This window comes from Gossypium raimondii, chromosome 10 (genome assembly GCF_025698545.1).
Source record: "Gossypium raimondii isolate GPD5lz chromosome 10, ASM2569854v1, whole genome shotgun sequence".
Classification (NCBI taxonomy): Eukaryota; Viridiplantae; Streptophyta; class Magnoliopsida; order Malvales; family Malvaceae; genus Gossypium; species Gossypium raimondii.
The window spans coordinates 53,303,241-53,369,225 of NC_068574.1; the positions used below are offsets into that span (position 1 = coordinate 53,303,241).

The following is a 65,985-nucleotide window of genomic DNA, read 5'->3' on the forward strand; positions in this document are numbered from 1 at the left end:
TGAGTTTTGAGTATTTAACGTCAGGTTGAAGATCTTGCTAAGTTTTTAATACCTATTATTTTTATTTGGTAATGAAAAATCTCAATTCAATCATGAAACTGTTGACTGAAAACTATAGACCCAGACCACCACCTTGATGATCAATCTACCTGGAACTAAAATGTAAATAAAGGGGAAATTCAAATGAAAAATTATGTTTATTAACAAATATTATGCTATATCTCCGGTGTTGATTGGTCCAATATTGCCATATCACTTTTTGTAATAGTTTGGGGTAAAGTGGTGGATGGGATTAAACTATTGGTGTCAAATTAAGAACAAAAAAAATCATAGGTACGATGAATGAGGTATTCTATGTAATTTAGTTATATAAATAATATGTAATTTGGTCAAATGGTTAATTGGTCAAAATAAAATTGTTTTGGCATCATTATTCTTGTAACAACCTAAAAGTTTAAATGCGCCAAAGCATCTAATGTCTTCCACTTTGGAGAGTGAAGGGTTACGCTTATTGTAAGCATTTTATCAAAAGAAATGCATGAAAAATTTTAAAATTTGATTTGAGTATAATTATTTGTAATTGCTTATGGAACTATTTGAATTCTTACCCTCTTCATAAGAATGTAATTGTAATGTTCAATCACATCCATGTTATTATTCTATTCTTGCCCACTCTTTAAGAATTCGAGTAGTGTAATCCAATTACAGTCATGAGATTTACTAATTGCAATGATTATCAAAACATGTAAATACGTGAAATTATAAATAATTACATTCAAATCCAATTATTAAGTTGCTTTCGATTATATTCTAAAAATATTTGAATTAACCATTTATCATGAAAGATTTAGATAAAATATTATACTTATATTTTTTGGGAAATTAAATAAATAAATAAATATATATTGCATAAATTTGAATCAACCTGACTCAAGGGAAAATTCTAGTGAGCTCTTTAAAGCGAGCTTCTTATAAGCTCCAAGTAAGATATTAAGAAACATGCATTACTAGGTTATAAGTAACTTTGTAAGAGAATTATAAATTTTGTAAGAATTTCCATAGTTTTGTAAAAGAATCAATAATTCATATTGTAAAGAATTTTATACTTTTTTTTGTAGAAATCATTACAACATTATAAAAATTCAATAATTTTAAGTAGCTGATGTCCTTCAAAATGACTGAATTTTTAGTAATTACTGAATCATTTACAAGATTGCCAAAAGGCTTAAACAATGATTGAATTCATTATCTTTTATTATTTCCTGTTCTCCAAAGGAATTACATAAGTAATTAAGTAATCTTATAAGAGCTTTAGTAAATTTTATAAGAAAATTCAGTGTTAGATAAATGTTAAAATGTTGTAAGAATTTTAACAAATTTTAAGTAACTTGTAACAGATTCATTAATCTGTAAGGAATTCAGTTTAAGAGATTCAATAATCCTGTGAGAAATTAGATATTTCTGTAACAAATTGAGTAACTGTGTAAGAATTTCAACAATTTACTTTGTAAGAAATTTAGTAATCATCAAAGAAATTCTGTTAAGTTATAAGAAAATTCACTAATTTACAAAGTGATAATAAATTAGGCAAATGGTAAGTTATTGTAAGATATTTTATAATCTTTTGAGGCATTTACACTGCATTTGATTCGTTGTAATATAATAGAGTCAGTAATGGAATAAAGTGGTAATCAGTAATTTAATTGTTTGGATGAATAGAATAAAATAGAAATGTAAAAGATTCTTGTATTTGATTGAATGAAATGATGTTGTAATAGCATAAGGAAAAAATTGAAATGACGAGAGTACCTTTAGCGTAAATCTTTTAGGTAAATGATTATTATTATTGCTATTAAATTTTACTCGGACTATTATTAAATATAATTTAATAATATTTTAATGTAATTATTTGTATATTAATTTATATTAAAATATTTTATTTTATATTTTTAAGTCCAAGTTTTAAAGGATTAATCTGAAAATTAAATTTTTTTTTTGTTATTCAATGTTACATGGAATAATCACTCTTTGGTGATACCAAAGAATAGCTATTACGGGAAGACAAGTAATAGAGAAGTAATGGTCATTTTATTAAATAAATATTACGTTCAACCAAATAAAAGAATGATTTACCATTCAATTCAGTGAATAAGAATAACGGGGAATGCTATTCCATTCCCTCTAACCAAACATGATGTTAGTAAAATTTAAAAAGTAAAAGTAAATTGTAAGGTGTGGACAATTATTCAAGAGATTTAGTAATTCTAAGTGCATGGAAAAAGTATTCCAACCTTTTCATACTTGATAAAAAATCCACTTACCTGCCTTGTGGTTAATATTCTCCAAATCAGACCAATTGATTTTAAAATGAACCGATTCAATGAATTAACTTTAGGACTAATATATAATAAAATATTATTTTCCTCTATCTTTCTGTTTTTCTATTTTAATTATTTTTAGGGCATTCTAAATCATGATAACTAATTAATCTTACATGAAATAATTTAATAAATTCATCTCAAGATTAATATATAATTAAATTAAATATAAATTTAGAATATTTAAATTTAGTTGATGTCAAATATAATTTTTTAATGAAAAAGTAAAATATATTTAATTTTATGGCAAGTAATTATAATTTGGGTAAATTACATCAACAGTCATTCAACTTTGATGCAATTGACCAAACAGTCACTCTGATTTCAATTCAGTCACTCAACTTTTGAAAAGTAACAAATCAATCCTTTTAAACATTTTCTGTTATAGACGTAACGGAAAAGTGACATGTCATCCTAATGTGTAAAGGACCTCAATTTAAAACCCTAGTTGGGCTGGGGAGTAAAAGAAAAAGAAGAAGAGGAGGAGGAGGAGGAGGAGAAGAGAAAAATTCTAAAGTGGTTCAGCAGCAGCATAAGGTTGTGGATCGGGACGAAGGCGGTGGGACAAGCTTCACAAAGAATAGTTCCGGTGACAAGAACAGTCGAAAGCTTTTCTTCATTGTATTCAGCCAAATGCACCATCTCATCTTATCTCATGCCATCTCCATTTCTTTTTCTTCTTCTTTTACTGTTAACTAGCCATGTCGATAGCTCGAATCGTAGAGTATTCGTACTAGATGCTTTGGACGTAGAATCTACCATGGTTTAGGGATAAAATGGTGCAGTTGTTGCTGTCGCAGTTCCGTTCAAATTGATGGTCGTTGCATTTGGGAGTTTGGGTTGGTAATCGAAAAGGGTAGCTCATTGTGGCATTTCCACAAATAGTTGGATTCTAATATTTGTTTATGGTTTTAGAGACACAAGATTGGAAGTAGTTGTTTGGTGACACAACAATGGCGGTCACGAGGGCAAAGATTGAAAGTTGTGGTTTGGGTTTTGGCATGCCGGAATTTAAATGGGGAGATATTGGAAGGTAGAGAAAACAAAAGAGATTGATGATAAAGTGAAGCAGATCACCATATTTGGAAACAAAGATTGTTGGAATATAGAAGAAGTATAAACATATTAAGCCATTTACACAAAAAGTAAAATATTGGGTCACTTATTAAAATTCGGAAAAGGAAGGACGAAAAAGAAACAACCACTCAACTTTGCCTCGTTCAACGTAACAAGTTAACTGACCAGATTAGCTAGTTAATTGCCTACGTCAGCAGTTCTGTTAAGCCTATGACAAAAAATATTAATAAGTGACTGGTTTATCACTTTTCGATAACATTAGTTGCTGATTTGTTATTTTTCAAAAGTTAAATAACTGAATTAAAATCAGAGTGAATTTTTATAAGCGGTATGAAGAGTAAGTGTTGATGTAATTTACTCTCAAAAATTCACTATCATATAATTAAAACTAAAATAAATAAATAAATAAAATAGAAAATAAATAAATAAATAAATAATAACAAGGGTCTCTCTATTTAAAAAAAAAAAAAACTTTGAAGACTGCCTACGACACTCTTTGATTCCAACAGAATATGTCCTTGTTTTTGGGTTCAAATCCTTAGTATTTCTTTAACTTTCCGATACTGCAGGTTTATAATGAAAACTACGAGTAATTCAATCAATTCAAACCCAGAAGCTTCTCAAAGTTTAATCAACAAAATCTACGGCGTTTTCTCAAACAATGACGCCCGATTTTCGTTCCCGATTTCGTCTTCCAGGACTACCGAAATGGAGTTGGTTCGAGGCGTTGTTCGAATGTTGCAAGGCTTCTCGGGTTCCTTGTTTTCTTGGGACGAAAAGGGGCGGCGATTTTGCGTCAGAAATGGGATTTACGTCCCCCATTTGTCTCAGTCAAGCTTGGCCGTAATCCTCAACCAATTCATGTACGCCGCTACGTCTCTTGAACTTGTGCAAATTGCGGTTTCTAAAGTGGAATCGCAGCTTAGATCTCCTCCTCCCACTTTGAGAGCTTTTGCTTCCTCAGTTTCTTCTTGGCTCAAGGTCATAATTTGCACTTCTTTTTCTTTTATTCTTGTTTTATTGATGAAAATTGATTTCAATTCGGTTTTCTAAGCAAATGTAACATTCGATTGTTGACCCAATACTTTTTTTTTTAAATGTATAATTTGTCTGTATATATCCAAATGTTTTTGTTGGAGTTTCTGTTTAGATAGAATACATACATTATAGTTGATTAAGATGGACTAGTGAGTATAATATGTAATACCCATTATTAACATATATATATTTTTGATATAGAAGTAATAGCCATAACATTAGGATTTTTTATGTAACATTCAATTATTAATCCAAACTTTTAAAAAAAATTATGATGTATATATCCAAATGTTTTTGTTTGAGGTTCTGTTCGGTAATGATAGAATCTTAGTAAGAAAACACACACACACACACATAATTGATTAAGATGGACTTGTGAGTATAATATGTAATACCCCGTGATTAACATAATTTCCATATATAGAGAAATAACCATAACCGTTGATTTATCTTCTTCTAAAAAGTTACTGCTACATTATTTGATTTTGTATCTAGAAGCGTATTTAGTTAAGATGTTTTTACCATCATATGGAAAGGTTAAATTGTCTTGTGTTGGCATGAATTCTTTGAAAGCTTAGTCAAATTATTATGTCTAGAGCAGAGGTTGCGTGATATTGCTTTGAACGAAGAAACGAAGATCAGTAGTTCAAATGCGGGATCTACGCTGACCTTGCTGGGATTAACAAGTTCTTTATCAAGGTTGGTATGTTTTGTCTTACAAACTTTCACCTTAACAAACTCTAGGCATTTAGTTTTGTTTTTCATTATTCTCATTTTTTTGAGTTGTTGCCATTATGGTATTTGTATTGAAGAGCACCTGTGGTTTAGAATAATTTTGAGTGTTAGAGATAGACATGTTTACAGATAAATTTAAACTCCATCTCCAAGATTATTTTCATTCTTTTTGTCCAGTCATTGCATTATTTGTCTTATTATATTGAAAATTTCTGATTCTTTTTCGATGATATTAGCCTTTGTTCAGGTGCTGAATATCTTTTGCAAATAGTTCATGGAGCCATTCCCCAAGCATACTTTGAGCCCACTTCAAATATTTCAGCTGCTGACATTGCTACTTATATCCTTGACTATCTCTATATAAAGCTTGATGAAGCCTGCCTCGTACAAGGTGGTGAGGTTGTATCTATTTTCTCATTGTTGATTACTGTCCTTGATTCTCCTCATTTGTATGAACATCTGACAAATACAAACTTAGAGCTCATGCTAATTTCAGGGGGATGAATATAAGATGTTGATTCATATATTTGTCGGAAGCTTACTACCATACATTGAGGGTCTTGATTCTTGGCTTTTTGAAGGGACACTGGATGATCCTTTCGAGGAGGTAATTTTGATTCAAATTTATTCTAAAGCCTGAAACAATTTCTTCAATTTAATATCTCTCAGAAATTCTTTTTGGCACATGAACTCATTCTTTTTGTGAATGATTATGATAGTTTGCAATTAGAGTTCCATTTTACATTAAATGTTAGCTGGACTTTAGTATGCTTCATGTCTCTGATGTATGTACTGTTGACATAATAATACGAAGTTGCAATATCTTTACACAAGGGAGATTAGGTGGTTTTCCATGATGCGTTTCTATTTTCAGGTTCAAATGCATTTTTGCAAGTTCCTCACTGAATTCCCAGTTATTGTCTTTTGTCTCTTGTGGCAGATGTTCTTGTATGCTAATAAAGCAATCTCAGTTGATGAGCCTGAGTTCTGGGAAAAGAGTTGTTTACCAAGGATAATGCAAAATTACAATCTAAAAGTTGACCCCTCTGCCCCAAATTATAGCCATGATTATGTACATGGGATGAGTGACAAAAAGGAAACTACTGAAAAGGAGTTTGTTTCTACATCTGGTTCTGTGAAAGGAAAAGAACAAAACAGTAGAGACCTTATAGTGTGTCCTTTATTTATTAAGGACATAGCAAAGTCCATTGTTTCTGCTGGGAAATCATTGCAGCTGATCCGTCATGTTCCTATGGCATCAACAGTGCCTTCTTGCAAAAATAGTGATAAAGTAGATGATGGTTCTGGGAATTATAATGATTGTGATATAAATAAGATGAACCATTGGCAGGGCATGGCAGGGGTAACTTTAGCTGAAATCTTTTGTGTGTCTTTAGCAGGCCTTTTAGGCCATGGTGATCGTATCTCTCGATATTTCTTCGAAGGTGACCAATACAAAGCAGAGACTATTTCTTCCTTGTCTGCATGTATGAAAGAACAGATTATGGAATCTGGTACTGATGGAGCCTTGCCACCTTCAACATACTCAGAGAAAATCTGGTATAAGTTCTTAGTTAACTCATTGTTAAAGAAAGAGGTTTTAGATATAGAGCCTGCAGATGAGGATTCTTGTTGTTTCCCTGATATAAAAGCAGAAAATGTGATTGTCGGAATTGAAAATAAATATTTGTCCCAAAGATCTTTTTGTCCTGAAAATCCAGTCATTACTGTTTGTCAAACATTGCTCGACAAGAACAGGAATTCATGGGAGGCACTGAACTTATCACAAAAGTTTTGCTTACCCCCTTTAAATGATGAATGCTTAAGAAAAGCTGTTTTTGGAGAAAAAAGTGAGAATGTTTCTGGACCTCATGGAACCAACTATATGTTTGGTTTCCAGTTTAGTGAATCTGAACATCTTCGTGCCCAGCATGACACTAAGTTATTGGAAGTTTTGTTACCCTTTCCTACTCTTCTTCCTTCTCTACAGGTATTGCTAGACTGATGTTTTTTAAACTCAATATGTAATGCAAACCCCATACAAGCATTTTTCAAATGTAACTGAATCTGGAAACAGGATAATATCAGCATGTCAAAGCTCTTGCCTTTCCAGAAGAATAGCACCCTTTCGTCAAGTGTACTTAGCTGGATTCAAACTGTTCAACCAAGAATTAGCCCACTTCCTACAGTTATTATGCAGGAATGTCTCACTGTGTACATCAAGAAGCAGGTAAATTGTTGAAATATGCCTTTTTTATTCTCATTTTTTTTAGTGTGAACATTTTCATAAATCTAAAATGTTTGGATATGTCATAGATGGATTATATTGGCTGCCTTATTCTGTCAAAGTTAATGAATGATTGGAGATTAATGGATGAGCTCGCAGTGCTGCGTGCCATATACTTGTTAGGTTCAGGTACTATATGGTTTGTTGACTTCTTATGTATATTGGTCGCCTTATACTTGTTTGTGCTGCATGTGGTATACTATTTCTCTGACATTTCCTTCATACCTTCCTTTCAGGTGATTTGATGCAACACTTTTTAACAGTGATATTTAATAAGTTAGATAGAGGAGAAACCTGGGATGATGATTTTGAGTTGAACACAATATTACAGGTGAATACTTGGCGTAACAATTTAGTTTTTTAGAATCCTTCATATCTTTTTGGATGCCTAATTTGTTGCTTTTGTGCACATTGCAAAGTTGCCAATTGCCACCCTCGGTCATGCAATGTACAATTATCTGCTTTGCAGTTCAATTTCTATATTACTTCTATTGGGATAATGTTATACATCCTTATAAACCACAGGAATCTATTAGAAACTCAGCTGATGGTTCGCTATTGAGTGCACCGGAGGCTTTGGTGGTGTCCATTTCCAAGACTCATGGTTTTGATAGTGATGAGCTAAGTAATACAGCTACTGTTGGTTCAACTCCTCGTAAAATTCGTTCACAAAGCTATGGAATTGATGGCCTTGATTCTCTGAAATTCACTTACAAGGTCCATTCCCGAGACCAATAGTTTCTTCCCCAATTTTAATCCATTCTCCTTAACAAGTGTGTAATGTCCTTTATATACATGCACTGGATGTGGCAGGGCTCTTGGCCTCTTGAACTGATAGCTAATTCAGAGGCAATTAAGAAGTATAATCAGGTACTAATCTCATTTTGGTTGTAAGGCGTTTTTATCTAGAAATATGCTTGTTCCTCAAATATTTTATGTAATGTAGGTCATGGCATTCTTGCTGAAGGTCAAGCGGGCAAAGTTTGCACTTGATAAAGCTCGGAGATGGATGTGGAAGGTTATTTTAAATTTTTTTGAGAGTGTTCTTCTATCAAATATTCATTGTTTTCTCCATGTTAGTGCATTTTCACAAAGAACACATAGACATGTGCTTGTGAGAACCAATCATGCAGTTGTCACTATTTCTTTGATTCATGAGTCAGTGTTTGATAAATCTATTTCCAGGATAAAGGCACTGTAAGAAACAGCCGCAAGCACCATTGGTTAGTGGTGCAAAAACTCCTTCACTTTGTTGATGCTTTTCACCAATATGTGATGGACAGAGTAAGTTCTCTTTTTGAAATTGGTAGAGTAAGATATCGTTTATTTTATAACTTTTGTCTACTGTTTTTTTTTTTTTTTTTTACCTTAAAGTTTTTTCCTTTTTCTGGTTCTCTCTAATTTTTTGCGCTGATTGATTGTCCAAGAAATGTTATGGTAGATTTCCTGTAATTACACAAATGAAAAATGAAAAGAAAGGACAAGTAGCAACCATCTGGTCGAATATAAAAAGAAACATACAGTTAAACCATGTTATTCACAAATGGTTCAAGGCATAACTTGAATGCCCATAAATAAGAGATCAAGATAGCTAAGTCTGAGCCATAGCTTCCAAAGGATTCAGGTATTAGTAAATTAGCTGATGTAGAAGTTTAGAAACAAGCTATAAGCTTAAAAGGGTAGATAATTTCATTTCAAAGGCTAAATGGAGTTAGCTTTAACCTTTGTTCTTTGTATAATGGAATCACTATACCACAAGTATCATGCTTTCGTCACTCTTCAGATATAAATATCCTCAATATCACTTCTCAAAATTTCCTCAAATGAAATATGACCATCCATTCTTGGATGGAGTTTCGAATTAAGTATAAATTTATAAAATTATGAGCTGCAGACTTGATAAATCATTGAATGTATGGCTCCCAGAAATAACTGGAATATGTCTAACATTTCACAACATCAAGAAAACCTTGTAAGAAAAAATAAAACCTATATCTTACTGTTGCATCATATCTGTTTGTAGAATCCTCTTCACTTATCCATATGCCGCAATTGTTTGGTGCTTTTACAGCAGGATGTGGTTTCTATAATTTGTATGTGGCTCCTCTCTGTGATGGATGAAATGAGTTAACTCAATGTTTAGCAGACCTCTCTCACACTGGAGATCCAACTCTTTTATTTTAACACAACGAAATTGCTAGTTTTGTTGCATTTCTATTGTGTTCCATTCTTAGGAATTATACTGTTACAACATGGATAGATAATTGAGAACCTAAATGCGTGTATCTATCTTTTGGGTTTCAAATTAAGTTTCATATATCGATGACAATATTTGATACCACCTCGGTCGGTTGATCATGAAGGCTTTTCATGTCGTAGCAGCTGATTTCCATATATAGATTTGTTTGAATTAAATAACAACTGTTCAAGGGTCACATTTTTTTTCTAGACAAATATTGTTAGCAGGTCAATTTCCAATGTATCATGATGCAGAAGTTGTAACAACTGTTAATAGTAAGTTTTGCCTCAGGAGAGAGAAACTTAGTGTGGTGGAACCATAGGGTAAAACAAGTAAGAAAAATACTGGCAGCAGCTGGGTCTCTGACTAGCTTTTGGTAATCAGGTGTATCATAGTGCATGGCGTGAACTTTGTGAAGGAATGGCAGCAGCTGGGTCTCTAGATGAGGTTATAGAAGTACATGAGGCCTACTTATTATCAATTCATCGGCAATGCTTTGTGGCTCCAGATAAGCTGGTAGGATCATATATTTTTATATTTGTAATCTTTTAAAAATCATGAATACTCTTTGTAGGTTGAAAAGGTTTGAGGTGTTACATTTGATTATTGCTTAATGATCTCATTGATTTTCAGTGGGCTTTGATTGCAAGCCGAATCAACAGCATTCTTGCACTAGCTCTGGACTTTTACTCCCTACAACAGACTTTAAGCAGTGCTGGAGCAGTTTCTGCAATTAAGGCCAGATGTGAAATGGAAGTAGGCCGGGTTGAGAAGCAGTTTGACGATTGCATTGCTTTCCTTCTTAGAGTACCCTCTAACCCTTCCCAGTTGCTTTAGCCTTTTATTTGGATTCAGGGTTTCTATAGTTTGCATCTCATTCATGTTTGCCGAGAATGCTAAATATGCATTCATAGAGACCAACATGCATCCTTACTTGTGAATACTATGTTTTTTTTATCAGAAAGCATGAAGAAATTTTAGCTTAGGGAGCTGCAAAATATAATATCCTAAATTGGATTCTCTAATCCAAAGGCTTTGTCTTCAAAATGCAGGTCCTGTCTTTCAAGCTCAATGTGGGGCACTTTCCTCATTTGGCTGATCTGGTTACTAGAATTAATTACAACAATTTCTACATGTCTGATGGTGGAAATTTGATGACTGCCCCTAGCTCTGAAACTGCCGCTGCAAGACCTGGGAAGGCCTTTGCAAGTTGAACACAATACAGTTGATTCTGTTACTTACGGTGCCTGATCTCCAAACCAGGTACGATCAAGGCAATTTGAATGATAAGTCTCTAAAGCTGCTCATACATATGATCTTTGAGTTTGTTATATACAAGGTGAGTTTAAAGAAATCGGGGGCTAAAGTCTTTGCACCTAAATTTGGAGTTGATCAACCGTCTGCCTTTGCAGTCTGATTGTTCAGTTTGTAATTGAAATCCTGGTATAAAAAGTACCATGTTTCCGTTATATTTCAGGTTGATGATGTTTTGTTGATTTTAGGCAGTTGGCAACATGTTGATATTAGGTCCTGATTTTACTTAATTTTACATGTTCATGATAATTGTTAACGTCATCATGAATGTGATGTCTTGTTAGGAATATATATATATATATATATATATATATATATATATATATATATATTTGTATTAAAAGAAAGAAAGCAAAGAGGAATAGTAAGTGAATATTTTTGTGTGCAATGTTCATGTGATATGAGTATAAGGATTTTTCGTATAGGAAAATATGTACATTCCAATTTGAGAAACCTATTATCAAATATCATCTCAAGATAATCCATTGCATGCCGTTGACTTATGTTGGTCTTTATCCGTGCTTCACACTTGTGTTGTCCAAATATAATGCCATAACAGCTTTACAATGAATGGTTAAACCAGAATGATTTAAATCTAGCACTCTAAATTAACCCAAAATATCATTCTATAAAAATTAAGTTCAGATTTGATTCAACTCAAATTAATTGGATTTCATTCAAATTCTAACTTTAGATTCAATCATGAATGTATTTCAAACAAACAAATCCATTAAAATGAAAAGTTAATTTGTTTTTAATCCAAGAATTTAACTCTAGATAGATGTGTCAATCCAAGTTAATTTGCATATGGTTTGACTTCGGTAAAAAAAAAGTGAAATTTTATAAAAGCTTAATTCATGGATTTTATCCCTAAAGTGTACTCATTTTTTCATTTTGTACGCTTTTGCTACATTCTTTAGTTCATTCTTGGCAGACGTTAAAAAAGCCTTATAGCCAATTATAAAATGCCACGTGGCATCTTCAAGTAATTCTTTTACTTCCATTAAATGCATACACGTTAAAAATATATAAAATGAAAATATATATATAAAAGTTCAGAAAATATATATAATCTAGAAAAAAACATAAATTATAAAAATTATAAAAATAACATTTACAAAAAAATGATAATTGAATATCATTACAAAAATTGTAAAATTGTAAAAAAATTTAAAAGGTTTTAAAATAAATGTTTTATAAAATTCTAAAACATATAATTATAAAATTCTAAAAGGTATTTAAATTTCAAGTTTTTTTTTGCAATTATTTGAAATTTAAATATCTTTTTAATTTTATATATTATTTTAACTTTTTAGATAATTATATATATTAGAAAAATAAAATAAAAAAAGACAGGAAAGGTGTTTTAATAGCACCACATGAACAGTCGAACACAGATGAGGTGAATGTCAAAAACTAATGATTCAATCTTCTTAGTATGAAATTAGTGACATTTGTGAAGCTTATAATATAACTGGGCAAAGCAAAGGGTGAAGTTTACCTCCTGTATGGCTTAAAATGATAATCCTGAAATTCAGAACCAAAAGTTATTGATTCTTCATCAAGTTTCTTCTTTATCCTTCTCCAAGTCCTCAACATATTAGACTGTATTAAACCCTTATACAATGTCTCAAATGTTACTTTTTGAGGAAGTAAACCCTTCTCAATCATTTCCACGAACAGTTGGCATGCATCTATCCATTTTTCCTTCTCACAAAACCCATTAACCAACAATGTATAAGAATCTAAATCAGGCCCTGGTGTACTTCCTTTAACATCATTCCATATTTCCTTAACGACGTCGATTCGATCCAGCTTCATGAACATCCCTAGTAAGATATTATATGTATGCAAACTCAAATCACATAATTTGTCTTCCTTCATCTTCCTATACAAATTCAAAGCACCATTGACATCCTTTCTCCCTCTATACTCCTTAAAGAAACAATTATAAGTTGCAGCCGTAGGGCTAATCCCATTACTCACCATCTCACCAAGCACCTTCTCCGCCTCTTCGAGTCTCCCACAGGAGCAAAGACACTTGATAACTGAAGTATAAGTAACCACACTAGGGCAAATACCTTTCTCCTTCATATACTTTAACTTATCAAGCGTTAACTCAGGCTTATGTGCTCTGCTGTATACATGTAACACGATTGAAAAGCTGGTCACGTCAGGTTCGATCCCTCGTTGGCGCATTTCATCGAACAGTTTCTCGGCATTCCTTATTGTTCTATCAAACCTTTCATCTGGATGCAAACTGGCTCTTCTACAAATCCCGTTTAACATCACGTTGTAAGTGACAACATTGGGTTCCATTCCTCTTTCTATCATCTCCTTTAAAAACCTCTCTGCCTTATCGATTCTGCCTATCTTGCACCACCCGCTTATTAAAATCGTGTACATTTTCGAATCAACACGAAACCCAGATTTCCTTTTGTTAAAATCGTCAACCGCCACCTTCACGTAGCCGTATTTACAGAGTGTATCGAGAAGGAAACAGAAGCAAAACGATTCGTTTTGACTGTCGGTGTCGGTGCCAGCAGTAACGAAACACCCAATATCATCGTAAGCGCGAATGGCTTGACGGGTAAAGCCAGCGGCGATTAAGCGACGGATTAAAATCATGAAAGTGGAGGGATCGGGAGAAACGTCGGATTGGTCCATTTCGAGGATGAGCTGCCAAACGACGTCGAATTGGCGGACCTTGCCGAGAATGTCGATGATGAGGTTGTAGGAGGATGTGGAGAGGAGAGGAGAGGGAGAAGGAGGGAGGGATTTGGAAAAGTGGAAAAAGGAGAGGGCAATTTTGGAAGAGTGTTGGAGGCGGAGGAGAGTCTGGTGGAGAAGGAAGGGGGTAAGGGAGACGCCATGGATTTGGAGGGAAGATTCCATGAAGTGGAAAGGGTTGTGGTGGGCGAGGAGGATTTGGGAAAGGGTGTCGGCTTCATTTGAGGGTTCTAGTTTGGGAAGGTTGAGGGAAGGAGATGAGAGGAAACGGAGGGAAGTGGAAGGAAAGAAACGGTAGCTAACGGAGGAGGTGAGACTGCATTTTGTTGATAATCTAAAAGCCATTTTTGATCCTCAGCCTCAAGAAAACACCATCTCTGGTTTTTGCTGCTTGCCTTGCGAGAGAAAAAAAGGGTCAATTTCTTTACAAGGTCCCTGGTATTTTCAATTCTTAGATCAATATATATTTTAATTTCATTAAATAATTTAATGCGACGTGATTCATATATATTACCTTAGCATTTTTTTTGTTATCGAATCGGATTTGTCGAGTAAAACATTTGTTGAATCGAATTAAAAATTAATTGAATTAATTAAATCAGATAAAAAATTGATTGAACTAATTAAATAATTAAATTTTATTAATTTTATAATAATTTTAATTTTATGCATTTTAAATAATTTATTTAATTTAAACTAGATGTATCAGTCAAACCGAAAACAGATCGCTTAATCAATTCAACTATGAATTTCATCATTTAAAAAAAAGTACAATATCTATCCAAGAGTAAAAAACCTCAAATAAATTATATAAAATTATTTTTAATGAAATCAATGGAAAAAGTTAAGCTGAGGGGTAAAAATATACTGTTTAGAAAGAAAAAATATAGTAAAGGTGCCAAATCCGTGAAAAATGGATAACACAAGGATCTTTTATAAATTTGGCCAAAACGGGCTGGTTAGCTTTCCTATGTGGCAGCATGTGAAGCACGCCACGTGGGTAAGGATGAAGCGGTAGCAGATATAGTATAGCCCACAGCGCTTTGAAACTAATCAATCAAACACTGGAACTCAATCATCAATGGCGACTGCAACTTCTTCTTCTACTTGCCAATTCTTGACTCATTTTGGGTCTCCAAGACCTCATCCAATTATCTTCTCTCCCATCTCCAAACAGACCCATTTTCAACCTTACAGAATCATAGCTAATGGTTCACTCCGAAATAACTACTACTCTCCAACTCCAACAATCTCCTCCAATTCTCCACTGCTAGTAAAAGCTCAAGCTTCCATCAACGGAGAAAGAGAACCCATGGTTCCTCCTTACAATGTTCTTATAACTGGCTCAAGCAAAGGTTAGTGAGGATAATCTGTAGAATGAACTTAAATAAGCAAATGTAGAAGCATTTAACTATTCTCTCTGTGAGAAAAACTATGAAAGTAATTTATTGGTTTCAGGAATAGGGTATGCCTTGGCGAAAAAATTTCTGATAGCAGGTGACAATGTCATAATTTGTTCAAGATCTGGTAAGACTTCTATTGCTTTATCTCATTTCTTATCAGCAAAGCCCTTAAGCTGTATTGTAGTATAACTATTATATAACTGGCTAAAGTTGTATACTTTTTGTTTCATGTGATTAATATATATGTAATGAAAAAGTATTTGTTACCTTGAAGATATTAAAGGGTAGCAAACAGCTATGTTGCTTTGATTCTTATTAGAAAAAGTTGAATATGTTTGTGTTGGATAGCCAGAGAGAATTGAAATTTTTTTCGTGTATTATTTTGCCTTTAACATATTGGGGAGAGCTTTATCTTCTGGTTGGAGGAACTACTAATACAATTGGTCGTTTCTCCCTTTTGTATTTTGCCTTGTCCTGTTGGTTTTCCCAGCCTTCAGTTCTATTGCTGGAAATCATTGGTTAGGAATAAGAGTTGAACACAAAGTTAAATTAGAGTATAACTTTGAACGTTTGTTTAATGATATCAAATTTGATGCAGTGGAATGTTTGCTATTCTTGAATAATATTTTTATCATCTTTCCACCAGTTAATTAGCTTTGTAATACTGCTTGAAATTATGTGTTGAGTTTGCATCACTTGTACTTGATTATCACGCTATGTGATGAATCATCAGAAAGTAGAGCTATGGTCAGAAAGCTAATTGGAAATTGGAATTGAGTGACTAGTTTTGCACTGATATTTTGACAGCTGAACGGGTGGAATCAGCTGTTAACAACCTCAGAGAAGAATATGGGGAACAACGTGTGTGGGTACATCTGCTATGACATTTTCATGACTTCCAATTCTTCATGCATGCATTCGACTTCATTTTCCATGCATAAATTTTCTCCAATTTAAGCTTGTTGCTGCTTTGAACAAATCTCTTTCACAGGGTACTCAGTGTGACGTTAGAGAGGCAGAGAGTGTGAAGAATTTAGTTTTATTTGCACAAAAGAACCTGGGGTACATCGACATATGGGTATTTATGTCTTATCTTGGTCCCTCTACTTTATAGTTTGGTGGAAAATTTCTATCCAGAGAATAACTCTGATATCTCTGGAAATTCACAGTCTAGCTTGTTACATGATGATTTATGAGATCTGTTAGAAGTTCTTGATGAATAGGATTCAACAAGCAGCTGCTTAGGAGAATTGTGTTGAAGATGAGTTCTTATCTGGTCTTTCACTTTTTAACAAAATTTTTTGAATTTAATTTTAAGAATAGATCATATTATCAGCGAACAACAATAAAGTTTGTAATCAAGGAATGAATATTAAAAAAAAAATCATGACTATGAGTTGATGGGTTCTTTTAGTTCTGCCACTGGAAACAGCCTTGAAAATTAACGTCTACTGTGTCACAACATGCAAATATTTGTTTGGTTGGTTTAAGCCAGAGAACCTTCCATCGTTGTTTGATGCAATAAAACATGATGCTTTTAAGATCAAAAGTCCACTGCTAGGACATTTTCCATTCGAACTTGTCCTAAAACATTAATGTTTGCTGCTGCACATGTTTTTCATTTACCTCAAAGCTGGGTTTTATATCATGGCACTTATTTGTGTGACATGTCTTTATCAATCCCCAAAGAGGTTTCCCTTTTTCATTTGTTTCCTTAATTGATTTTGATGTCTTATGCTCTTTTCTGTACAAAGCTTTGCATATTACTCTGGCAATGCTTCTCTTCCTTTGTTATAATCTTACTCTATGTTGAGAATGATGCAGATTAATAATGCAGGATCCAATGCCTATAGTTATAAACCATTGGCAGAAGCATCAGATGAAGATCTTATGTGAGCTTGCATATACAATCTTTTTTTTCCCTTTTTGTTCTGTATCCGTTTTTGGTATGTTGTTCCAATGATTTATAATTTGGGTTGTCCTTATGCAGTGAAGTTGTTTCTACAAACACCCTTGGGTTGATGATTTGCTGCCGAGAGGTAAAAACAAATTTTCATTTTTCTTGCTTGGACTGTTTTAGTTCTGTTCTGATGGATATAGTTGTCTCTCAGGCCATCAAGATGATGTTGCAGCAGCCTCGAGGTGGTCATATTTTTAACATTGATGGAGCTGGTTCAGATGGAAGACCAACCCCTAGGTATTCCTCTTTTACTTAATTGCTGTACTGTAGCCCAGAAATATTGGGAGCTGTTTTGTTTAATTTCTAGTGAATTCTTCTTGGATAAAGTGCAAACAATTTTCTGGAAGTTGTTTTACGGCTTTATCTATCAAATACAGTTGGGTGCTTTCCGAATGGGAAATTTCTACTATCACAGTTGATGTCCTGATTACGTGTTCTTGTTGAGAATAAATACTGCTGGTAACAATTTTATGGTTATCAACATCAGAGGAAGCGGTGTGAATGAGTATTCTGCTCATGCTTGATCCTTTATCTCCTGAATTTCTTTTGGGTGAATTCCTACCTGAACTTTTTTTCCCTTTCCCGAGCTTGTGTTTGTTGTTGCCTAGAATTTATGCGGCTTGCATTATTGCTGCCGAAATGAGTCAAAATTTGTGCTGTTTCTTCCAGTAGTTCATGAATACATTGATAGTTACTGTGTGAAGTTCTTCATCAGCCTATTCAACTTTTTCATTAAGAGTTTAATTTGATGAAACCAGGTGAAAAATGTGAGTGCTTTCATTCTTTGTTTTCTTTATGTTCTGATGGAAAAACCAATCTTGGATCTTCATTGATGCTTTAAATGGATAATTCAGTTCTATGTTTCTTTTGGTTATGGTTAGTAAGGTGACCTTAAATGTGGTAAAGGTAAGAGGGAGGATGCTCAAAGGATGGAAAGTTTTCCTTTAAAAGATAAGCAAATGAATATATCTATATCTTGCATGTGCAGTGCCATAACATTGTCTCAGCTTCATACCTTCTGGTATTCCAACCCAATTTTCGTGGTAATTTTAAATTACCTGATCACTGCACTCTACTTTCCAATTGCCATATGTATTGCCTTTTGTTCACCATCATCTTGCTTTATCACAACCTCATAGCAGGTTTATATTGAATTTTTATGCTTCATTTAAGTGATACTCACTGTTTTTCGAGCATGACATCTGTCATTGTACAAGTCTTTCCTAGCATGTCGTTTCTAGGATAGGAAAATTACATTAAAGTGTTCTGTTATGTTTCTGGTTAGGCTAATAGAGTCATCTCCCTGTTATTGCAGCTTAAGAACATAGGAGGCTGTATTAAATATCTTAACTTCCATTCTTCCATGCATATGAATTACATTGTGTATCTCAAATCATTATGTCATATTTTTGTTCGGGTTTTTACTTCTTTGATTATCTGTCTTCTTTTTACACAGGTTTGCTGCATATGGAGCAACCAAACGTAGCGTTGTGCATTTGACAAAATCGCTGCAGGTAATGTTCAACTTGTCTTGCATAGTGTTTTGCATTCTATAACTTCTTGGGAGGAAACAAATTCAATTGTTTTCTTTTTTGTTCATGTTTGCAATTGGGTATATTGTCTATTTTCCTTTTTGAAACAACTCAAGATTCCTTTTCTTTATGGCATATTTTCTGAGCGGTATAAAAAGCTTACTGTAAAAAATCAGGGTGTGATGGGTTAAATAAGTACCTTAAGTCACAAATCCAATTTTGTCTGGTTATTTGCTTCTTTTGGACATGAAACCATAACCATTCAAGTTTTAAGGAGGACTTTGTTTTCCTTTTTATAAGTTTTTATGCTGAGGCTCAAAGTTCACCATCCTCATTGTCAGAATTTATAATATTTGAGGGTGTGTAAATGCACCTATTATGCATGCATGTAGTAGAATTCTAGATAAGGAAATAAAGTAGGATCCAAGTTGTATTTTATGCATGTAGGATAAGGACAAATCATATACCATTTGTCCTTGTTATGTAGCAGAAAATTGAGCCTCAAGCTGACATAATGTCTTTGGTTAAAAAGATTTCCTTGCATCTTTCTCCCCCAAAATGATTGTATAAGTGAGTACAATTTGGAATCTTGGGAGTTGCTCTCTTCTAACCATTTGAAATAGGAATAGTTTAGTTTTTGACAAAATGAGCACAATAGGCATCAGAGTGACACATTTGAGGATATAAATGCATTGGGACCTTGTCAACAGTTTATTATTCTCTCTTATTTTTCCTTATAATATTTTGTATGTGGTCGGTCAAAAAAACTAATGTAAACAATCTTCTCAATGATTATAATGTTTATTTGTCTTCTCTGGTAAGGACATTTCCTATGGAAGTTCTTTTGTAATGCTGGGTTTTCTTACCTATTCACAGGCTGAACTGCAGATGCAAGATGTTAAAAATGTCGTAGTACATAATTTATCGGTATGTTTTTACGTTAAACAAATCATTTAATTTCCATCTCTTAATGTTAAGCCTGGCATACTGAATGATACTTGTATATTTCTCTTCTCTACTTATCTTGTTTTTAATCTTAAATCTGCCTGATGCATTTGTGCTTTAGGCTAAATTTGTTGCTTTCGTATTAGTTCCACAGGATTTCCTCCAGATAAATTATGCACACACAAAAATGCTTAAAACCAAAAATCAAGGAAGCTAAACAGTATTGGAGTTTTTTACACCAACTGTATTTTCTAAATTTACATCTCAAAATGTGCCTCAAAAATTTAGACACACTATCCGATTACTCTCTTTCAGTCAGAAGGACCTTAGTTTCGGAGAATTAAATTGCAAATATCACCCAAGGTTTCAGGTCTAAGGTATGAAGCTGATCAACAAGATCAGAGGATGATTAACCTTTCCATTCAATACGAACCACTGGAACTGACTTGGAGCAAAATATTATATCAGTCACAACATTCATCAAATCATGACATCTAGAAGTTTTAGATAGTCCCAAGACATAGTTTAAGGCAAAGGAAAAAAAACCATTGTTTTATTTCTTAGCCTATGCAACAAAGCTAGCAAGTACGACAGTAATACACAGGCCCTTTAGTATCATTCTTCTGTGAAGGTCTAATAGTAGCTAACCTATGTTAATGTTGTGGGTTTATCTCTTCCAAAATTACAATCTAACCACCTGCATACATGTTTCTCGCTAAAACTTCTACTGAAACGACTGTTGTTCATGGTCCTTGAATAGGGCCTTCAGTCCTCAGAAGGTCACGGTTATATATGTACTCATTGTATAGCAGAAGTATTCTACATGAGCCAAAATGCCTTGGTGGTTAGTTTAAATGCTACCACTGGTGAGATAAAAAAATGGGTTCTACTGATTAAGACATTAATTATAAATTAGGCTTACTTCGTTCGACCTTTCAAGAGAAACTACGATTCAGAGAATAAGTAGCTCCATTTGGATTTGTATGCTTGTGGGAAGCAATGCCAGCCTGGTGAATACATAGTGCTCCTCCAATCTTGTTAACAATCTTCCTTTCAAGACCAATTTTAGCTTTGTTCAATCTTCATTTTTAATCCCAGTTTTGATCAAGCAGTGGCCAGATAAGGATTTGATTTTTGGAATGCTTTAGCAAAGACTGTTTTCATGCAATTCATGAAGGTGACAATACATGCATTTCTTATTAGGGAAGGCACCTATGCATCATAAAATTGTTAACAGTTATTGTGAAGTTAGCATATCCCTGAAGTAGGAGAGAAAAATGCGCAGCTCTATTACTGCTGTTAGGTAAATGGTGTGCCTCGATTGAAAAGATGCTCAGGTGAAAAAGAATGTACATGATAGTTTTAAGTTTTATCTCATAATTTGATTTACTGTGCTAACCTAAAGTATACCTTTACTCTCCTTTCATTCTCCATTGTTAAATCCACGCATTTTAGCTACTTGCCCCTTCAGTTTTGTTTGCTTTGCAAGTTTTAGAAAAGAATTTATGGACCTCATGTCGGGTTCCAGAGGTGAGATGTCATCTGAGTGCTTGTTGTAATTGATTATTTGAAATGCCTCCCCTTTCTGTGAAATATGTCATTCCAACTCTTCATTTTTCATGAAGGATCTATATCTCAAGCACTCGTGAACACATATCCAGTAGTAGGTATGAGGATATGGCCCTCCTAGGACCCTTCAAATACATGAAAATCTTTTAAAAAAATTAAACATACCCATATTGGATATATACAGGTGTCTAACACCCATCTGGGTCCGTAAATGCTATCTTTATCTGTTATATTTTTAAACTTTTTTCATACTGTCATTTATTTTTCTTTTCCTTTTCAGCCTGGAATGGTTACAACTGATCTTCTCATGTCTGGTGCAACCACAAAGCAGGTTGACCACACATCATATCCTTCTCCTGTTAGTTCAGTTTTTAAAAGAAAAATTCTAATTTTTTGTCGTTTTCAGGCCAAGTTTTTCATCAATGTTTTAGCAGAACCTGCTGAAGTGGTAAGACTTAGGGTAGTAATCTACAAGCTTAATCTATGGTTCTTTATTTATAGCTTTTTAGTTTTGACATGTCGAGATTACACTTGATCAAATTAAAGAAAATATATGGGCTCGAAGTCTCTGTCTAAATATGGTGAAGACCTGAGCTGAAATAAGATTGCAGTACCTTAATATAATAAATTTATTGAAATCTGGTCACTTGCGGAATAATTTTGCATGGACACTGTTACTTGGTAAACTTGATCAAATTAGTAATTGTTATCTAAGGGTCAACAATTTTGTTCGTTATTTTTCCTCGTTGTTCACTGTTTTGTGGGTGGGGTTCATAGGTTGCAGACTACCTCGTGCCGAATATCAGGTCGATCCCAGCAAGTGGATCATGGAAGCCAACTTATATACGGTTCCTCACTGGATTGAAAGCTTACTCTCAAATATTTTCAGTTAAGAAATGATGCAGTTTCTCTCTCTCTCTCTTTTTTTTTTTAATCATTCCTGAACTTACTGGCATCAAATATTTAACCTGTAGTGTAGTAAAATAGATGTCCACTTATTTTATGTGTTTTTGGGCTGCCCTCGTGATGCAGAGACTAGCATTCGGTGCAAGACGAAACCGATACGTGCTTGAAGATTGAAGAACATCATCCAATATGAAAAGTTCCTAAATCTTTAAGATCCCACCCCCATTTTTCTATGCCAAAATTGGTGTGTAACATCCGCAGAATTCATGTACATATTGTTTTTTGTTTAGCAAGAATTCCATCCCTAGTGCTTTTTAATGCTTCACTCTTTTATTTTCTTTAATTTTCTATGCCAAAATTGGTTGTTTTAATATTAAAATGGGCTTTAGGGTTAATCTGACCCAACTTGGACTTGGAAAGAAAAATTTCAAGAATGGACAACAAAAAGTGTAATCAAACTGTATCATTTCATTTTCATTAAAGAATTTACATGAAATAATGTTATAAGATATGTAACAACATAAACACCAACCTAAGGTGTACTAATTCTATCCTTCGGATAGCAAACAATCATGTGATGACCATATCCATGTGCAAATATGAGCCGGACATATGTCACGATTGCTTCAAGAAATATGAAGAGTCTAAGCAACGTCCGCAACGGAGAATAATGCTCTGCAAAGCCTAAAGAACATGATAGAAAGAGGGGTGAAGAACAAAATCATCCTTTTCATCTCCTAGGAACCTCCAAGATTGAATTCATTTCTATTTCTACAGCTCCAGATTCACACAGAGTCCGAAACTTCTCCGCTTCCCTTGCGATCTGAACATCGCATGGTGCATACAACTGATAAAGAGCTTTGACAACAAAACGAGGAATTAGTGCGGCTACGATGATTGCCAGCAAACACAACCAAAACAATCCGGTCTTCGCGATTTCAAAGATGGCCCTGTCAAAGCACATCAGTTGGTAAGGGTCAAAACATATCATACAATGGACATTGCAAAATATCAATGAATCATTTACTTTGGAGTACCAATATATTGCAAATCATTAGCAGCATAGAATCAACTAAGTAAATCTTTTACCATGAATAATTATTTCCATTTTGCTAAGGACAAAAGATCATAATTGAGAATTTGAGATGTTCTAATCTCGAGATTGCTGCTAAGTACATAGATCTCTAAACTCGAGGATGATCATGCTGACGTACGTACATGTATATGCACGTTCATGAGAGCACACACACGTGCACATGCATACATGCATATCTATTTGATATATAGAAGGGAAACTCAAAGAAATCTGAACATAAAATGACTCGAATTCAAAGTCGATCCTATATTTACCACCTCTATATGTACTTATACGTACTTGTAGAACATAGGCCTTTCTGTTAGCAGGAAAGGGAAAAACCTAATGTTTTAAGGTATTTCATGGGGTAACTGTTGAAAATATTTCTCAATTCGCTCGATTAAAGTAAATAAAACTAACAGAAACATATATACTATATGATGATAAAAGAGGCTCACCAGTAACCGACTAAAAATGGTAAAGCATCAATAACCATAACGCAAATGAAAGTTGCAATTATAGATCCCCAAATAGCTGCATGAGTTAACCAATTCCACCGGTTAACATCCATGGCCAAGTGTAAATTAACCAATATGACAACCGCAAGAGTCCAAAGATCTCCTATGCTCGATGTATCAATGGTGCTGCCCCAGTACGCAAGAAGAGGAATAAAGAAGGCGACTGCACTCTGCCAGAAAGTATCGATCATTGTAATCCAGAAAAGCTTTTTGTTGTAGCATTCTTGATTTTGACCAGCCCTATACAGCTGAGGGTACTTTAAAAGAGTCCTTCGGCTCAGGTCCTTGTCAAGAATACCAACCACAATCGTAGGCAATGCTGTATAGATTACAGAATACAACACACTGCTCCACTCAGTGATTGCAGTGGTCAATGTGAAACTAGTAAAGAGCACATACCTGCAAATAAACATAGAGAAGTTTAAAAAGTAATCTACAAAAGAATTCCATTTTGTTTGACCAAAATGTGATTCAACTTCTATTTCTGAACCCAACATAAGTAATGATTTTGAACCAACGGCGATCAAAATTCAGTTATCTTAATCCAAGTGAGCACCGGAAGAATTATACTTTTTCTTTGTTCAGTGGGGAGGTAAGGTAGTCTAAATCCCTAGTACAAGAGGGGTGTACAAGTAAAAGATCAATACTTGCATGCAGCTATTGATTGAAATGCCCTAGTAAACTGGTAGGAATAGATTTAGATATAGTTGGCATGCCAACAAAACCTTACTGGTACCCTGTATTATAGTGTACGGGGTATGGGAGAGTACGGGATTGATGTCTATATATTTGTATTATTGCACTATGTGCATCTGGTGTGATGGAGGCTATTTGATACATTTTTTTATACTATTGGTGTGATGGAGGACTATGCAGTGAATCTAAGGTGAAAATAATGTTGGCTTAGACCACCAACATGCTCAAACACCTAATGTAGGTTGAATATATGCATTTACTAAAAATTGTAACTCACCAAAATAAAACAAGGACAAATACTGCATTCCTGTAAAAATTGTAAAGTATCATGTAGCCCATCCTCTGGTAATTCCAATGGCCATGGACCAACAAAAGAGGAACTAAGAATCTGAACTGCCCCATTGCGAAGTCAGATGCCATTACAGCTTGCCTACCCTCTTGGCCACTGATGCCAACTCCGACATCCGCCATTTGGATCATTGAAACATCATTGGCACCTGTCAAGCATTCGGCAGTGTGAAATAATTTAGCCCAAATCACCAATAAGAAAGCAGCTAATTTTTTGCTATATTCTAGATCATAAGATGATGGTGATGATGATGATGATTAGAAAATAAATTGATTGATGATTACCATCCCCAATGGCAAGTGTCATGTCTGCAGTCCTCTTCTTTACAAGGGAAACAATTCCGGCTTTCTGTAGTGGGGCAACCCGACAACACAATACCACAGAACAATTACAGGATAACTGGAAGAGCTGCAAGCAAAGATGAAAAACTAAGTCAAACCAGCATGCAGAACATCATAAGTGTAAAAAAAAAAAACCAAAAAGAAACATGAATTTATGACTCCTTACCCTTTCTTCCAGTTCACTGTCAAGAATATATACAAGACTAGTGCCATCCATAATCAAGGCTATAGGAGTTGAACCAGCTCCTGACGTTCCTCCGGTGTTATTTGTAGTGCCTGATATAGCCGATGTAGTTGTGGGTTTCTTAGACATAATGATGGCATCTTCTAAACTCTTTCTACATGACTCCATAGATTTGCTGTTAATTATGATTTGTGTCATTTTACTAGTCAAGAGCTTTGAGGAATACCCAATTGATATGGCAGTTTCCTGCTTGTCCCCAGTCAACACCCATACTTTTATCCCTGCTGTTCTAAGAGATTCAATGGCTTCTGGCACTCCTTGTTGCAGTTTATCTTCAATACCAGAGGCACCTAGTATATGGAGATTGTTCTCAATATTGTTCGCAACCTTCCGAAGTAAACTGGCTCTACCCATTAGAGCAGTACTTGCTGCTTCAAATGTGGAGTGCCATTGCTTGAATTCTGAAGTACTCAGTTCTCTCATCCCAACAACAAGTGTTCTCAAACCTAAAGAGGAGTAAGAGTGAAGATGGGCTTCAGTAGTACGTATTACCTTCATATCCATGGATCTATCTATGACACTAAAGATTGATGTGTCAGCGCCTTTTACAAACACTTTTACAGATCTGTCGGGGAACCCCAATATAACAGACATCCTCTTCCGATCACTATCAAACTCGTGCAAACCAAAAACATTGAACCTGCATGGCCCAAAATATTTTTATTCATCAACAGAAGAAAAATATAATTAAAATCCAGGAGTACAACACTGGCAAAACTAGCAGCACATCTCCCTTTTTTTTCTCCCAAACCATGAAAATTTCAATGTCAATTCTTAACCTTACGTTATCTCAATGTCTCAAATTTTCAACAATAAAAGGAAAAGGAAAGTGACAGCAAAAATAAGACAGGTTTTCACAGACTTCTCACCTACCTTAGTACTAGGTAAATATGCAAAGAATAAGTAGCATAAATAATGATAATAACCTCAACTACTATAAAAACTATATTTGAACCATGAAAGATACAGGTCATTCCACTTTTACAGGTTAAGAGTTTAGTTCAAAATCATGATATTCGTGCAAAATTAGTTGAGGAAAATTCCAAAGACTCATATTTATGTATGTACGTGCGTATGTATGTATGCTGAAAATAAATTCAAGAATATAGAAGTCAGCAATTTGGATTACCTTTGCCTTTCTCCTTGAATATCAATCACAATATGGCCAGAGGTTCGTTCTATCAGCATAAATCCATATGATGCAGCAGCATAAACCAATGCTTGTTCATCTGGAGACTCTCCTTGGTAATCTATCAACTTTACGGTAGGATCAGGCGTATCTACAATTAGAGGCACAATTGTATTGCAAGCTGCCAATGCAAGGAAGAAATCATATACATGACTGCCTTCTTGTGTCTCTTTTCTGTTCCTTGCGAATTGTAGAAGCTCCGGATCAGTCCTAACCTTCATCTTAGGCCTCAAAACCTTTCCATCCACTGATTAGAAAGAAGGAAACAAAGTCAGAAAATGCTAAAGAGACCTCAAAAACATTCCTTTCTATGAAAAAAAGTATTAGAAACATATTTGTTGTTTACCTTTGACAAAGTAACCATCATTCTGATCTAGTGAAATGGCATTTCCACCACTGTAATCTACCCCCCAAATGCTTGCACACTGAAATTCCATCTTGTTCTCAGTAAGTGTACCCGTTTTGTCAGAGAAAACATATTTTATTTGTCCTAGGTCCTCATTTATATTCAAAGCCCTGCACTGAAATCTCGAATTTGAAGACTCATCGTACATCTGGGTATCTCGAATCATGAAGTAAGCTTGACCAACCCGGACTAGCTCCATGGAAATATACAATGAGATGGGAATCATGATCTGGAACACAATTACTGACATTAGGAATGTGAAACATATTTCCAATCCCCATCCATAATAATTATAATTCTCTTCTTCTCCATCAGAGAATTCCTTTCTTCTATAGAAAGGCAAGTAATCCAACTCCTTCCTGTGGCGTCTCAACCAAACAGCAGCACAAATAGAGACAACTGTACACAAAGCAATAAGAAACAGTGAGAGGAAGATGATCTCCAAGTTCATATGAGTCTCAAGCCGGCTCCTCTTAGATGGGGCTCCTGAGCTGTTAAGCATAGCTTTAGTCTCACGACCAGCATAGACAGCAACCCCAACAGCCCAAGCAGTATTTTTTAGCTCACAGCCACGAAGAATAATATTGGAGGGACCAAGTGACAGTTGTTTCCCATCCACTTCCATGTTCGCCTGAAATCCATATATGTTCCTGTTGGGTTTCTCACACTTGATCAACCCAATAACCTTATCATTTTCAGGAATCTTCATAAGGGTCTCTTGTTTTGCATAGCGTGTCTTCAAATTGGATTCTCCATCCAAATTAATAGTCTGCACATATGCAACCCCAGTTGGATCGCTAGTTGAGAGCAGAACCATATCACAAGGAATGGTTTCATTTGCATAAATCTTGATTATCTCACCAACCTGAATGTTCTTCCATTTCTTTTCTTGAAATTGATCATCTACCAAAACTGATGCTAGCCTGTTATTCTCAATCCGGTCCGACCTATGGCGCCTATAGTCCTCATATGCATCTTTAACTGCTGTAACCAAAAGGACAAATGCCAATGGTAGAATGGAAGCTCCACGACCAAATACTGCGAGCTGAGGCAGCTGATTAAGCACAGCAATGAGAAGGAAGTATATATAGGCAACTCTATGGAACTGCTCAAACAAGTTCCTAGGCAAAAATGTTAGGATCGAGTACTTCCCGGTCCGAATCGAATTCCCAGAAAACTCAAACCTCTCATTTGTCTGGACAGGATCATTTATATGTACCAACCTAGCATCTTCATCGTTGATCTCTTTTTGTGACATGCTAATGCTATACGTTTCTGAATCAGCACCATGAGATCCATATCTCACAGGCTTAGTTCCCAAATCACCAAAATTCACTTCCCTAATCGAATTCCCACCCGAAGCTTTGGACTGAACAGAAAAATTGCTCCTTCTTGATGAGGAACTGAAGGCAGATTCAATACTATAAAAATCCTCAAATGAGGTTCTTGAATCCATCCCAAAAACAAATGCAGGATCCCCTCCAACTTTCTTCTTCTAGATCAGAGGACTATAATACAAAAACCACTATCTATGGATCAAATACATCTCTAACAGCTCAAAGTCAACAAACCAACAAAAATCATGAAAAAAAAAGGCACAGATTATGGTTTCAACCAAATTTGCTGGTCTAATGCTCAACAAGAGATCTCAAAACTGGGGTTTTTAAATCCATCCCAGAAACAAATGCAGGATCCCAGATCAGAGGAATATAATACCCAGCTTACGGTTTGCTAGAAAACCAAACTTCAGCAACAGATAATAAGAAACAGAAAACAACCCAGAATTCCAATCAGCCGAGTAAAGCCAAAGCTACTCTCCCAGTTCAAAAACAAATTCAACTTGTACAAAGTACAAAGCAGAAAGGAAGGAGAAAGCAGTAAGAACCTTTCAGTTTATGATCCTTTGGTAATATAACTTGAAAGCGAGTACGTTCAAGAACAAGACAATGGAATATGAGTCATAATGATGGTAGATGTACCACTCATTATGCAGCTTGGGGTTTCGAGGTTTTCGATTCTGTTGTTGTTTTCTTTTAGCTGCTGAGAGATGAAAATGTCCAAAAGTCAAAACGCATTGCAATGGAAAACCAATAGGAAAGAGAGAGCGGGTTTTTCAAGAAAAATTTTTGTACTAACAAAGCAATCAATGAAAAAGTTGAAATCAAGTCTTTTTCATTTCACCAGAAAATTTCAATCCCGAATTTTTATTTGACCATGAAAAATAAATAAAAATTCTTTACATGGTGAGAGAAGAAGGTTCTTGGATTCTGATTAAAAAAACAACCATTTTTAATTCCTGTTTCTAGAAGCTCTGGACTGTCGTTTACTCGTTTAATCGTTCATAACAACTCATCACTGTCGTATTCGTATGCTGTTCGATCTTCACACAGTAATTGGAAAAATAATAATAATAATAATTTAAATTACATTAATTATTGAATAAATTTATTTTTTTTATCTGTGTTTGAGTTGGATACGAACTTTTAATATAATAAATTACAACTTCAAAAAAAGTGAAACTCATCTTGGCTAAAATTAGATTTGATTAATGACTGAAAAATTAAATTAACTGGAAATTATTCTTGTGATTTACTAATTAAATTTTCATGAATTCAATTTTTTATTCTTTTATTACCGGTAAAACTTTCTTAACGTATCAACTACCATACTGTAGGAGGAGTTCTATTAGACAATTAGTGTTTTTTCTTCTAATTTTTATAAAGGAAGAGTTTCGTATATCGGACAGATTACTATATATATAACAGATAACTCATATAAAACTTATCACTTAATATACAAAAATTCCAATTCTTTTAATATTATCTTTTAAATATTTTACCTATAAAATTTACATTTATCAAATAATCTTACTTAATTTTGAGTATATACTGAAATAAATTTAATATTAATTTTAAATTTATCAAACAGAATTTAATTTTATAATTCTCTATCTTTTCACAAAAATTGAAGCAAGTAAATGGAAAATTGGGTTTGGTATATATTAAATCAATGAATATAATAAAATTGTTGAAGCCACTATCCAATATCCAAAAAAACAAAATATTAATTTTATAAATAAATAGATCCCTCCTGTTAAGAAAATGTGAGGAAGGGAAATGTATATTGAAAAGAGCAGTTGATGAGACAAAGCCTATAATATGATGGGACTGTTCCATTCACTTCCATTCCATATTTGTATACATAATTGGTGCTTAACCACTTCATACAACTCCACCCCACTTCATTTTAATATTTATTTATTCATCAATATAATTTTGATACATTGATAATCAGAGATGAAGCTAAGGGAGGGGCCAATCCCCTAAATATTTTTGAGGTAAATTATTAAATGGCCATTCTCAATAATATTGGATGGAGTCGAGAAATGAGATCATACGATTTAAATTTATATTAAACGATTTATATTAAATGAGATCATACATTATTGTCGGCGTAGAAAGATGTGGGTTTAGTCACTTAACCGATGATATGGCATGTTAATTTAAGGATTAATTATATAACTTTTAATGTTTTAGGCACTTGACCGATGATATGGTATGTTAATTTAATGATTAAATTTTAATTTGACATTTGAATTATGGATAAAATATTAATTTAGTACTTTTAGATTTTTTGATAATAATTTCAAAATTATTTTTAAAATTCTAAAAGAATGTTTAAAGGTTAAAAAATAAATAAATGAGAATATCATCCATTATCACAACCCAATCCCACGCAGTAAAGCTTTTCTTTTCTCTCTATTTTTCATTTTTTGTCATATTCTTTAGGATCATGTATATATATATATATATGCAAAGATTATTGAAATTATTTAAGGTTTGTTTTTTTAAATGTTTTAAAAAAGAATAAAAAAGAGAGAAGTTAACATATGATTTTTACTGTATTATATATAGCTTTTTTGTATTTAGATAAATATTAAATAAATAAATTATCTATTTAGTTTAAATTAAATACTTATTTTTATCTATATTCTTATGCATTTTAAAATTTGATTTCAATATAAAATTAAAAATTAATTACCACATTTAAAAAAGTATTTTTTAAATTACGTAATTTATCCATTCCTTAGGTTTTATCATTATTCTCAGATAACTTGTTATATTATCTTAAATATTTAATTAGATAATCAGAATTTTAAAAATTAATTAGATAATTTATTTATCTAATTTAACTTAAATATTTATTATCTATTTATTTTAAAATTTCGATTTTAACAAAAAAACTAATTATCACATTTTAAAAAGTATTTTTAAATTAGATAATGTATCTATTCCTCAGGTTTTATCATTATTTCCAAATAACTTTAAAATGAATATTAGATATTTATATTATCTTAAATATTTAATTAGATAATCAAAATAAATATTTAATTAAATAAAAATAGATAAGTTTATCCATATGATTTAACTTAAATATTTATTTATTATCTATTGTTAATTTTGATTTTAACATAATTTTAAAAAAATAATTATCACATTTTATTAGATTTTAATTACAATAAAATAATTTAAATTTGTTTATAATATAATCATAAAGTTATATTTATACAAATTATAAAATAATTTTAATATATTTTAATTGATATACACAACTAAAGCCGTAATTTTTTCGTCCCTACCAAATTTGAGAAATTCCTTCTTAATTGTGGGCACATAAATTTGGTAGGGGAAGAGAAACTCAACTGCTACTTTACACCTTTGGCCAACAGTATCAACTCTCATATCTGATATTTTCACCTATTAAACTCATATTTGGACATAAATATTGCATATGATTTTCTAATATATAAAAAAAACTTTAAAAGAAAATTCATATCCCCATATTCGACATTTTTTTTATTTTTTATTTTTGTTAAATAAATAAGATTATTATTGCTATATGAAAAATCTGAAATTCTAAAAAAAATAAATAAAAGATAACTTACACGAAAACATTGAGATTTGTCAACGATAAAAACATCATTAAATTGGGAAAAAAATATTTTAGTTTCTTTCAAAATTTTAAGGTTTTTTTTTAGAGTTTTATGGGTTTTTTTTTGCATAACTATATTTTAAAAATATTTTTATAGTTTAAGAAAATAAGTTTTGAATTTTTAGATTTTTGTTATGCCTCATATAATGGTCCTTACAACTTCTCGTGATTAGTTCGCGAACCTCAACCTGGCGAACTATGCACCTCCTCATTTATGATTAGTTTGCAAACCTCAATTTAGCGAATTATGTATCTTTGTTAAGGGTATATGACGATCACGTGAAAACTTAGAGTAGTTAATTGTTAGCCACCCTAACATATCCCATCTTAAGACATTACATCATTGTCACTATCAAGGGTATCAAATCAAACTTCCACGTCAATAATCTTAGGACACGTAGCCAAATTTGTCATTCCCTATAAAAGAGCCATGCAAATAGCTCACAAACTCATGTAGACAACCCACCAAATCTCCTTCTCTCCTAAGAGAATTTAAGACTTCCTCCCAACCTTTGTTTCTTCTTCCTTCTTCGCCAAACATTTATCTTCTTTCCTTCATTCACCTCATTAAGAATTTGTGCGGTGAGCGTGGAAAGATATGGTGCAGCCACACACTAATGATCCTTGTTAAGTATGACTCCTATTTTTAGTCAAATTTGAGAAATAATCTTTTAGTTAAACTCTGTTTATTTGTTTCAGTCAAACACTGATTAGTTTAGATTATTTTATTATTATTTGACATATGAATTTAGCCTATAAATAGGCTCTTTTACAATCTTAGTAATGACACCCATTAGATTAGAACTCATAACACATTCAGAGAATTTTGTGTTTACGTTTTGAGGGTTCTTTGTTTTTCAGGTTTTCGGGGTTTAGTTTTTATCTCCATCTTTTGTACTCTTCATTCTTTTGCCATTAAAATAAAATTATCTTTGCCCGTGGTTTTTTACCCTCTTTGGAGGAGTTTTTCCACGTTAAATTTGTGTATTCAATTTCTCAATTTATTCCGCTACTTTTGTCAAAGATCAGCCCATTCAGATATGGCAACAACAAGGTTTGAAATTGAGAAGTTCGATGGTGAGACAAATTTCAATCTGTGGCAAGTTCGGATGATGGCAATTCTAGTTTAATTCGGTTTGAAAAAGGTTGTTACTGGGAAAAAGCCTGAGAATCTAAATAAAATAGAATGGGAAGAGCTTGATGAAAAGGCCTTGTCTGCAATCCAGTTGTGCCTCGCGAATACGGTATTACAGGAGGTATTGATGGAGAAGACCTCTTCCGCCTTGTAGAAAAGGTTAAAAACTCTTTATGCGACTAAGTCTCTGGCTAACCCTTTAGTGTTGAAACAACGTCTATTTACGTTTCGCATGAACGAATGTGAGCTTCTTAGAGATCACATCAGTCAATTCATTACTCTTTTAAATGATTTAAGGAACGTTGAGGTTCATATTGATTATGAAGATCAAGCTATACTATTATTGTGCTCTTTACCCCCTTCATACAAGTCTTTCAGGGAGACCCTGATTTATGGCAGAGACAAACTTTCGTTCGAAGATGTGAAGGGTCATTTGTTGAGTAGAGACAAACTCGACAATGAGCTTCATTTGGATAACAAGGCAGATAGGCAAGCTTCCGTTTTGATGGCATCAAAGAAACGAGACAAAAGGTGTCGCTATTGTAAAAAGTTAGGTCATGTCAAAGTAGATTGTTATAAACTGCAAAATAAAAGAGCTGCTGAGAGTAACGAGAAAGATGTAGCTTGTGCTAATTTGATCGATGAAAGTGGTGATGATTTCTTGTTAGTGTCAACGAGTGATAGCTCCAAGTTCACGACTTAGTGGATCCTAGATTCGGGATGTTCTTTTCACATGTGTCCCAATAGAGAATGATTCTCTACATACAGTTCGGTTGAAGGTGGAGTTATGCGCATGGGAAATGATTCATCTAGTAAGGTAGTTGGTAGTGGAACTGTTAAAATTAGGACACACGATGGGACAATTAGGACACTCTCAGATGTCAGGTATGTACCTGATTTACAAAAGAATCTCATCTCCTTGAGTATTTTAGACTTGAAAGGATACAGAATCAACATCGAGTCGAGTGGTATTAAAGTATCTCATGGAGCTCTCGTTTTGTTAAAAGGTAAAAGAACTGACAGTCTTTATATTCTAGAAGGTTCTACAGTGACCGGTGAAATCGGACATCCCTCATCCGTTACAGAGTTGAAGTCAACTCGTTTGGAGCGGAGGCAACTTGGTACTAAGAAGGAAAAATGTATGACTGTTTCGTTGAAGAGAGGTTCTCTTTTGGATGCAGGTTTTGAAAAGTTAGGGCACTATGGTCGTGAAAATCAGACCCGGGTTAGTTTTGATTTGGCAGTGTACAAGTCGAAGGCTAGAAGTCTTCCAATTTCTAAGCACAAATTTGACTCAGTTAATTCCCTGCATAGTTCAAGATAGGCTCGTGGCGAGCTTTGGCAAAGATGGCGTTGTAGAAATATGAGTCAAGGTGGAGATTGTTAAGTATAACTCCTATTTTTAGTCAAATTTGAGAAATAATCTTTTAGTTAAACTCTGTTTATTTGTTTCAGTCAAACACTGATTAGTTTAGATTATTTTATTATTATTTGACATATGAATTTAGCCTATAAATGGGCTCTTTTACAATCTTAGTAATGACACCCATTAGATTAGAACTCATAACACATTCAGAGAATTTTGTGTTTACGTTTTGAGGGTTCTTTGTTTTTCGGGTTTTTGGGGTTTAGTTTTTATCTCCATTTTTTGTACTCTTCATTCTTTTGCCATTTTAATAAAATTATCTTTGCTCGAGGTTTTTTATCCTCTTTGGAGGATTTTTTCCACGTTAAATTTGTGTGTTCAATTTCTTAATTTATTCCGCTACTTTTGTTACTTGTTGCTTAACCGGGTAGATCCTAACAATCCTCCTAGTACTGAGTTTGACCTAGCCAATGATCAAGTTACAGACTCTATTGGTCATAGCATTAGAGCAAATATGGAGTAGACTAGGAAATCAAACCAAGACCCATTGCATGTTGGTTAACAATATCCCTCACAAAACCAAACCAACCTACAAAATCAAAATCTACAAAATTCATGCCATCAGTTTTACCAATATCCCCCATGGTATTATAAACCCTAAAACTAGAACCAAGTTGGAGCATCACTGACGAGTCAAGGCTGCTAACATCACCAGTCCAGTAATCAACAGTATCTTACCATGCAAGAGAAAATAAGAGTTATGAAAGAGTAAATGTCCTCTCAACAAAAGAGATACGAAAAACAAAAAAAAAATATCCAGGAGCAGATGGAACGGCAATGATAGGCGGATGAGAGAAATGAAAGAAATGAAAAACTCATTGAGAAGCTTAGAGCAAATAGGATGAATTAGGAAAAAAAACCCAGGAGTAGAAGGGAAGAACCCATTCATTCCGGGTAAGATCAACAATGTGTAGACCAAGGTAACGAAAGTTTAGTAGATGAGGATGTCGATATGGATGATAGAGATTATAGCTATGATGAGGATTATGATGACAGTTATAGTTGTGCTGGTCAAAACACCCAAAAAGTAGAGAAGTTAGAAAAATAATGGGATCATTTAGATTAGTAAAGAAATATAAAAATGAGCCTTTAGCTAAGAAGATATTGCGACATCATGTTTCTCTATATTTAAATTTCTGATGTATGATGGTTGAGGAGACCCTCAAGATCATTTAGCACATTATCTAAATCATATGAATTTAAAATTTTTAATTGAGACTCTTTAGGATTAGATTGATATTTTACATACATGCACCCTATATTGTAGCACAAATCTTTGCTTATTTGAAATGAGATAAAGAGGGCTACCAATCATCCTACAACAATTGTTAAGGTTAGTTGCAACTCCCTCTACATCTGAGCTTGGTTCCTTTAAAACTCTCATAAATGTCTTAATTACTGTTGATCCTTTCAAATCAAACTTCTTAACTAAGTCGCGAGCATACTTTTTTGAAGATAGAAAGATTCCATCTTGATCTAAAAACTTGAGAAATAGGATAATTCTTCTACCATCCTTATCTCAAACTCTAACTATATCATTTTAACAAAAGCTTCTTTTTAGCTTGCTCAGATATTAATCCAAAAATCTATCATCCATATATACATGTGCAACTATCATCTCACATTCCTTTATCTTTATAAACAAAATTTATATACATTGCCCTTCATTTAACTTTATTCAAGCATGAATTTTGAAAGTTTCTTATAATATACTCTGAAGCTTGCTTTAAACCATACAAGTCTAGGGTAAGTTTATAATCATGATTAGGATATCTTGGATCTTCAAAACCTTTAGACTACATACAAAGATCTCTTCATCGATAAGTTCATTTGATTATTAAACTTTTAATAAATATATTATTATATAATTTCTTTTACTCACGTTATGAGTGTACTAAAATTTAATATATTTAAAATATATATAACATGTTAATATAATTTAGTATAATTTAATAAAATATAAAAAAGATTGTACAATATTATAATGGGCTAAAATGAAAATTTTTAAAAGTGAAATGAGATGGAGTAAAACAATAACTTAACCAAAATTGCCTCTAACACACATCCACTTTAAAAAAGAACTCATTCGAAATGAATCAATACAAAACATATTGACGGCTTGAGTTTTTATTATCATTGTAGAAGGACGTAAGTTCGAGTGTATTAAAACACATTATCCTGCTCTTTAAGGGTTAGGGAGGAACTACGGGGGTTGGGGAGGGATTATTGCTAAACATACTATCAAAAAGAGCAGATATGATAAAGAACTTATAATGAGATTAATAAAAAAAAAAAGTGTTTCGATACTACACTCAAAGACAAAATTTTACATATTCAAAGAAAAGTAAAACATTTAACACTAGTTTTTTATTTGATACCTTATATTAAATTTTAGTTAATATGAAGTTTTAACAAAAGATGCTGAATGTTAAATTAGAAAATATTAAATCAATTATATTTCAAATTTATGAAAAATTATTGCTTTTATATAAAGCTTTCAAAATAAAAAAATATTATATTAAAAAGGTTAAAAATATTAAATGAATAATTTTCAAGTTTTACCATAATAAAAAGATAAGAATTTTGTCGATTAAGTCTTAGTTCGATTGGCATGGGCATTGTTACCAATGTAGGAATATGTGAGTTTAAGTGCGTTAAAGCGCATTATCCTCCTATTTATGAGTTGGAGTCGGACAACATATATGATCGGTACTAGAGGTGCTCATGGGTTGGGTCGGGTCCAACTAAAATTTTAGGCACGTTTGCTAGGCCTGGGTTGGTTCGAAAATGGGCGGCCTAAAGTTTTGCCCAAGCCCAGCCTAAATAAAAATATTAAAACCCGAGCTTGGCCCATATTAATTATATATATTTAAAAATATAATACATCAAAAATACTAAAAACATTAAAATAAATATTCCTCATCAAATTGAAAATAAATTTTTAAAAAAATATGTATAGTCAAATAACACTAAGATAGGTGTAACTTAATAAGTAAATGCCTCTAAAATAGTACCACAATTAACAATAAAGCAAGAGTAATATAATAACAACAAAATAATAGCAATATACTAGTGAAATGGTAGCAAAATAGTGAAAAAAAAAGGCAAAAAATTACATTTTGTTGCATATTCAGGTCGGGCCGGGCTTGGGCAAAAATATATTACCTGAGGTCCGACCTATTTTCTAAGACGGCTTTATTTTTTTTGTCCAAGCCCATTTTTCGAGCCTATATTTTATCAAACCTGTCACTTTTAGAGGTGAGCGGCGACTCTAATCGATTACTAGAGTGTCACCGGAAAAAATTTTGGCCCGACTCTTAGGCCGGGCCGGCCCGAATATGGGCACTGAAATTTTGCCCACCTTGGGCAGAGAAAAAAGAGTAAGCCCGGCCCGCCCGATTTTTAATAAATACAAAAAATATTTTAAAATAAAAATAAAAATATTTTAAAAGTATTTTAAAATTAAAAATAAAATAAAAATATATATTTATTATATTCGGTAGGGCAGGCCAGGGCCAAAAAGTTGAGCCGAGCCCGGCCCATTTTTAAACGGGCCTCGTTTTTTGCCCAAGCCCATATTTGGGCCTATATTTTACCCGAACCCTCTCATATTTCAGGCGGGCCGTCGAGTAGTCTTGGGCCGCCCGGCCCATGGACAGGTCTAATCAGTACTTATAATGAGATTATTTTAAAAAATATTTAATACTTAATTTTTTCCTAATATATCAAATAATCTTTTCATATATATTTACTAACTATCTTAGTTTTTAAATTTATTAAACATAAAATAATATACAAAATAATAAATGAAATGAATATTATATAAATTTTTTTTAAAATTACCTTTCATTTTCATTTAAAAAATTACTATTAGACTTTCAAAAAAAATAGTATTAGTTTTGTTTTAAAAAAACAATTTATTGCTCAAAAAAACAAATTATTATCATTTTTCTAATTGTTTTTTACTTAAATTATTATTATTATTATTGTTATTTTTGACCCACTTTTGTTGCCTCCCATAATCTAGTTATAGTTTAAACCCTCGTTTTATCGGTTATCAAACTAGCTTTTGTTGCACGCAGCCTCAACCTCAGCACTCTGCCCCCATTCTTCCGCTACTCTTTTTCTTCATATCCCATCTCCGCCACCGTTATCTTCTCATCTTCACCGCACCGCCACCGTCTGCTGGCGACAACCCTGCAATTAAGTATTCTTGATACAATAAAGCAATCTACGCATTGGTATGTTTGGTAACCTATCAGTGTAGAGTTCTTTTTCTTTTCCGCTTATGGTTGCAGTTCTAAGTATCAAAGCTAATCATATGGAGTTTTTTTTTTCTCCAGTGGCAGTTTTCTTGGCGAAGGGCGAAGGGCGAAAGGCGGTAAAAGGAGATAATGGATGATAAGCTTGTAAACTCTGTACGCTCTACTGTTTTCAAAGACTCAGATTCCCTTGAAGGGACTTGCACTAGAATTGAAGGTTATGATTTCAATCAGGGTGTAAACTACTCCAGACTTCTCAAATCCATGCTTTCCACTGGATTTCAAGCTTCCAATTTTGGAGAAGCTGTTGAAATTGTCAATGAGATGGTTGGTTTCGTTTATTTAGATTTTTTTCCCCTTTTAGATGGTTTTTGGGAACTTAAAATTCAAAAAGATAGATTTGGATTTCAAAAGTACTTAGCAATGTAATATTTATGATAATTTCTCAAAATAATAGATATATTGGGTGCATGTTTAGTAGTGAATTTGAAATTCTTATAGATATTTGTGAATTTGAACTTCATGCCTTTTAAATAAATTATATAATCGTATTGGATCTCTACTAGTTTATACCTAATGTATACTATTCATCCTTACAATTTATATGTTAAATGAAATCCAAATCCGAATCTTTCTGATTTATGTTCCCAAACGTAGCATTGTTTGCTTAATTCATAAAGGTATTCTTGATCAATGAAGTTAGATTGGAGGCTTTCTGATGAGCCTATAGCTGAGGACAGCAGTGAAGAGGAGAAGGATCCTACCTACAGAGAATCTGTGAGATCCAAGGTGTTTTTGGGGTTCACATCAAATCTTATTTCATCTGGTGTTCGAGACACTGTTCGATATCTTACTGAGCATCACATGGTGAGTTCCAAATCAGACTTTCTTTTGTGTAGAATTGGTATTTTTGGAATACATATTTAGTCTTTGGCTTCATTTAAAAATCTGTCATGTTCTTGATGCCCTAGGGCCTCTGGATTTTGAGTAGTGTTACTTTTGAAATGATTTTAGGTAGATGTAATAGTTACTACAACTGGTGGCATAGAAGAAGATATTATAAAATGTCTTGCTCCAACATATAAGGGTGATTTTTCGCTACCTGGTGCTCAGTTACGTTCAAGAGGATTGAATCGCATTGGTAACTTGTTGGTTCCTAATGACAATTACTGCAAATTTGAGGATTGGATCATTCCAATTTTTGATCAGATGTTGAAGGAACAGCATGAAGAGGTACTTTCACACAAATACACACACCGATTCTGTTATGTCATACAAGATGTTGCTCCACTTAATTTTTGAAGTACTGGCATTCAGCATCCATGTCAATTACATATCTAGATATGAGTATGAGATATGACCCTCCAAGGACTTTCCAAATAAATGGAAAAGTTTTGGATAAAAAAATTTTGAACATATTCAAGTCAGACACACATATCTGGTACATCTGAGTTTGAGTTACATAGGTCATGCCCTCTAGTCAGTCTGATATTTTTGAATTGTCTCAATGATTTTGGGACCTTTTAGTTTTCCATAAATGTTGAAAGGATGATTGATTTCTTGAGTCTAATTATTGTGTATGGTAGAATAGCTCAGCTTTCATTTGTAGTCTTTTCCAGTGATTTCAGTTACCATCAGTAGATGTTTCTCTTGTGTCTGGTGGTTTCTATTATTTCTGTTAATTTCCTCCTACCTCATGCTTTTGGTCTGTACAGAATGTATTGTGGACTCCATCAAAGTTAATTGCACGTTTGGGACGAGAAATAAATAATGGAAAATCATACCTCTACTGGGCATACAAGGCAAGTATCATTACCAGTTTAGCCTAATGCTATGAGAATGTAACTACTTTTTCGCCTCTGCTTTTTTGTTGGTGTCAATGATGATCTGTACAGCTATCCATTTGTTAACTATGCTCATTTTTGTTATTTATTTGTATTTTCCAGAACAATATTCCTGTTTTCTGTCCTGGATTAACAGATGGCTCTTTAGGGGATATGTTGTATTTTCATTCTTTTCGCAGCCCAGGTCTGATAATTGATGTAGTGCAAGGTAGGTGTTCTATGTTCCATCTACATTGCTTGTTGACTGCTCCTGCTCAAGAACTGGGGACGTGAATATCTAACTTGATTACTTTTTGAGCAGATATTAGGGCCATGAATGGTGAAGCAGTCCATGCAAGTCCTAGGAAAACAGGAATGATTATTCTAGGAGGGGGATTGCCGAAGCATCATATCTGTAATGCTAATATGATGCGTAATGGTGCCGATTATGCTGTTTACATAAATACTGCTCAAGAGTATGATGGGAGCGATTCCGGAGCCCGCCCAGATGAAGCTGTTTCATGGGGGAAAATACGAGGCTCTGCTAAAACAGTTAAGGTATGCCTTTTGTCTACCCTATTGCTTTTCATCTTCCATTGTTATACACTCTCTTTTCAACTTCAATAAGTTTGCTTACCATATTTCTTTTTCCTCAAATAAACAAATATATCATCTTAGTTCCTGACTCCTTTCATGATTTGTATGGAATCAGGTACATTGTGATGCAACTATTGCTTTCCCTCTTCTGGTAGCTGAAACATTTGCTTCAAGGTCGAAAAATTTTGCGGCCTAGTACCATTGTTTTCAACCGCACAGATTCATCTAAATATCTTATTATTTATCTCTGTGGTGGCATCCTAATGAAGACAGATGATTTCTCATGATATTATTTATCAGGTAACTTGTACTTTGCCATGGTAACCAAACCATGCTGAGAGTTGTCGAAATTTGTTTTAAAGGGAGAGTTTATTATAGTGTAGAAGAGTCAGACGAATCTGTTATCACTCTTTCTAGTTCGTTGTATAAGAATTTTGGTTGTAGTGTAGATGCTATTGATGAAATTGCTTTCATTTTATGGCAATATGTCACCTTTATCCTCTCCTAATGCACCCATCTGATGGTTGAAGAATTTGCAGCAATTTGCTTGTTTAAATGCACAGGGAGAGTTACTAATGCACCATTCATTGTTAAGTTTTGAGTCAAACTCGAACTATTTTGAGTTATTAAAGCATTCATAAACTCTGCAACCTCTTTAAAAGCAATATATTAAAAAAACAATATAAAATCAGTGTCTACGGGTCTTTTACAAAAATATTATAAAAAAATAAAAATTTACCAAAATACTACAAGTTTTTTTTTATTTACCAAAATATATAAACTTTTTTTTTATTTACCAAAATATATAAAAAAAAAAACCAAAATAAAAAAAAAACCTGACAAAAAAAAATCAGACTGAAGTGACATCTCACTGGTCACGCCAATGGTATTGGCGGCACCAAAGGTGCCAAAACCATTGGCGGCACCAGTTCAGTGTTATTTGGGGGGTCGGTGGTGGGGCAGAAGGAGAAAGAAAGAAAGAAAGGAGAGGAAAGAAAGAAAGAAAGAAAGGGGAGGAAAGAAAGAAAAGGAAAGGAGAAGAGAAAAAAAGAAAGAAAGAAGAAGAAAAAGAAAGAAGGAAGGAAAGACAGGGAAAGGAGAAGAGAAAAAGAAGAAGAAGAAGAGGGAAGAAAGGAAAAAAGGAAAAAATGTAATTTTATTAATAAATTTGAATTTTTTGTAATATTTATGTGTTTAAAATTTATGTAATGTAATTATAGTTATTTTATTATTTTATTTAGCATATATATTTTATTAAATATATTTAGAATGAAAAAATAAGTTAAAGTACATTATATGTTGATTAGGAATTTTTTATGAAATTTAGTTATGAATTTGAAAATAAAATTTTAGGAAAATAGCATTAAAAGAAAATGACAAAGAAGTATGTTTTAGAAAACACAAAATACGAAAAGAAAAAGCGAGAATTGTATATTTATTGAAAATAAATAAATGCGAAAAAGAAATCGAAAATGTACATGAAATAAATGTAAAACATAATAAATTGAAAATAATGTAAAATTATAAAATAAAAATTACGTTTTAAAAAATAATAATATGTGGATTAAAAAATACGAATAAATGGCGAAGAAAGACTGTACTAGTAAATGTTATTAAAAATTCAGAAATAATTTATAGAATTAACTGGAAAAAAATGTAGTGAAATAATATAAAATAATAAAATACAAAAGAATATAGTTTTATTGAAAGTAATAAAATCGGAAAAATAATAATACGACCAAAGGGGGGGGGAGAGGTTTATTTGGGTTATTTACCAAAATATTACAAAAAATATAAAAATATTATAAAGTTTTATTTTATTTACCAAAAGAATAGAGGAAAATAATGGTTATGGAGGGAATAAAAAGCGGTACCAATATGTGGGTAATTACTTTTTAATCCTCATTATTTATTAATAAATTTCAAACATTATGCTTTGAAATAATGTAAAATTATAAAAGACTAAGTTAATGATATTTTTAAAGTAATAAAATGCGGAGAAAAAATACGAACATATGGCGAAGTAAGAGTGTATTACTCACTTTTTAAAATTTAGAAACAATTAATACAAAATATTTCAAAGAAAATGTACTGAAATAATTTAAAACAATAAAATAGGAGAATAATATATTTTATTTAAAGTAATAAAGATTGAGAAAATTATACGAACAAAGGGGGGGTAAGGGTTAAGTTTTTACAGACAAATTAATTTAAATAACAAACTCGATTAATAAATTTCAAACATTATGCGGTGAAAGAATGTAAAAATATAAAATTAGGAATTATGATATTTTTAAAGGAATAAAATGCGCAGAAAAAAATACGAATAAATGGCCGAAATATGATTTTTTTACTAACTTTTTTTTCAACTTGCAGGCATTGCAATGGCTGAATTGATTCGAAGCAATATTAGACACATATCTAATGCGGCTAATAACGAGGTATTATTTATTATTTGTTAATCAGGAGTTCTATTTATTTAAAAAGGATATACGCAGTATATAGAAATAAATTATGCAATCGTAATATTTTTTCTGTTATTTAACACTATCAGGACTCGTATCGAGTATTAAGGGGCCGCGTGAGTGTTTTAAAGATAGCTCCAGATGCACGATTTATGCCGTACCTGGAGGTAGCCGAATTTGGGTCAGTCGCATTGATCCGGTCCTCCGACTTGCGATTTGATCTATTATCCGCGCTAGTGGAGCGGTGGCGTCCGGAGACCCATACTTTCCATTTTCCGTGCGGGAGTGCGGTGGCGTTAGAGGGCGTTGCGGTGCGGCTTGGACTCCTAGTTGGCGGAAATCCGTTACGGGACTATCTTCATTAACCGATCCATTGCGGTTTGCTATCAACTCTAGGAGAGTCACCAAAGGACGGTGATAAATATTTTCCACAATAAAATTTACATGGCTAAGAGCCAAAATTTGTCGACTATCAGCGACCGCCAGTGAAGGTGAGTTGATGTGCGCTGCTCGAGCGTACATCATGCATTTGATAGGGGCACTACTCATGCCCGATGCAAACGGCGACAGTGTGCATTTGTCGTACTTGCCTCTGCTTGCTGATTTGTCCACAGCTAGGTCGTACAGTTGGGGTTCGGCCGTTCTAGCAATGCTGTACAAGGAGCTTTGTCGGGCGACAGACCCGCAATGTAAAGACATTGGCGGTTGCCTCATACTGCTGCAGTCATGGGCACTTTATCGGATGCCGTTTTTGGCACGCGTTAGTCACCGACCGAAGAAGCGTTAGTCACCGACCGAAGAAGCGTTTTTGGCACTTTATCGGATGCCGTTTTTGGCACGCCGCATCTGCTCCCCGACCGAAGAAGCGTTAATGCCTTCATCGTTGTTGACATCTTCAGCGTCAATATCATCAGGTACATCGTCCACATTGGGATCAACGTCACTATCGACCTCTTCATCCCAATGATCGCCACCACCTTCTTCGCCGGCACCTTCTTCTTCACCACCAACCATGTCAACATCGGGTGTAATATTCAGGTCAATACCGATCCCACCCATAGTTGATTCACTATCAACGTATGATATTGGAGCCACCATTCGCGGTTCTTCAGCCCCGTCTTCTTCATCAGATGCATTTTGCTCCATACCGACTAACTCAGCAAATAAGTGAATCGGTGCATTCTTCTCAGTCCCATTCCCACAGTAGAGATCGACCATTGTCTCCACGTCTTCGTCGTCTACAAGTTCCATTTAACGAATTTGACCGGATTTGTCGAAATTGGAAACTTGTAGAAAATTTTGATATCCTTCTCCCTAGCGTCTATGGATTTTTGCATTAATCCTTGCCTTCATTTCATTGAACGATACATTTCTATTAAATCTCATTGCTACTTGTTGCCGACATTCAAATACACATACAACACTTGTTGTCAATATGACTCCATCGAAATAAACGCATACAAGAAACTTAGCATCCATCTTCAATATTTAATCGTAAAAAAAAAAATCTCATAAAATATCTCGAGCAGTAACTGAATTACTTAAAAAATTTATACTCAAAATAATAAACAAAATAATACACACTAAAATTATTAATTTTATACTACGAATAATATTATTAATTTTATACTCAAAATAATACACACTAAAATTATTAATTTTACTAAAAATAATAACTAACTATAATAATAATACTACTTTTTTACTAACTAGTTTATTTTAGTAAATAAAAATAATAAGTAACCATAATAATAATACTAGTTTCACCTAACAATAATATTACTAAGTCACATCTTAATACATTAATAACATCTTCATACTAACAACAACAACAACAACAACAACAACAACAACAACAACAACAACAACAATAATAATAATAATAATAATAATAATAATAATAATACTAACTAATACTTTTATTTTGAGTCCTATTAATCTTAATAACTAAACTAAAACAAAAAAATATTACAACATATACAAAATAATAACAACAATATAATCAATTATTTTTAAAAAAATACCTCCTTTTTCTGCTCTCTTTCTCTCTTCTTCTCCGCACCAACTCTTTTTCTTTTTGTTGGTTTTTCTCTTTTCAGCTTGGTAGAGGTCGTATTTATAATACGAGTGGTGCCGCCAATGGCATTGGCACCATTGGTGCCGCCAATGGCATTGACACCTTTGGTGCCGCCAATACCATTGGCGTGACCAGTGAGATGTCACTTCAGTCTGATTTTTTTTGTTAGGTTTTTTTTTTTTAATTTTGGTTTTTTTTAATATATTTTGGTAAATAAAAAAAAGTTTATATATTTTGGTAAATAAAAAAAAACTTGTAGTATTTTGGTAAATTTTTATTTTTTTATAACATTTTTGTAAAAGACCCCAGTGTCTACATTTTTTATGAGTAATTTCTATTTTTCTAATATTATTAGTTAGGAAATTGAGTAAAACGCAAACAGAGAAAACCAATGCTCTCAGCCCAGTGAGCCATGGGTGGCCCACATCAATGGTTCTCAGCGAAATTGATTAGTTATATGTGGAAAAAATAAAACCCTCCTGCGGGTTCCACTGCATCACTCTATTTTATGGCATTTAACTGTCATGTATAATACTATTTAAACGCAATATTTTGTAACTTAAATACTGTTCAATATAACACGAGAGTGTATCCTCTTCTTTTGACACCTTGCCCACCCCGGAGTTTTAGATAAAATATAATGTCCGAAAACTGAATTTAAGTAAAATTTAAGATCCGTATTTTATATACGTCGAATCTTGGGCAGAATCTTTTAGCTTGAGTCTTATTCGGTTCGAATATATATTATGTTATAAAAAGATATTATATTAATTAAAAATGTTAAATAATTATTATATATATTTATATTTATATTCAATCACTAATCCAATAACAATTAATCTCATTATCCAAAAACTAAAAAAAAATTTATCCAACTCAAAATATAAAATTTTAAAATTTATATTTAATATAATAAAATATTTATTATATTTATGGTAGTGTTTTTGATATAATAAAACATTTATTATATTTATGGTAGTGTTTTTAATATAAATATTTTTAATGTGTTAGAAATATTTTATTTTAACGTTTTTAGTGCATTTAGTGCACATTATATATTTTTAAAAATTTATTTTTAAATAAAAACTAATATAAAAAAAATCAAATATGGGCAAACTAGGTCCAAATTTACTTTTCTTAAATTAGACTAGGTTTGTGCTTGAAAAATTGGTTTAAATATCTTATATGAGCCCGATCGACCTGGTCCATGAACACCTCTACCTCGCAGCCTTGCACCAAAATGCTTACTTGCGATCACATCTTGTCGGCAAAACGATATATAAGTTTTTTTTAGTTAATATCCCTAATTAAGTTTGGCAAGTTAAACAAATATCAAGGTAATTACATTCTTAAACTATTGACCTTATATCAATAAAGTCTTTCCGTTAAATGAGACACAAAATCTTATGTGACATAAATAAAAATGAAAGTTTTAAAGAAAATGAATATCATAAAATAGATGTAATAAAAGTCTTAGCTTTGAGGTTTTGAAACCTTTATTGAAACTATCTTTCACACTATCTTCTTTAAAATTTTCAATTTAAATTATGTTACATGAAATTTTATGTGTCATTTAATGGTTAAAATTAACGATTTGAAGATGTAATTAAAAGCGTTTTGAAGTTTAAGATCTAATTTAGAATAAGGTTTTGAGTTTGAGGATGTCATGTGCAATTAACTATTTAATTAATTTTTCATATAATTAATGTTGCGCTAAAATGGTAATATATAATAACTGTTATTCTTGAAAGGTATATAGCATCTTGATTTCATATTGTGTCATAATTGTTTATAAGATAAACACATTTTGTTTGTTGATTATTATTTTTATATTTCATTTTATTTTAATTATTAAATGTTGAGTCGAAAGGCAAAAATTGATTTCGTTTTAAGTGTTTACCATCAAGACTTTTATTATTTGAACAATCTCATTATATGTTTTGATTATATATGCTCTTTTCGACACAATACATAAAACTATCTATAGCCTTTTCCTAACCAATAAATAGGAGTACTTTTTTCTTAAATAATAAAATACTAATGCTTTTAGAATTATATAATATTTTACATAATTACATAAATATCTAAACTGTTCACAATTCTTAATATGTTTCAATAGCAACAACGATATCGATCGAGTTAAGACTAAATCAATAATTTTTTATAATATTAGGAGAGGATGACATGTAATTTAGTTACCTGGTCGAAACTCTAATCACTCTTCATTACAAGTATAATAAAACTAAAGCTTATATGAAAATAGATACCCAAATTATACAACTTTTCTCATGTAGATACTTAAAATTTTATCCGTTATCACTTTAGGTATCAACCGTTAACTCCGGTTTAAAAAAATCTCAAAACTAATCAAACTATGGCACATGACATTTTTAATTAAATAATCACGTGCCATAATTTGATTGGTCCAGAGGTTTTTCTTAAACCAAAATTAACGTTTTAAAATTTTTATTTAATTAAAAATGTAATGTGTCATAATTTGATTGGTTTAAATGTTTTTAACTAGAGTGAATGGTTGATACCTAAAATGATAACGAGATAAAACTTTAAGAACCTAAATGAGAAAAGTTGCATAATTTGACTACCTACTTTTCATATAAACTTAAAATATTAGTTACAATAATGTTTTTTTCTGGTAATTTTAAAAATTTTCATTAAATAATGTAATTATTAAATAAATGAACTCAAAGTTAAAATTGAATATTTGAATCATTACCATAATTTATATAAAATATGAGATGATTTGAGATATAATAAAAACAAAAGCGAAAATTAAATACAATTATATTTATTATATTAATAATTTTTGTTATTAATGTTATAATTATTATCACTTAATTAAATTTTGTATCAATATTAAATTATATTTATTATTTTAAATTAATTATCTTTTAATTAGTATTATAGTTATATCCTATTTAAAACTAAGATTTAGCGCTATTAATAAGTGGATTAAGAGAGTTTCATTCGAGTAGTATCTAAAGAACCCAAAACTAGTTTTTAATAATATTTGATAATGTAACTTTGCGATATTTTTTTTGAATAATCTTATTATAGGTTCTGATCATATTTTCTCTTTTTGAAATAATGTCTAGAACTACCCATAGTTCCTCTCAATCTATAAATAAGAGGATAATACGCTTCAACGCACTCGAACCCATGTCCTCTTGCATTGGCAACAATGCCCATGCCCATGCCCATTAAGCTAAGACTCAATCAACAACATTACTATATTTATCTGTTAAATTAAAGTTTTATTAAAATAATATTTAATAATTTAGTGTTTAAATTTTCCTATCTTACTAAGCATGTCATTGCTTACCCCGTTTTATTTTTCTGTCTTCTGTAGTTGCATCTTTGCAGAGCTTGGCTATTGGATCACTTCCAAGGCTCACACTATTCAGCGTCTCTTTTGGTAATCTTTGGTTTATCTTGATTTGGTTATAAGTGACATGTAATAGATGTGATTTATATATGTGTGCTTGGTGTTCAAATTTATGAACTTGCCCATTTTGGTATGTTTATTTGAGTAATGTATTAAAGCAAGTTTATGAGATTGTTTGGTAAGCTTGCTTATGGCTCATTATGATAATGTGTGGGATTGTGTTTGGTAAATGATGGAATGAGGTGAATAGTTGATAAGTAGCAATTTGTTATGGAATGAATTGTAGGTGAAATCTTGGTTGAAGCATATGATATAATTAATTGATCTTTGATTTGGAGATTATAGAAATGCTATGTATAATAGTTCTTTTGATGGCAAATAAAATTGTGAATACATTTCTGTACATGCTTGATATTTGGTGATTCTTATGGTATTTGTTTAGCTATGCTTAAATTTGTGTGAAATAGGAAAACATTTTGGTATTGAATGTTGTTTGTGATGTGCCTTATGGCATATTGGTTAGGCATATAGAATGGTGTTTTAGGTTGTGTTTTGCAGTGCTATTGGTGTGTTTTGAATAGGTTTATTGAATGGTATAAAGCATGCTTGTTGCATAAATGAACATAGGATTTAAAAGCTTATTTTGTAAGGTACATGTGAAACACCCACGGCTATGTGCCACACATGGGCATGTGGAACAGTTGTGTGGTCATTAGTTTTTGGGATGTGATTGTTGTATACGGTCTCAGTGAGTTACATAGCCTGGATATACGGCCGTATGCCTCCATCTTACACAGCCTCCGTGTGTTACATTGTTTAGGACACAGCCGTGTGACTTTTGTTAGAAATTTTGCATTTAGGTCGGCTTGGCGACACGATTGTGTGACCTATTAGACACGGTATTAGCCTGTTGCACGGCCTTGCCACATGGCCGTGTAACCCTTGTTTTGCCTTTTTATCTATCTTTTTGTAAAAGTTTCAAATTAGTCCTGAATTGTTTTCGAGTTGGTTCAAGAGCTTCGCAAGCTCGATTGAGGCTCGGTTTTTGTTGTAATTCATATTATAGTTGAATTATAAAATGTTTTGTTGATTTATTGAATATTAACGTCAAAAATTTATGTGAACTATTCTGTTAACTGTTGTAACATCCTATAACTCCGGTTCGGCGACCGGACTGGGTAAAAGGTGTTACATCTGCTATTACTTAACTTGTTACTTATCAACTGTTTTTAGGTCAATACGAACCGTCACGAGAGTAATATACTTTTGACATAAAATTTAGAAGAGGTTGACATGATTCAGTTTCATATGTCACATTGGTTATAAGTTTTAAATAGGATTAAAATATTTTATATTATTTTAAACATATATGCTTTGTCGAGATCTAAACATATTTTGTTGAATCAATTGACTTTAAGAAAGGTTTTATTCATAATTTAGCCTTTGAATACCTATTTTTTTTTTTGTCTTATTTTAGTACTTGAAACTTTACATCGTTACCCATTTTAATACCTAAAAGCTAATGATGTGATGTTAAAAAAGAACTTGGCCAATTAGAACATGACATGTCATCGATGACAAGGTAGATTGATTGGTTAAGTGGCATGTTAATTGGCATTGCAACTTGACTAGTGATGCAACATTTTGACCAAGTGGATCAAATGTTGACCAATTGTTGACCCATGTTGATTGGTCATTGACCTATATTAATCGATATTGACCAGTCGTTTACCAAAAAATCATTAAAAATGATAAAAGTTATAAAAAAAATTATGAAAATTAGCAGAAAAAAATTATTTAGAAAAATTTAAAATTTATTTAAAAATATAAGAATTATTTAAAGACATTAAAAGTTGTTAAAAAATATAGAAATTGTAATTTATTAAAAATGTAAAGACATGTAAAATCATTGATTTTAAAAAATGATTTAAAATTGCAAATATTATTTAAAATTGTGAAAATCATAAAAAATATATTTTTCTTAAATATAGCTTCCAACATTCAAATTCAATTCTTGTTTTCTAATTCAAAGTTTAGTTCATTTGCTAAAATTTTCTTTAACTTTTAACCTAGTAATACAAGAATAACTCATGTGCATAGGGATGAATCTGCAAGCTCTTTATTTGAACAATATTGCTCTCTTTGTTATAATATTTTTAATTTTTTAAAATTCTTATAATTTTAATCATTTTAATGATTTTCACAATTTTTAAAATTTTTACGTTTTAAAAAATACAATTTAATAATTTTTAACAATTGTTTACAACTTGTTAAAGAATTTTTACAACTTTTAATATTTTAAATAATTATATATTTTATATAAAATTTAAAATTTTCTAAATAATTGTTTGGTAATTTTATAATTTTACAAGTTTTTCATTTTAAAATAATTTTCTATAATTTTGATTATTTTTGTCGATGAACTTGCCACTTCACCACTAAACTTGCCATGTCACCAATGATGTGGCGTATTATTCTCTTATTTAAAGGTTGGAAAAATATTATATCAAAAGAGTAAATATGATTACAATCTATAATGAGATTAATATTTAAAAAAGAAAAAAATTTAAACCAAATTTTATTTTATTTTATTATTTTGAATTTATTTCTAATTCTTTTTCCCCCAAATCCTATAAAGAATTTTATTTTATTTAAAAAGAATCAGTCTCAAACATGCAAATAACTTTTCCCTTCAGATTTCGAGCATCAGATCTATTCTAAATGTTAGACCTTATTCTACCGGCTGAGAATCCAACGATTTCCGATTTACGATGGCGGAGGAACCGTACGTGATGGCCGAACAGGTTTTTATTTTCTTTCTTAAACGAAAAGAAAAATAGAATATAAGAAAAAGTATTGATGATATCATCTACGTTGAATTTATGTTCCAAATTTACTTCACCTCTGCAATAGTAGCACTTGGACTCGAAATGTAATTGTTGCCAGAAATAACGTTAGTATTTTGATTCAATTGTACACATTTAAAGGAATTAATATATGTATTTATTTTCATATTAAATTAATATAATTATTTATTTATTCAATATATCAATGTAAAATTATGCTAATTCGACAGTAGCGTTAGTGTTTTTTTTGTTGTAAAATCGAATTAAATAAAATTTCATGTATAAAATCGCACAAAATAAAAGTTCACGTATAATTTTAATATTTATCCATTTCCATTTATATTGAATATATTTTATACTTATCCTGAATTTAAAGTAAATTTTCTGTTTTAAATTTGAAAAAAAAAGAATGCATTAAATTTTAAAAGGAAAATTATCTGGTTCACTGCTGGTGGAGTTAAAAAAGCAACACTCCAAAATATAAAGGGTTAGATGAAATAAATAACCAAGAAATAAGCCTTAGGCTTAATGGTTAAATAGCTAGTACTCTCCTTAGAGATTCTAGACTCATACCTCATCTCTCTCGTTTTTTCTTTTTAATTTCAACAAACTAGAATGAAGAACACCCCTAAAATAAAGTATTAAATGGATTAAAAAATAAATAAGTACAGGTAGTAGCCTAATTAATTAAGCATCCTCTCTTCCCCCTTGGTTTTCCAAGTTCAAGTCACGCCAATTTCCTCCATTGGTTTCAAGAGGATGCTTAACCAATTGGGTTGTTGCCCACACTTGTTTATTTTCTACTCCATTTAATATTTAAACAGTGTGGTTGCTTAGAAACGTTTTAATTATATGAAAGAATTATTAGGTTTATTTTTATAATTTTTGTTATTTCAAAATTGTAATATTTTATCTAATTTGTGGCGTGAGACTTAGGGTTTCATTTTCTTTTAGTATGCATGACATTTAAATTGATTTTAGGATATTAATATGAATATTAATTAATTATGCATGAACTTTGTTTTTATTAAAATATAAATTATTATCACTTTTCTGTTACTAGAGTATAAGTAAAATTATGAATAATAAATAATATAGAAATTAACTAAAATTTCAAAAATAGTCACCTTTACAAAAAAATGTTAAAATTAATTGGTTTTTGTTAACTCTTAGGTTTTTCTAAAACTAGGCTAAGTTTTCTTTTAAAATAAACAAATTTTCTAAAATAACGATTTTATAAAACTCCGATCATACTAGGTCATCTCGGTGGCTGATGTAATATCCCGAATTCAGGTCTAATGTCTAGGCCGGATTGGGGAGGTTAAAAAAAACTCCATTAGTGGGAGTGAAATGATGTCATCTATCTTTTTAAGGAATATTAAAAAATTAAAAATAAATTAAATAAACACGTGTCATGTACTAAACATTTGTGGAATTAAAAAAACTCTATTGACAATGGACAGAATATTAACCCATTTTAAATTTAATAATTAATACACTGTCAGTGGAGTTTTTTAGACTCCACAAATGGATTGAAAGTATCACAAGTGTCATATTATTTATGTAATTAATTTAATAATATACTTATCAAACCTGCTCGTAGAATTTAGAAACTCTAATTGATTAATAATTTTCCTTTTAAATTTTGGCATGTGATACCAATCCTCATATCATTTTAAAATTAACAGGCTGTATTATAATTTAAATATTATAATTTTAAATTATCTTTATATCTTTAAAAACAAAAAGCTCATGTAATATAAGATTTTAGAAGATTCAGCATGTGAAAAGATTTAGTTTTATTAGGCAAATTGCCTTTGTTTTATTTTGGTTTTTTGTAATTAGTTTTATAATTAATTTAGCTCACCAATATCAACATCTTTTATTAAATTATCTTAAATATAAAATATTTTTAAAAGAATCTTTTATTAAATTCAGTCCTCAAAATTTATAAAAATTCCAATTTAGTTCTAATTTAATTATTTTTAAATAACAATTTTAATTACTATAAATCTAGTTCTAATTCTAAAAAAATCATTTCACTTTAGTTAAGTGTATAAATATACATTGAGAATTTATATTTATATAAAAAAATTGATGTTGGTGATCGATGTACGTAAAGACATTTCCTTGTTATTGCTTTATAACCGGAACATTTATTATTATTAGAATTTATATTTGATGAATTAATAATTTATAAATATATATTATCCATTAATTGGATGATGGCAGATTATAAATTTTTTTATGATGTTTCATTATTTGATTAAATAAATAAAGAAAAAAGATGTGATTATTATTGGTTTGTTCAAAACAAAATCCTCCATTGAAAAGATATGGCCAATCTTTGTTGATGGTAATTCAAAGATTATATTTAATGACTTTTTCTTAAATTTGAGTCCTTAATTATTAAAATTTTAGAATTCAAATTTAAATGATAAAGTTTGTAAATATTGAGAGTTAAATTTGTTGATTATTTTATATTTATGATCAAATTAATAGCATATATAAATATTAGTGGACTAAATTTGTTATTAGACTAATCAAAAAACTCACATCAGCTTCCACTTCCGAAAAGTTTAATGACTGAATTGAAAAAAAGTTAATAATTCAGTGATCAAAATAAAATGAAAGTAATACTTTAGTGACCGTTTTTATAATTTACCCTTGTTATTAGAACCACTTTGATTGCCTCCCATAATCTAGTTATAGTTTAAACCATCGGTGTATCGGTTATCAAACTAGCACCACTGCCCCGCCAATTAGCATTCTTGATACAGGAAACCAATCTACGCATTGGTATGTTGGGTAACCTTTCAGTGACAGTGTAGTGTTCTTTTTCATTTCCGCTTATGGTTGCATTTCTAAGTCTTAAAGCTAACCGTATGGAGTTTCTTCTTCCTCCGGTGACAGTTTTCTTGGCGAAGGACGAAAGGCGGTAAAAGGAGATCATGGATGATAAGCTTATAAAGTCTGCACACTCAGCAGTTTTCAAAGGCTCAGATTCCCTTGAAGGAATTTGTACTAGAATCGAAGGTTATGATTTCAATCAAGGTGTAAACTACTCCAGACTTCTTAAATCCATGCTTTCCTCTGGATTTCAAGCTTCCAATTTTGGAGAAGCTATTGAAATTGTCAATGAGATGGTTGGTTTCCTTCCTTTTTAGATTTTTTTTCCACTTAGAAATGTAATATTTGTGATTATTTCTCAAAATTACATAAGCGTATTGAATCTCATAATTTATATGTTCCCAAACGTAGCATTAATGTTTTGGATGTTGGGTTGTTAGCTAAATTCATTAAAATTATTCTTGATCAATTAAGTTAAATTGGAGGCTTTCTGATGAGCCTATAGCTGAGGACAGCAGTGAAGAGGAGAAGGATCCTACCTACAGAGAATCTGTGAGATCCAAGGTGTTTTTGGGGTTCACATCAAATCTTATTTCATCTGGTGTTCGAGACACTGTTCGATATCTTACTGAGCACCACATGGTGAGTTCCAAATCAGACTTTCTTTCGTGTAGAACTGGTATTTCGGGATACATATTTTATTCATAATCTTTCGTCGTGTGTTTCTGGATTGTAGGTAGATGTCATAGTTACTACAACTGGTGGCATAGAAGAAGATCTTATAAAGTGTCTTGCTCCAACATATAAGGGAGATTTTTCGCTACCTGGTGCTCAGTTACGTTCAAGAGGATTGAATCGCATTGGTAACTTGTTGGTTCCTAATGACAATTACTGCAAATTTGAGGATTGGATCATTCCAATTTTTGATCAGATGTTGAAGGAACAGCATGAAGAGGTAATTACACACACACATAGATTCTGTTATGTCATACCATATGTTGCTCCACTTTTTTTTTGAAGTACTTGCATCCAGCAGCCATGTTCTATCCATATCCAGATATGGATATCCTCCTACCTCTTGTTTTCGGTTTTACAGAATGTATTGTGGACTCCATCAAAGTTAATTGCACGTTTGGGACGAGAAATAAACAATGGAAGTTCATACGTCTACTGGGCGTACAAGGCAAGTTTCATTACCAATTTAGCCTCCATTTGTTAACTATGCCACCCATTGAAGTCGTATATGTGTAATCTATTAAGAAATATTGCATTGTGAAGATATTGTGTTACTGATTGAATTACTTGCATTGGGAAGATATGATGATCTGCGCAGTTATCCATTCCTTAACTATGCTCATTTTTGTTATTTATTTGTAATTTCCAGAACAATATTCCTGTTTTCTGTCCTGGATTAACAGATGGCTCTTTAGGGGATATGTTGTATTTTCATTCTTTTCGCAGCCCGGGTCTGATAATCGATGTAGTGCAAGGTAGGTGTTTCATTGCTTGTTGACTGCTCCTGCTCGAGGATTGGGGATATGCATATCTAACTTGATTACTTTTTGAGCAGATATTAGGGCCATGAACGGTGAAGCAGTCCGTGCAAGTCCTAGGAAAACAGGAATGATAATCTTAGGAGGCGGGTTGCCGAAGCATCATATCTGTAATGCTAATATGATGCGTAATGGTGCCGATTACGCTGTTTACATAAATACAGCTCAAGAGTATGATGGGAGTGATTCCGGAGCTCGCCCAGACGAAGCTGTTTCATGGGGGAAAATACGAGGCTCTGCTAAAACAGTTAAGGTATGCTTTTCCATCTTCCATTGATAGACACTCCCTTTTCAACTTCAATAAGTTCTTGACTCCCTTCCATGATTATATGGAATCAGGTACATTGTGATGCAACTATTGCTTTCCCTCTGCTGGTAGCAGAAACATTTGCTTCAAAGTCCAAAAATTTGGCATAATAATTAACATTTTATATTAATAAATCAGAAGCGTGGTGAGTCCATAACCCACAGCTATGATAAGTTTGTATTGTTTCTTTTTGATGTGGCTGTGCAAAAGTCTAAATGATAATATATGATGACTGTTTTACATTATTGCAACAACAACCATCCAATTAAAGCTAAGCCAATAATGATATAAAATCTACGTATCATAATTTTTTTATTATAATATTAGAAGAGGGGATGACAAGTGGTGAAAACTCTGATCACCTTTCATTACAAGTGTAGTAAAAATAAGATTTACTGTAAACAACTTTTAAACTTTTTAAAAAAATTAAAAATTAAGTCTTTATAATTTTTTTTGCACTCGATTAGCTCTGGAGCTTTTAAAATGTATAAAAATTTCAAATAAAGCAATTAAGCATTTTGTTTTTTATTTTTTGCACTCAATTGAGTATTTGAGCGGTCAAAATGTATCGAAAATCCTTTTACCCATTAACTTATAATAACAAATATTTAAAATTATTTATTAAAATTAGAAAAATTATAAAAATCGTAAAAGAAAATAAAAACTGTAAATTTTATAAAATCATAAAGAAATTATAAAATGCATAAAAAAGGCCCTCTAACCATTAGCTTTAATTGTTGACCATTAAAGTTAACTATCTCAATTTTTTTAGTTAAAGCCATCACGTGTTGCAACACAGCGTGACATTTGGCGGAAAATGATAAAAATAAAAATCATTAAAAGTTATAGAAAAAATTATAAAATGATTTTTTGGTACGATAATTTTTATAATTTTTTTTACGAATTTTATATTTATTTATATTTTTTATAATTTTCTTATGACTTTATTAAATTTGTTATATTTCTATATATTTTATAATTTTTTACGATATTTATAATTTTCTATTTTTTCCCAATTTTTACTATTAAAACTTAATAATTTTTTTAATTTTTAATTTTATCATTTTTGCAACATGTCACATCGTGATTGTGACATGTAGTAGCTTTAACTGAAAAAAAAAGTAGAGGTAGTTAACTTTAACGGTCAAAGGGCTTTTTTGATGCATTTTGGCGGTTCAAGTACCCGATTAAGTGAAAAAAAAGGAACTTAATTGTTTTTTATTTAAAAAAGTTTGAAGACTTTTTATACCCTTAAGGCTAAAAATAATACTAGAATATATTCTCTCTACACTTAAATTAAAGTTTAATAAAATATTAGTTCCAATAATATTTTTTATAATCTTTATAATTTTTTCATTAAATAATGTAATTCTTAATTGAATGAATTTTAAGTTAAAATTGAATATTTAATGATTATAATAATTTATACAAACATATGAGATGAACTAAGACATAAACATATACGAAAATTAATTACAATTATACTAAATATATTAATAATTTTTGTTGTTAGTGTTATAATTATGATCACTTAGTTAGATTTGTATCAATATTAAATTACACTTGTTATTTTAAATTAATTATTATTTAATTGTTGATTGAGTCTTAATTGATTAGCATGAACATTATTGTCAATGTAAGAGGATATGAGTTTAAGCGTTGAAATACATTATTCTCCTATTTATGAGTTGGGGAGGAGTTATGCCTCATTATAGAACTTATAATGAGAATTGTTGAATATATATCACTTAATTAATATTACAATTATATTTTAAATTGATTTTTATTCAAATTATTTTTAATAATTTAGTGTTTAAATTTTAGAAAACCAAAATTGAAGTATAACACTTCTTTTCTTTTGTATCTTTTAGCATATTTATGAGACTTTTCTTTTGTTTAAGTTTGATAAATTAAATTGATCTTTTATTTTATTTAAATTTGATAAATTGAAATGATATTTTTTACTTTATCTAATTACCTAATATTTAACATATCCTTTCCTTCTTATATTTATCATTATTTTCAAAATCTTATTTTATTTTCCTGATTATTTTAAAAATTTAGCCAACTTTATCTAAATAAGTTATTATTAACACACTCCGTAAATCGAATTAAATTTTAAAGTATGATATATATATCATCAAAATTGAATTTCACATGAACAAATAATGTCACAAAAAATTTAGGTCCAATTGTTAATCTCTGTTAAAATTCTTATTTTAAAATTTTTGTGTGACATTCTAACATTAAAAAAAAAAATAGCCACTCGATAATCATGCCACAGAAAATGACATTACAATGGATTTGAATTTAACAAAAAATTGACAATGTTAACAATTCTTTAATTTACATCAGCATTTTATTTAAAAGTAAATATTTATACTAACTAATGACATTATAAACGTTGAGGTACCACATTATATAAAAATTCAATTATAAAATAAAAATTTAAATTTTAGCATAATACAGGGATTAGAATTGAAATTTTGACTATTTTATATAGTTAAAAAGCAGAGAAACCAAAATTACAAATTAACAATTATTGTTAAAATATAAAGAAAATAATCAGGCCTTAGGGCCTTCATTATATACAGTAATATAGATAAAAAGTAGAGGGCTAAAATTGAAAATCAATCATTATTGTTAAGAATATAAGAAAAACATATAGATATGGGTTAATATCTAAACAGGTACTTCAACTTAATAATTTATATCTACTTGGTATATAAATTACTTTTTGGACTTAAAACTACGTGATTGATGGCGGTTAATTTTTTTATCTCATCCAATCAAATCATGCCACATATATTAATGAACCAATAATATTGTGCCATGTGTATTAAAAGGAAAAATAAAATAAAATAAAATAAATTACATTCATTTTCAATTTCAATTTCAATTTCCATTTATTTTATTAATTAAAAATCTTTTTTTAATTAATTAACCATACAATTTTTTTAATTGCTTTCTTCTCCATTGTTTCTTTTTTCGGTCCTTACTTTTTCTCCATCTTTTCTTCCCATCCCCGGCACCATCGCCTATGCTTGATCAACATTTTTGACCACCGAAACGAAGCTCTCTTCACCGCTTTCAACTTCCATTTTAAGGGCTCAAATCCGTCTGACCCAATAAATAAAACAACAAAACAAAGAAAATAATAACTAAAGTCCAAATTACAAGCCCAATTTACCTTAACCCAAATATGCTAACATAAAAAACCCTAAAAGCCCAAAGCCCAAAAACTAAACAAGAAATCCTAGCCACCTCTAAGCCTCCGGCTGTTGCCGCTCCTCTGCCTTGGCCACATTAGCAGGCGTGTCACCTGATGACTGCCTCTCCCATTCATCGAAATGGAAAGGCGCAGCTCCCTAGCACCTTTGACCTTGCCACGAATGCCTCCAAAGAAAAAAGAAATGAGATAGAGGACAGAAATATCATAAACAACGAAAAAGAAAAAAAAATATGTAATCGACTATAAAAGCCATAACAACAAGGTTGTATTTTCTGACACAAGAGTTGAAATTGAAAGAACAAAGAAAACAAAAAAAAATGTAGTTTATTTTTCTTATTTTTTTATTAAAAAACATAATAAATAAAAAATAAAAGTTCCTTTTTACCTGTCGTTTCGCTTCTGCCACTGTTGGAGACCATATCCGGCCCCCGAATACCTCAAAACCCACTAAGGTTCTACTGAGGGTTCGATGAATGTGGCAAGGTTGAGAGTTTTTTTATTTTCCCTTTTTTTTTTCGAGTTTAAAAGGCACTAGCCTTCGAATCTAAGCTTTGGGAGTCAAAAGGGCTAAAAAGAAACAATTTTTTTTACAACTCCAGCCATCGGAGGCGACGGTTGCCGTTGTCGATGACCGGTGGCCGCAGTGGAGGTGCGGCGACCCTTGGCTGGACGAAGGGGAAGTTGAGAGAAAAAAAAAAGAAAAGGGAAAGATTTTTTTTAACCAGAGAAGAGAAATGATTTTTTTAGGTAATACGACGTCGTTTTAGGGTGTAGCATAAATGTCCAAAATGGCGTCGTTTTGACGCATAGCCCAATGACCCGACCCAAACTCCTTTAGATCAGCGTGTTTTTAAATGAATGAGTTATTTTTAAAGTTCCTTTTTACCTGTCGTTTCGCTTCTGCCACTGTTGGAGACCATCTGCGGCCCCCGAATACCTCAAAACCCACTAAGGTTCTGCTGAGGGTTCGATGAATGTGGAAAGGTTGAGAGTTTTTTTGTTTTCCCTTTTTTTTTTTCGAGTTTAAAATGCACTAGCCTTCGGATCTAAGCTTTAGGAGTCAAAAGGGCTAAAAAGAAACAATTTTTTTTACAACTCCAGCCATCGGAGGCGACGGTCGCCGTTGTCGATGACTGGTGGCCGCAGTGGAGGTGCGGCGACCCTTGGCTGGACGAAGGGGGAGTTGAGAGAAAAAAAAGAAAAGGGAAAGATTTTTTTTAACCAGAGAAGAGAAATGATTTTTTAGGTAATACGACGTCGTTTTATGGTGTAGCATAAATGTCCAAAATGGCGTCGTTTTGACGCATAACCCAATGACCAGACCCGAACTCCTTTAGATCAGCGTGTTTTTAAATGAATGAGTTATTTTTCATTTTGGCCTTTTCACTTTTTAGCATGTTTTTAAATTAGTCCTGCACATTGTTTATTTTATTTCATTTTTACCCCGTTATTTTGATTCCCTTGCAATTTGGTCCTTTGACCTACTGTCAACCTAAGGGAATGACACGGATCAGATTAATTGTTATATGAGCCCCAAACTTTTATATTCCATTTTAATTTAATCTTTTATGTTTTGCATTCTTATAATTTAGGCACTAGATTTTGTTATGTTTTCAATTTAGTCTTTTATTTCCCATTTCTTCATTTATTTTTCAATTCATGCTTTAAGTTTTGTTTAAATTTCAATTTAATCCCTCATTTATTTAATTTTGCCACTTTATTTACTATTTCTTTTAACACTTGAAATTTATGTTATTTATATTTCTTTTTATTTTTTACTATGCATTCTTATTTTTATCCTTGTTATTATTATTATTTTATTTATTATTATTTTATTATTTATATTAGTATTAGGGTAGTAATTATAACATGATTATTGCTACTATTACTATGAATTAATGTTCTTTTACTATTATAGTTGCATCATTATCATTTACTAGCATGACATTTTTTTATGTTTTATTTTTATTTTTTATTCTAATATCATCGTTTCATTTTTACACACTACCATTTTATTTTATTTTGCTATCACCATGCCACGTATCATGTTTAAATATATTTATCCATTTTTATACTATGCCCAAATAAATCAAATGTACATCACTTTAAATGTATATTTGTTTTACCCGAGGCATAGGAAATAATTAAAATCAAGGCAATGTTCATTATTTTTGAAATTTGGGGAGTTGTGTTCCTAACTTACGGAGTATGACCTCTTTCTATAACTGAAGTAATCGAATATTCTATTTAAAAATTAAAAAAAAAGCGAGACTTAAGTAATGATCAAATGGTGATTTTTCTTGTTTTCGAGGATTCAAAGCATCGTATCCTAACTTACAGGGTATGATCTTTTCTTCTCGATTAACTTGAAATAAGGTATTTTCGTAAAATTTAATTTAGTTAAGCGATATTTTAATAAATAAAAAACATCATGCAAAGAGGGATCGTATTTTAAATTCTCTTTGAATTTTTAATTTTCGATATCAAAACATCAAGTAACCAACTAGGTACCAATTTTGGGCGTTATGAGGGTGCTAATCCTTCCTCATACGTAACTGACTCCTGAACCCATATTCTTGGATTTTGTAGGTTAAAAATTATTGTTTTAATAGAATCTAATCTTTTATTAAGATGATTAAATTTTGAGATGACTCGATTACACCTAATAAAAAGGATCGGTGGCGACTTCATTCCCATTTTAAAATAAAAAGTTGAGCACCAAAAAAGGTTTCAACATCCATGGTTCGAGTTTTAATCGAACCTTTAGCCTCAACCCGCCTATGCCCCGATCGCTTAATCCGGCTGTTCTCCTCGACTAGGCAAAGGCTTTCACTATTCAGATTTTGAAGAAGATACCTCAAAACCATCCAAAGACCCGAAATATTTCAATATGGGTTCCCTTTTTTTTTTTGAGTGATGACTTCTCTCTTTTTTTCTGTTTCTTCTGTTGTAGGTTGTTGGACTTGGTTGGGAAGTCTTCTTCCTTATCTGCCAGTTTTCTTTTTGTTATTGCTTGTTGGTATGATGATTGTTGTGTGATAATGGTACGTGGGTGAAGGGTCAATGTTGGTGACCGTAGGGAGTACAAATTTCGGGTAAAATCGATTTTACTGACCGAACCAAATTAATTTAGTTAATTGGTTGATTAATTGAATTAATTCGATCGAGGTTGGTTAATAATTTTTTGGAAGTTCGGTTGACAGATGATTCAGTTTGAAATCGGTTAATTAACTGAATTAACAAAAAATTAATATTTTTTATATACATTTTACGTATATTAAATTCGGTTTATTTTTAACATGTTTTATACTTATTTTTACAAAAAAAAAAATTTTTAGTTAATTCGGTTGACCGACCGAATTAATTGAAAAAGTTTGGTTTGGTTAATTTTTTTTTGGAAAAATTTCAATTTGATTAATGTTAAGGGTTTAAAAAGTTCAATTAATTCAGTTAATACTAATTCGGGTCAGCTAACTGATTGAACACCCCTAGGTGAGTGGGATAAGCGGAGAGCTAGTGGTAGGTGCTTATGTGGTCTAATTTGGGTGTTGTTTGGATGATGGAGAACGAATTGGGAGTGTTGTTTCGAGTTATCTCTCCAGTTTATTCAAAAGGTTGAAAAATTATTATTTGTTGATTAAAATTATACTAAATTACTTTAGATTTAAGTTATTATTTTTCATTAACCACCAAAATTTAAAAAATTGATTTTTAAGATCTGATGAAGATATAATTTAGTGTGATTTAGAATAATTAATGACACTTAAATACACAGCAACAAACAATTCATTTTTATAATTAATTTAAATCTTATATTATTTTTATAAAAAACTCACGTATTTACATAAAATGTCGTCCTAAAGTCAACATTAGTGGGCTAAGTCACTTAATACTTTGGACTATTGAAGTCCATCAAAGAAGAAAACGTTCTGCCAATTTGGACTTTTCATCCCATTTAAGTGTCCCACAATAATTGCCTCAACGCTATGTATTTGAGCAAACTTGCTGAGGTGTAACTATTTTTGAACATAATTAATTGTAATTTAATATTATAACCAAAATTTATATAAAAAATTTTAGGTACAACTCAAAATTTCAACTACTTCACATTCATAATTCATATCACAAATTATATCTACTGTATTTTAAGTCTTTGTATTATATTAAAAAGTTCATTTTAATTGCTCTATATTATTATCCATATGTTAACTTTATTTTTAATGGAATGCATTGTTTAACGTGACTGATGTGACATTAAATTCAAATATCAAATCAAATTAAAAATTTACTAATCTTAAAATCAAATGGAATACCGTGTCTTAATGATAATTGATGTGGATCAAACTACAAATAATTTAAACACAACAATTATTAACAAGAAAAAATAATTGAAAACAATTTAGGGTAAAATCAAAAGCAATTTTTTACCTCTACTCATTCTTCAAAATTGTTGGTTAATTTTTAATTTGATTTAATGTCACATCAATCACGATTAAACATCATCATTCCGTTAATATTAAAGTTAATGTGCAATGATTAAAATATTCCTTTTAATAATAGAAGGATTGAACTAAATTTAATGACACGATCATGTGACTTATAATAAACTTTAACGTGATAAAGGACACCATTGATAGGTGGTGAGGCCCCATATTGACTATCATAAGGTCTTTTTATGTAGTTGATAGATTCGTAAGTTTTTTCTCAATTCATTCTTTAAAATGAAAATCTAATAAATCGACTAATTTAAAATTTACAAATTTTTTTATTCTGAATATTCAACTCTCCAAATAATTCTTTATAACATATTTTATTTGTCTTTGGTAAATAAGATAGCAATTGTTGACGTTTTTCTAGGATTTTATATAGAACTCTCAGAGATAAAACACATAAAACATAAATATCAAGTTTAAAATTTATGTTCTGGTAAATTTATGTTTTTTCTGCCCCGAGAAAGAAAGAAAATGAAGTAAATACCGTAAGCGTGTACAACAAGAGCTATTCAAAATCGGTCACAGTGGCGCAACCAAGGACCATAACAACTAGCCATTAAAGCCCTTCGAGGCAATAATCCAATTCAAGGCCAAACACGAAAAAACTCCAATTCACGTTTATCCTGGTGACATATGGAGAGTTATATCAGAATTTGTTCAACGAGCATGTAGTATCCCCGTTTTACTTAAAGCCCATGCAACCTCCATTCCCAAAGTGGTATGATGCGAATGCTCAATGCGAGTACCACCTAGGAATAATGTGACACTCTATTAAGAACTGCACTGCATTCAAGAAGTTGATCGAGAGGTTCATTAAGATAGGGATTGTAAGGTTCGATGATTTCTCAAGACCTAATGTGGCCGAAAATCTGTTACTTATTCATCCTGACCAATGGGTAAATGCGATAATCGAGAGTGGGGGCAAGATGACCAAAACTAATGTTGCGGAGGTGAAATCCCCACTAAAATAGGTTTGACAAAAAATGATAAACGTGAGATTAATCATTCAAGATTTAGAGGAGATACCCAAATGAGTGAGGAGCTACTTTGAGTTCTACGCTAAAGAAGGTCATGAGATCCAAGAGTGCACCGGATTCAGAGCTCTAGTGCAAAGTCTGATGGATAACAAAGAATTGGAATTCTTTGAAGATGTCAAAGGCTCAGAGGGAGGAGATGTTTGCACCTCAGAGGAAGGATCAACGTAGAAGGTTTACAAGGTCAACCACCCAGTGGTGATTATTTTCTGGCCGAGAAACAATGAAGTGGGAGCACAAGTTACACCAAGATTCATAATTCAAAAATCCGTGGCTTTTCCCTACAAGGATAGCAAAAAGGTTCCATGGAATTATGATTACAACGTGATTATCCCTAGAGAGGAGAACTCGGTTGTCACTTCAAAATGGGGCTAGGATATTGGTTTCTTCACACTCAGTGGGAAACGCTATGACCCTGCAAATGCAAGAATTTAACCCCTTAAAAAAAACCCTAGCAATTGAGCATAAGAAAGAAAAAATGGCTATACTTGAATCACCTGTCAATGAGCCAGTAACTGAGAACGAGGCTAAGGAATTCTTAAAGTTCTTGAAACATAAT

General features: G+C 31.9%; 6 protein-coding genes across 8 annotated transcripts; 4 read left to right on the plus strand and 2 right to left on the minus strand.

The window, feature by feature from the left end:
- Window positions 1–3,928: 3,928 nt before the first annotated feature.
- On the plus strand, window positions 3,929–11,250 carry LOC105776324 (uncharacterized). Its single transcript, XM_012598914.2, has 15 exons — window positions 3,929–4,436; window positions 5,095–5,192; window positions 5,465–5,627; window positions 5,725–5,835; window positions 6,169–7,218; window positions 7,306–7,458; window positions 7,545–7,644; window positions 7,752–7,846; window positions 8,041–8,232; window positions 8,329–8,385; window positions 8,462–8,533; window positions 8,701–8,799; window positions 10,139–10,270; window positions 10,388–10,561; window positions 10,807–11,250. Exons 1-15 carry the CDS (start codon window positions 4,032–4,034, stop codon window positions 10,966–10,968), a joined length of 3,063 nt encoding a protein of 1,020 aa, XP_012454368.1. The 5' UTR covers window positions 3,929–4,031; the 3' UTR covers window positions 10,969–11,250.
- A 1,221-nt stretch (window positions 11,251–12,471) lies between these two features.
- LOC105776325 (pentatricopeptide repeat-containing protein At2g13420, mitochondrial) lies at window positions 12,472–14,215 on the minus strand. The gene has a single exon (XM_012598916.2). It carries the CDS (start codon window positions 14,141–14,143, stop codon window positions 12,566–12,568), a length of 1,578 nt encoding a protein of 525 aa, XP_012454370.1. The 5' UTR covers window positions 14,144–14,215; the 3' UTR covers window positions 12,472–12,565.
- A 634-nt stretch (window positions 14,216–14,849) lies between these two features.
- Window positions 14,850–22,438, plus strand: LOC105776326 (chlorophyll(ide) b reductase NOL, chloroplastic). Its single transcript, XM_012598917.2, has 13 exons — window positions 14,850–15,153; window positions 15,257–15,325; window positions 16,009–16,070; window positions 16,193–16,279; window positions 17,026–17,093; window positions 17,192–17,240; window positions 17,313–17,398; window positions 18,618–18,675; window positions 19,570–19,620; window positions 21,488–21,538; window positions 21,614–21,655; window positions 21,985–22,095; window positions 22,240–22,438. The coding sequence occupies exons 1-13, from the start codon at window positions 14,880–14,882 to the stop codon at window positions 22,285–22,287; spliced, it is 1,056 nt and encodes a 351-aa protein (XP_012454371.1). The 5' UTR covers window positions 14,850–14,879; the 3' UTR covers window positions 22,288–22,438.
- Window positions 22,439–22,561: 123 nt separating this feature from the next.
- On the minus strand, window positions 22,562–29,140 carry LOC105776323 (phospholipid-transporting ATPase 1). The gene is made up of 7 exons (XM_012598913.2): window positions 26,872–29,140; window positions 26,466–26,772; window positions 25,259–25,976; window positions 25,036–25,159; window positions 24,680–24,899; window positions 23,647–24,105; window positions 22,562–23,063 (listed from the first exon to the last, which is right to left on the minus strand). The coding sequence occupies exons 1-7, from the start codon at window positions 28,385–28,387 to the stop codon at window positions 22,844–22,846; spliced, it is 3,564 nt and encodes a 1,187-aa protein (XP_012454367.1). The 5' UTR covers window positions 28,388–29,140; the 3' UTR covers window positions 22,562–22,843.
- A 9,383-nt stretch (window positions 29,141–38,523) lies between these two features.
- LOC105777942 (deoxyhypusine synthase) lies at window positions 38,524–41,644 on the plus strand. 2 transcript variants are annotated; one of them, XM_012601471.2, is made up of 8 exons: window positions 38,524–38,725; window positions 38,828–39,073; window positions 39,446–39,613; window positions 39,761–39,979; window positions 40,462–40,548; window positions 40,693–40,798; window positions 40,892–41,127; window positions 41,282–41,644. In XM_012601471.2, exons 2-8 carry the CDS (start codon window positions 38,879–38,881, stop codon window positions 41,360–41,362), a joined length of 1,092 nt encoding a protein of 363 aa, XP_012456925.1. In that variant the 5' UTR covers window positions 38,524–38,725; window positions 38,828–38,878; the 3' UTR covers window positions 41,363–41,644. The 2 variants fall into 2 exon arrangements, with proteins under 2 accessions (XP_012456925.1, XP_052478847.1); XM_052622887.1 differs by lacking the exon at window positions 38,524–38,725 and having other exon boundaries at window positions 38,926–39,073; window positions 39,450–39,613.
- A 13,024-nt stretch (window positions 41,645–54,668) lies between these two features.
- LOC105777943 (deoxyhypusine synthase) lies at window positions 54,669–56,924 on the plus strand. 2 transcript variants are annotated; one of them, XM_012601473.2, is made up of 8 exons: window positions 54,669–54,756; window positions 54,871–55,103; window positions 55,282–55,449; window positions 55,544–55,762; window positions 55,904–55,990; window positions 56,192–56,297; window positions 56,378–56,613; window positions 56,700–56,924. In XM_012601473.2, the coding sequence occupies exons 2-8, from the start codon at window positions 54,909–54,911 to the stop codon at window positions 56,775–56,777; spliced, it is 1,089 nt and encodes a 362-aa protein (XP_012456927.1). In that variant the 5' UTR covers window positions 54,669–54,756; window positions 54,871–54,908; the 3' UTR covers window positions 56,778–56,924. The 2 variants fall into 2 exon arrangements, with proteins under 2 accessions (XP_012456927.1, XP_052478848.1); XM_052622888.1 differs by lacking the exon at window positions 54,669–54,756 and having other exon boundaries at window positions 54,956–55,103; window positions 55,313–55,449.
- Window positions 56,925–65,985: the final 9,061 nt, after the last annotated feature.

Excerpts from the sequence above, each read along its gene's own strand:
- LOC105776324 (XM_012598914.2), top strand. The coding sequence starts at position 4,032 with ATGAAAACTACGAGTAATTCAATCAATTCAAACCCAGAAGCTTCTCAA. Across the intron at positions 7,219-7,305 it reads CTCTTCTTCCTTCTCTACAG|GATAATATCAGCATGTCAAA; the intron begins GTATTGCTAGAC and ends ATCTGGAAACAG. Across the intron at positions 7,459-7,544 it reads CTGTGTACATCAAGAAGCAG|ATGGATTATATTGGCTGCCT; the intron begins GTAAATTGTTGA and ends GATATGTCATAG.
- LOC105776325 (XM_012598916.2), bottom strand. The coding sequence starts at position 14,143 with ATGGCTTTTAGATTATCAACAAAATGCAGTCTCACCTCCTCCGTTAGC.
- LOC105776326 (XM_012598917.2), top strand. The coding sequence starts at position 14,880 with ATGGCGACTGCAACTTCTTCTTCTACTTGCCAATTCTTGACTCATTTT. Across the intron at positions 17,094-17,191 it reads GCATCAGATGAAGATCTTAT|TGAAGTTGTTTCTACAAACA; the intron begins GTGAGCTTGCAT and ends GTCCTTATGCAG. Across the intron at positions 17,399-18,617 it reads GATGGAAGACCAACCCCTAG|GTTTGCTGCATATGGAGCAA; the intron begins GTATTCCTCTTT and ends CTTTTTACACAG.
- LOC105776323 (XM_012598913.2), bottom strand. The coding sequence starts at position 28,387 with ATGGATTCAAGAACCTCATTTGAGGATTTTTATAGTATTGAATCTGCC. Across the intron at positions 26,773-26,871 it reads TGATGGTTACTTTGTCAAAG|TGGATGGAAAGGTTTTGAGG; the intron begins GTAAACAACAAA and ends CTTTCTAATCAG. Across the intron at positions 24,106-24,679 it reads TTTGTCCTTGTTTTATTTTG|GTATGTGCTCTTTACTAGTT; the intron begins GTGAGTTACAAT and ends GTTTATTTGCAG.
- LOC105777942 (XM_012601471.2), top strand. The coding sequence starts at position 38,879 with ATGGATGATAAGCTTGTAAACTCTGTACGCTCTACTGTTTTCAAAGAC. Across the intron at positions 39,614-39,760 it reads ATCTTACTGAGCATCACATG|GTAGATGTAATAGTTACTAC; the intron begins GTGAGTTCCAAA and ends AAATGATTTTAG. Across the intron at positions 40,549-40,692 it reads ACCTCTACTGGGCATACAAG|AACAATATTCCTGTTTTCTG; the intron begins GCAAGTATCATT and ends TGTATTTTCCAG.
- LOC105777943 (XM_012601473.2), top strand. The coding sequence starts at position 54,909 with ATGGATGATAAGCTTATAAAGTCTGCACACTCAGCAGTTTTCAAAGGC. Across the intron at positions 55,450-55,543 it reads ATCTTACTGAGCACCACATG|GTAGATGTCATAGTTACTAC; the intron begins GTGAGTTCCAAA and ends TCTGGATTGTAG. Across the intron at positions 56,298-56,377 it reads GATAATCGATGTAGTGCAAG|ATATTAGGGCCATGAACGGT; the intron begins GTAGGTGTTTCA and ends CTTTTTGAGCAG.